The sequence below is a fragment of the Oncorhynchus mykiss genome, chromosome 27 (assembly GCF_013265735.2).
Source record: "Oncorhynchus mykiss isolate Arlee chromosome 27, USDA_OmykA_1.1, whole genome shotgun sequence".
NCBI lineage: Eukaryota > Metazoa > Chordata > Actinopteri > Salmoniformes > Salmonidae > Oncorhynchus > Oncorhynchus mykiss.
The window spans coordinates 50,436,033-50,508,121 of NC_048591.1; the positions used below are offsets into that span (position 1 = coordinate 50,436,033).

General features: G+C 42.5%; 2 protein-coding genes across 5 annotated transcripts; one reads left to right on the plus strand and one right to left on the minus strand.

Moving 5' to 3' along the window:
• The first annotated feature begins 29,850 nt into the window (after positions 1–29,850).
• On the plus strand, positions 29,851–40,576 carry LOC110508133 (F-box only protein 40). Of its 4 annotated transcripts, XM_036965521.1 has the most exons (6): positions 29,851–29,939; positions 30,617–30,656; positions 30,817–31,151; positions 34,990–35,104; positions 35,208–36,674; positions 39,962–40,576. In XM_036965521.1, exons 2-6 carry the CDS (start codon positions 30,654–30,656, stop codon positions 40,172–40,174), a joined length of 2,133 nt encoding a protein of 710 aa, XP_036821416.1. In that variant the 5' UTR covers positions 29,851–29,939; positions 30,617–30,653; the 3' UTR covers positions 40,175–40,576. The 4 variants fall into 4 exon arrangements, with proteins under 4 accessions (XP_036821416.1, XP_036821417.1, XP_036821419.1 ...); XM_036965522.1 differs by lacking the exon at positions 30,617–30,656 and having other exon boundaries at positions 29,885–29,939; XM_036965524.1 differs by lacking the exons at positions 29,851–29,939; positions 30,617–30,656 and having other exon boundaries at positions 31,033–31,151; positions 34,670–35,104.
• Positions 40,577–46,544: 5,968 nt separating this feature from the next.
• On the minus strand, positions 46,545–54,463 carry ttc36 (tetratricopeptide repeat domain 36). The gene is made up of 3 exons (XM_036965680.1): positions 54,244–54,463; positions 49,287–49,475; positions 46,545–46,945 (listed from the first exon to the last, which is right to left on the minus strand). Exons 1-3 carry the CDS (start codon positions 54,347–54,349, stop codon positions 46,677–46,679), a joined length of 564 nt encoding a protein of 187 aa, XP_036821575.1. The 5' UTR covers positions 54,350–54,463; the 3' UTR covers positions 46,545–46,676.
• Positions 54,464–72,089: the final 17,626 nt, after the last annotated feature.

Sequence of the window (72,089 nt, forward strand, 5' to 3'; positions counted from 1 at the left end):
ACTGTGAAACATGTTGTTAATACATAACTAGAGTAGAGTGGGGTAGTACTGTACTGTGAAACATGTTGTTAATACATAACTAGAGTAGAGTGGGGTAGTACTGTACTGTGAAACATGTTGTTAATACATAACTAGAGTAGAGTGGGGTAGTACTGTGAAACATGTTGTTAATACATAACTAGAGTAGAGTGGGGTAGTACTGTGAAACATGTTGTTATTACATAACTAGAGTAGAGTGGGGTAGTACTGTGAAACATGTTGTTAATACATAACTAGAGTAGAGTGGGGTAGTACTGTACTGTGAAACATGTTGTTAATACATAACTAGAGTAGAGTGGGGTAGTACTGTGAAACATGTTGTTAATACATAACTAGAGTAGAGTGGGGTAGTACTGTGAAACATGTTGTTATTACATAACTAGAGTAGAGTGGGGTAGTACTGTGAAACATGTTGTTAATACATAACTAGAGTAGAGTGGGGTAGTACTGTGAAACATGTTGTTAATACATAACTAGAGTAGAGTGGGGTAGTACTGTGAAACATGTTGTTAATACATAACTAGAGTAGAGTGGGGTAGTACTGTGAAACATGTTGTTAATACATAACTAGAGTAGAGTGGGGTAGTACTGTGAAACATGTTGTTAATACATAACTAGAGTAGAGTGGGGTAGTACTGTGAAACATGTTGTTAATACATAACTAGAGTAGAGTGGGGTAGTACTGTGAAACATGTTGTTAATACATAACTAGAGTAGAGTGGGGTAGTACTGTGAAACATGTTGTTAATACATAACTAGAGTAGAGTGGGGTAGTACTGTGAAACATGTTGTTAATACATAACTAGAGTAGAGTGGGGTAGTACTGTGAAACATGTTGTTAATACATAACTAGAGTAGAGTGGGGTAGTACTGTACTGTGAAACATGTTGTTAATACATAACTAGAGTAGAGTGGGGTAGTACTGTGAAACATGTTGTTAATACATAACTAGAGTAGAGTGGGGTAGTACTGTGAAACATGTTGTTAATACATAACTAGAGTAGAGTGGGGTAGTACTGTGAAACATGTTGTTAATACATAACTAGAGTAGAGTGGGGTAGTACTGTGAAACATGTTGTTAATACATAACTAGAGTAGAGTGGGGTAGTACTGTGAAACATGTTGTTAATACATAACTAGAGTAGAGTGGGGTAGTACTGTACTGTGAAACATGTTGATTGGGTTTAATATTTTGTATTTTCTGTCCACTAACTTTTCATATTGAAATTACCCCCACTTCCTGTGTGTGTGTATGGCTGTGTGTGTGAGTGAGTGCCTGGCTGTGTGTGTGTGTGTGTGTGTGTGTGTGTGTGTGTGTGTGTGTGTGTGTGTGTGTGTGTGTGTGTGTGTGTGTGTGTGTGTGTGGGGGGGGGGGGGGGTTGTGTGTCCATACCAGCTGTATCCATTAGTCTGGGTCCTTCACCTTTGACGTCTCAATCAGAGGGAAAGAAATACACCTCAGAAAGCACAGATGCTCAGGTTCCATCAGCCCTCTTTAAACAGCCCTCACTCACAAGAACATGGCAGACATTTTAAGTCAGTGCAGTTAAATGGAGCTTGAAATTGCTGTGTCTTTTTCAAGTGAGGAACAAATGTTTGGAGACCAGCGACGCGTGAAAGTAGCCAAGTCAAACACATTTAGTTTTCCAGTGACCCAATATTAAATAATAACTTCTTGTTTTTCTGTTTTTGACTTTTTTTAAAGGTATGATTTATAAATCATATTTAATGTTTGATCAACAACGACTGTTTAAAAGCAGCAGGCCCATATAACAAATCAAATCAATCTTCACTCCTTCGAGTCCTTGCAGAGGGCTCAACAGAATGAATAACTGGAAGTACCGCAAAATATAATACCACATCTATATTTAGTAACCTAGAAAACCACATCTATATTTAGTAACCTATAATTCCTGATATGTCTTCAGTAACCTAGAATAGCACATATATATTCAGAAACCTAGAATACCACATCTATATTTAGTAACCTATAATTCCGGATATATCTTTAATAATTCCTGACACAAATGATTCCTAGTACATGGGTCTTTCCCAACGATTAAAAAGCTGATTCCACCCCACGACAGGATTCTGCAGAGCAAAATTACATCCTCTCCTCTCCTCTCCTCTCCTCTCATCCCCCATGTGCCTGCTAGTTGAGTTCACCTGGCCTCATCAGACCAGTAACAGTAACAGTGGTTGAGGTAGCTGATGCAGAAAGCCAGCCAATAGGAGGAGGCCATTAGCACCAGCAGTGAGGTCACACGATCAGGATGGTAAAGTAAGAGTATTCTAGATGTAAACCTAGCTTTTACCCAGCAAGGCTCTTTCTTACATGTTTATTCATGCTTTTAGCCTGTTAGGGTGTTATTTGTGTATTGCATTATAAATTGACTGTCTTGTGTATGTTTTTATGTTGCTATGGCTGAGAGCTCCTACAAAACATATTCTTATGTATGTATTCTTATAGGCTACCTGCAAATTGTGTAATAGAACTTTAAATTGGAATAATGTTTTCTCTATTTAATCATGTATATTGTTTATGTGAAGACCAAAGGGCAGAAATATTCAAGTTTTCAAGTGAGAACAGGTTTGTAGACATTTTAGCAAATGCATTAAAAATAAAAACACTTATTTGCATAAGTATTCAGACCCTTTGCTATGAGACTCGACATTGAGCTCAGGTGAATCCTGTTTTCCGTTGATCATCCTTGAGATGTTTCTTCAACTTGATTGGAGTCCACCTGTGGTGAATTCAATTGATTGGACAAGATTTGGAAAGGCACACACCTGTCTATATTAGGTCCCACAGTCGACAGTACAAGTCAGAGCAAAAACCAAGCCATGAGGTTGAAGGAATTGTCGGTAGAGCTCCGAGACAGGATTGTGTCGAGGCACAGATCTGGGGAAGGGTACCAGAAAATGTCTGCAGCATTGAAGGTCCCAAAGAACACAGTGGCCTCCATCATTCTTAAATGGAATAAGTTTGGAACCACCAAGACTCTTCCTAGAGCTGGCCGGCCGGCCAAACTGAGCAATCGGGAGTGAAGGGCCTTGGTCAGGGAGGTGACGAAGAACCTGATGGTCATTCTGACAGAGCTCTAGAGTTACTCTGTGGAAATGGGAGAACCTTCCAGAAGGACAACCATCTCTGCAGCACTCCACCAATCTGGTCTTTATGCTAGATCGGCCAGGCGGAAGCCAAAATGCAACTAAAGGACTTTCAGACCATGAGAAACAAGATTCTCAAGTCTGATGAAACCAACATTTAACTCTTTGTCCTGATTGCCAAGTAGAAAGTATGGTGCTGGCAGCATTATGCTGTGAGGATGTTTATCGGCAGCAGGGACTGGGAGACTAGTCAGGATTGAGGAAAAGATGAACGTAGCAAAGTTCAGAGAGATCCTTGATGAAAACCTGCTCCAGAGCGCTCAGGACCTCTGACTGGGGTCAAGGTTTACCTTCCCACAGCCAGGACAAAAAATAGGAGTGTCTCTGAATGTGCTTGAGTGACTTGAACCCGATCAAATATCTCTGGAGAGACCTGAAAGTAGCTGTGCAGCGACGCTCTTCATCCAACCTGACAGACCTTGAGAGGATCTGCAGAGAAGAATGGGAGAAACTCCCCAAATAAAGGTGTGCTAATCTTGTTGTGTCATACCCAAGAAGACCCAAGGCTATTTATGTTATACATTTTCAAGAAATTCTAAAAACTTGCTTTTGTTTTGTCATTATGGGGTACTGTGTGTAGATTAAAGAGGGCAAAAAACAATTTCATAAATTTTAGAATAAGGCTGTTACGTAACAAAATGTGGAAAAAGTGAAGGGATCTGAAGACTTTCTGAAATCACTACATCACAGTCATAGTAAGTAAATGTTTTCCTTAATAAAGTAGCTATAAGCAAGGTCAGAGCTAGTAAGAGCTAAAAAAGTGAAGTGCTGTGGTATTATTTATTAAGATACTCTTTAAAGAGGTAGAGATGTTTTCAGAGGATGGGCCAAGAGACCAGGGGTTGCAGAACGGAGTGCTCGAGTTGGTGTGTAGGGTTGGAGCCTGAAGTTAGGGAGGGACAGTTCCTCTTGGTGTTCTGTAGATAACCTGAAGGTAGGGAGGGGCAGTTCCTCTTTGTGTGCTGGAGATAACCTGAAGGTAGGGAGGGACAGTTCCTCTTGGTGTTCTGTAGATAACCTGAAGGTAGGGAAGGACAGTTCCTCTTGGTGTTCTGTAGATAACCTGAAGGTAGGGAGGAACAGTTCCTCTTGGTGTTCTGTAGATAACCTCAAGGTAGGGAGGGACAGTTCCTCTTGGTGTGCTGTAGATAACCTGAAGGTAGGGAGGGACAGTTCCTCTTGGTGTTCTGTAGATAACCTGAAGGTAGGGAGGGACAGTTCCTCTTGGTGTGCTGTAGATAACCTGAAGGTAGGGAGGGACAGTTCCTCTTGGTGTGCTGTAGATAACCTGAAGGTAGGGAGGGACAGTTCCTCTTGGTGTTCTGTAGATAACCTGAAGGTAGGGAGGGACAGTTCCTCTTGGTGTGCTGTAGATAACCTGAAGGTAGGGAGGGACAGTTCCTCTTGGTGTTCTGTAGATAACCTGAAGGTAGGGAGGGACAGTTCCTCTTGGTGTTCTGTAGATAAACTGAAGGTAGGGAGGGACAGTTCCTCTTGGTGTTCCGTAGGGAAGCACCATGGTCTTGTAGTGGATGCGAGCTTCAACTGGAAGCCAGTGGAGTGTGCGGAATTCTCTCTTTCTCTCTTTCTTTCTTTCTCTCTCTCGGAGGACCTGAGCCCTAGGACCGGGCCTCAGGACTACCTGACATGATGACTCCTTGCTGTCCCCAGTCCACCTGGCCATGCTGCTACTCCAGTTTCAACTGTTCTGCCTGTGATTATTATTATTTGACCATGCTGGTCATTTATGAACATTTGAACATCTTGGCCATGTTCTGTTATAATCTCCACCCGGCACAGTCAGAAGAGGACTGGCCACCCCACATAGCCCGGTTCGTCTCTAGGTTCCTTTCTAGGTTTTGGCCTTTCTAGGGAGTTTTTCCTAGCCACCGTGCTTCTACACCTGCATTGCTTGCTGTTTGGGGTTTTCGGCTGGGTTTCTGTACAGCACTTTGAGATATCAGCTGATGTACAAAGGGCTATATAAATACATTTGATTTGATTTGATGTTCACGGTGTCGAAGGCAGAGGATAAATTTAGGTGAGAACAGAGGAGAGAGAGTCAGCTTTGGCAGTGCAGAGAGCCTCCGTGACACAAGAAGAGCAGTCTCGGTTGAGTGACCTGTCTTGAAGCCTGACTGGTTAGAGTCAAAAAGATTGTTAGAGAGAGAGTTGTTTTGAGACAGCACGCTCAAGTGTTTTGGAAAGAAAAGAAAGAAGAAGTCAGAGAAGTCGAGTGTTGGTTTGTTGTGGAGGGGAGAAACTCTGGTTATTTTGTCCACGCAAACGCACGCACAGGCACGCAAGCACGCAGGCACACACACACACACTCACACGCTCACTCACACACTCACACACACACACACGCACGCACGCACGCACGCACACACACACGCACACACGCACAGTACCTCTGACCGGGACCAGTTGCTCTTCCACCGTCACCTCGGGCCCCGGGTTGTAGAGGGCCGGCAGCTGCTCCTGCCACAGGTCCAAGACCTCTCGTATGGCTACGAGTTTGTCCGTGGCGAGCCTCGCGGGTCTCGACAGGCGGTAGTCGAATCGCAGCAGCCCCGAGTACCTGTGAAAGACCGGCATGGCATGGTAGCACGGAACACGGTCCTGCCGCTCTCCACGTCCCACAGGCTGGCCGCGGCCTCGCCTCGGGACCTGTAGACGTCCGCTGGGATCAGCAGCCCTACGTAGGCACACACGTTGGTGGCGTCCATGGCTCGCCATCCGTCGTTGCCGTATTTTCTCGCCCCGTGCAGATTCGTCATGTCCACAATTATCCTTTCTATCTCCAGTGTGACAAACAGCTGGAAGGTGGACGCGATGTCGCGGGCGCGCGACAGGTCGTAGGCCGTGGGGCCTGGAGTCTCGTCCGGCCCGGCGTGGCAGATCGCACTGGCCCTCCGGCCGCGGCGGCCGCAGGCCACAGGGGACCATTTGATTTTGCCGTTTTTCCGACATCAGCGGCGTCGTCTCCCTTTGGGCTCGAGCCGAGGCCGTCTCGTCGTTGCGTTCCTCCTCGCGTTCGTCCTTGCGGTCGTCCTCTGGGGCTTCCTCCGGGTCTTCCTCCGAAGAACGCGAAGACGCCTGGTCATTCTCGCGCTCGGGGTTGCATTCCTCCGCGTCTTCGTCTTCCCGAAACCTCTTCCTCCTCGGCTTTGGAGTAGTCTTCTTGGTCGACGCCGGAGAAGATCTGTTCTAGGACCTGCGCTGCGGTGAAACGCAGGGTCCACCGATCGGGTCCACTGAGCAGGGGGGGTAACGATGACTTGTTGTGTCGCTGACAATATTAGTATCCTCTCTACGGCCAGCTTACATGGGAGACAAGGTGAATAGACGAGACCCCTGTCGCGAGTGAGCCGTGTGTGCACCACTGGGGTTACAGTGAGATTGGTAGGAGAACAGAGACCTGGAGGGGGGTTACAGTGAGGTTAGTAGGAGAACAGAGACCTGGAGGGTCCTGTCTCAGCCTCCAGTATTTATGCTGCAGTAGTTTATGTGTCGGGGGGCTAGGGTCAGTTTGTTATATCTGGAGTACTTCTCCTGTCCCATTCGGTGTCCTGTGTGAATTTAAGTGTGCTCTCTCTAATTCTCTCTTTCTCTTTCTCTCTCTCGGAGGACCTGAGCCCTAGGACTACCTGACAGGATGACTCCTTGCTGTCCCCAGTCCACCTGGCCGTGCTGCTGCTCCAGTTTCAACTGTTCTGCCTTGTTATTATTGGACCATGCTGGTCATTTATGAACATTTGAACATCTTGGCCATGTTCTGTTATAATCTCCACCCGGCACAGCCAGAAGAGGACTGGCCTCCCCACATAGCCTGGTTCCTCTCTAGGTTTCTTCCTAGGTTTTGGCCTTTCTAGGGAGTTTTTCCTAGCCACCGTGCTTCTACACCTGCATTGCTTGCTGTTTGGGGTTTTAGGCTGGGTTTCTGTATAGCACTTTGAGATATCAGCTGATGTACGAAGGGCTATATAAATACATTTGATTTGATTTGATGTTCATGGTGTCGAAGACAGATTTGAGGGGGTTACAGTGAGATTAGTAGGAGAACAGAGACCTGGAGGGGGTTACAGTGAGATTAGTAGGAGAACAGAGACCTGGAGGGGGTTACAGTGAGATTAGTAGGAGAACAGAGACCTGGAGGGGGTTACAGTGAGATTAGTAGGAGAACAGAGACCTGGAGGGGGCTTACAGTGAAATTAGTAGGAGAACAGAGACCTGGAGGAGGTTACAGTGAGATTAGTAGGAGAACAGAGACCTGGAGAGGGTTACAGTGAGATTAGTAGGAGAACAGAGACCTGGAGGGGGGTTACAGTGAGATTAGTAGGAGAACAGAGACCTGAAGGGGGTTACAGTGAGATTAGTAGGAGAACAGAGACCTGGAGGGGGTTACAGTGAGATTAGAAGGAGAATAGAGACCTGGAGGGGGTTACAGTGAGATTAGTAGGAGAACAGAGACCTGAAGGGGGTCACAGGGGGGGGGGGGGGCAGGGGGACTGGGAAAGTGGGAGGGGACTGGGAAAGGGTTAGGTCAAAAGAGACAAGGAGTGGAAAGAGAGAGTTATAGAGCTCGCAGCCTATTTCTGTTAATTTTACCTTTACTTGACTAGTTAAGAACAAATTCTTATTTACAATGGCACTCTATGAACAGTGAGTTAACTGCCTTGTTCAGGGGCAGAATGACCTGCCCTGGCTCCTAGCACAGTATCCAAACTGGGCAAGCGCGTGTGCCATCGTGTGCAAATTGATTTTGTCCCCCCACACCAAATGCGATCACAACATGCAGGTTGAAATTTTGAAACCAACTCTGAACCAATTATATTAATTTGGGAAATGATCGATAAGAATTAAATATTTATGGCAATTTAGCTAGCTAGCTTGCAGTTGCCAGCTAATTTGTCCTATTCAGCTAGCATGCTGTTGCTAGCTAATTTGTCCTGGGATATAAACGTTGAGTTGTTATTTTACCCGAAATGCACAAGGTCCTCTACTCCGACAATTAATCCACACATAAAAAGGTCAACCGAATCGTTTCTAGTCATCTCTCCTCCTTTCAGGATTTTTGTCTTTGGACTTTATATGGTGATTGGCATCTTTCATAGTATTACCACAACGACCGACCGAACTCAGTTCATCTTTCAATCACCCATGTGGGTATAACCAATGAGGAGACGGCACGTGTGTATCTGCTTCTATAAACCAATGAGGAGATGGGAGAGGCATGACTTGCAGCGCATTCTGCTCCACATATAGAATCAACTTCTATTTTAGCGCCTGGCAACGCAGACACTCGTTGACAAGCGCGTTGCAGTGTGGGTACAATGATTGAATAACATGTATAATATGTGTACATTTGCAACGCTCGCTCCCACGACGCCTACGGTGTGGTCAGCATGTAAGATTTTCACTGTACCCTGCAATCACACCTACAACACTGTAAATGTGAGTATTAGTCAATCTGAATCTGAAACTGAATCTGATCAATAGGAAATAATTAGAGAATATGATCAATAGGAAATAATTAGAGAATATGATCAAAAGGAAATAATTAGAGAATATGATCAATAGGAAATAATTTGAGAATATGATCAATAGGAAATAATTAGAGAATATGATCAATAGGAAATAATTAGAGAATATGATCAATAGGAAATAATTTGAGAATATGATCAATAGGAAATAATTAGAGAATATGATCAATAGGAAATAATTAGAGAATATGATCAAAAGGAAATAATTAGAGAATATGATCAATAGGTAAAAAGGAGAGAATATGATCAATAGGAAATAATTAGAGAATATGATGAATAGGAAATAATTAGAGAATATGATGAATAGGAAATAATTAGAGAATATAATCAATAGGAAATAAGAAGATAATATGATCAATAGGAAATAAGAAGAGAATATGATCTATAGGAAATAAGAAGAGAATATAATCAATAGGAAATAAGAAGAGAATATGATCAATAGGAAATAAGAAGAGAATATGATCAATAGGAAATAAGAAGAGAATATGATCTATAGGAAATAAGAAGAGAATATGATCAATAGGAAATAAGAAGAGAATATGATCAATAGGAAATAATTAGAGAATATGATCAATAGGAAATAATTAGAGAATATGATCAATAGGAAATAATTAGAGAATATGATCAATAGGAAATAATTAGAGAATATGATCAATAGGAAATAATTAGAGAATATGATCAATAGGAAATCATGAGAGAATATGATCAATAGGTAAAAAGGAGAGAATATGATCAATAGGAAATAATTAGAGAATATGATGAATAGGAAATAATTAGAGAATATGATCAATAGGAAATAATTAGAGAATATAATCAATAGGAAATAAGAAGAGAATATGATCAATAGGAAATAAGAAGAGAATATGATCTATAGGAAATAAGAAGAGAATATGATCAATAGGAAATAATTAGAGAATATGATCAATAGGAAATAAGAAGAGAATATGATCAATAGGAAATAATTAGAGAATATGATGAATAGGAAATAATTAGAGAATATGATCAATAGGAAATAATTAGAGAATATGATCAATAGGAAATAATTAGAGAATATGATCAATAGGAAATAATTAGAGAATATGATCAATAGGAAATAATTAGAGAATATGATCAATAGGAAATAATTAGAGAATATGATCAATAGGAAATCATGAGAGAATATGATCAATAGGTAAAAAGAAGAGAATATGATCAATAGGAAATAATTAGAGAATATGATGAATAGGAAATAATTAGAGAATATGATCAATAGGAAATAATTAGAGAATATAATCAATAGGAAATAAGAAGAGAATATGATCAATAGGAAATAAGAAGAGAATATGATCTATAGGAAATAAGAAGAGAAAATGATCAATAGGAAATAATTAGAGAATATGATCAATAGGAAATAAGAAGAGAATATGATCAATAGGAAATAATTAGAGAATATGATGAATAGGAAATAATTAGAGAATATGATCAATAGGAAATAAGAAGAGAATATGATCTATAGGAAATAAGAAGAGAATATGAACTTAAAGTAAATGGCTGAGTAGAACAGAACAAACATTTTAGCCTGGATAGAATACAGGAAGGCCCATTTTATAGAGTCATATTTACAGCAATACCCTTTTTCACATAAAAAAACTGGTTTTATGCTTTTATTGAATACCAGGCGTGTAAGCCCAGTTTCTTTGAATCTGATATTTCCAAGGTTTTTAGTTTCTATTGTAGAACACACATATTATTGCACTGCATGAACAACACACGTAGCATTGCAATGACATTGAATTGAAATGTAAAGACAGCACATGGTTTACCACATTATAGAATAGCTATAACATTAATCAACACCACATGGTTCAGCTGGTTCACCAACTACTTCTCAGACAGAGTTCAGTGTGTCAAATCGGAGGGCCTGTTGTCCAGACCTCTGGCAGTCTCTATGGGGGTGCTGCAGGGTTCAATTCTCGGGCCAATTCTCTTCTCTGTATACATCAATGATGTCGCTCTTACTGCTGGTGATTCTATGATCCACCTCTATGCAAACGACACCATTCTGTATACTTCTGGCCATTCTTTGGACACTGTGTTAAATAATCTCCAGACGAGCTTCAATGCCATACAACTCTCCTTCGGTGGCCTCCAACTGCTCTTAAATGCAAGTAAAACTAAATGCATGCTCTTCAACCGATCGCTGCCTGCACCTGCCCGCCTGTCCAGCGTCACTACTCTGGACAGTTCTGACTTGTGAATATGTGGACAACTACAAATACCTAGGTGTCTGGTTAGACTGTAAACTCTCCTTCCAGACTCACATTCAGCATCCTTCGCATTAAGGCTTCCTATTTCGCAACAAAGCATCCTTCACTCATGCTGCCAAACATACCCTCGTAAAACTGACCACCTTACCGATCATTGACTCCAGCGATGTCATTTACAAAATAGCCTCCAACACTCTACTCAGCAAATTGGATGCAGTCTATCACAGTGCCATCCGTTTTGTCACCAAAGCCCCATATACTACCCACCACTGCAACCTGTATGTTCTTGTTTGCTGGCCCTCGCTGGCCCTCGCTTCATAATCGTCTCCAGGTCATCTACAAGTCTTTGAAAGCCCCACCTTATTGAGATAGTTCACTGGTCACCATAGCAGCACCCACCCGTAGCGCGCCCAGGTATATCTCACTGGTCACTCCCAAAGCCAATTCCTCTTTTGGCCGCCTTTCCTTCCAGTTCTCTGCTGCCAATAACTGGAACGGACTGCAAAAATCACTGAAGCTGGAGACTCATATCTCCCTCACTAACTTTAAGCATCAGCTGTCAGAGCAGCTTACAGATCATTGCACCTGTACATAGTCCATCTGTAAATAGCCCATCCATGCTACCTCATCCCCATACTGTTATTTTTTTATTTTGCTCCTTTGCACCCCAGTATCTCTACTTGCACATTCATCTCCTGCACATCTTATCACTCCAGTGTTTAATTGCTAGATTGTAATTATTTCGCCACTATAGCCTATTTCTTGTCTACCTCCATTATCTTACCTCATTTGCACACACTGTGTATAGACTTTTTTTATTTTGTATTAATGACTGTATGTTTGTTTATTCCATGTGTAACTCTGTGTTGTTATTTGTGTCGCACTGCTTTGCTTTATATTGGCCAGGTCGCAGTTGTAAATGAGAACTTGTTCTCAACTTGCCTACCTGGTTAAATAAAAATACATAAATAAATGGTTTACTACACTATAGAATAGCTATAACATTAATCACATAATGGTGTACTACACTATAGAATAGATATAACTTTAATAATTGAATGACATTCCACAACACCAGATGGTTTAACATATACACATGTAAAATAAGTTATAGAAAAGAAGAGAGAACCCAAATCACAACCTTTTCTCTATATAGCATTCTACTTTTGACCAGCGCCCACTATAGGTCAGGGTTATTGAAGTCTTACCATAAGAAGCTGGTTTTCTGTTTTACCTGATCATGCCATTTGGGACACAGACATATAAAAGAAGGGAAGATGTCTAGACATTTGTCCTTCTGGGATTTGGTCCTCCAACCACCAAGTTGAAGAGCACTGGAAGAGCATATGCTGCCCACAGCTTGTATAATGACCTCCATTATAACCATCAATAACCCTGATGGTCAAACAGACATTTATGTTACACTTACTGGGATGATGGATGAGGAGCACGTGACAGAGGACACTCTAACTATAGCATGTTCACCATATGGTATGCTTAGATATCTTTATGATTTTACAGTAATTAAAACATTTACTGTTTATAAATTCATTTTAAGAATCATTATAAAATCATCATAAAAATAATTTTAGAATTTATAGGAATATTAATTGGATTATAAAAATGTAAATGTATATTCTTACCACTGAGTTTTCAATAACTTTGTTTGAATCGAATATGGTGTATTAAAATGTGCTGTTGAGAGAGAGAGAGGGCTAGCTATTCTGAATCATAGAGGCTTCAAACACCTTTTAATGGGTCTGTTGCTTTCAAGTTCTCCGCAGAGTATTATCTAGTGCTTTCATTACATTTTATTCTGGTGAGGACATTGTGCTCTGAACATCTTTCAAGTTCTCTACAAACAATAATTTACTGGTTTCATTACATTTTATTCTGGTTAGGACATCGTGCTCTGAACATCTTTCAAGATCTTTCTCTACAGAGAATCATTTACCGGTTTCATTTTATTCTGGTTTGGACATTGTGCTCTGAATATATTTTCTTTGTGTAAACCTAGGGTGCTTCCCGTGCTACGTCCCAAATGGCACCATGTTCTCTACGTAGTGCACTATAAAGGGAATAGGGTTCCATTTGGGACACACCCTAATGCTTGTTGTTGAGGATCCAGGAGACTAATATGAAATCATTCTAGACACTGGTTTAAGATTTTGGTTTTTAGAAAAACACAAGTAAAGATCAAAGCAGTTAAAACAAAGTAATTAACCTGTCAGAGGTTTACATTATATTAAATATAGAATTCTGCTGATTAAATTATAGATCAATTATATAATAATTAGATTAAAATGCTTTTTTTTCTTTTAAAAGTAAATATTTAGGTTAGTGCTTCCCAGGTAGGACAAACGTCTGGCCCACAAATGGTCTGGTTCCTGCATGATCTAAAACTGCTGCCCCTGGCAGCCGGATCCGTCCCTGAAATTATTGCAGATCAGATCAGAGTCCAGGAGGTACAGAGTGGCAGGCAGGCTCGAGGTCAGGGCAGGCAGTATGGTCAGGGAGGCAGTTAAAGAGTCCAGGAGGTACAGAGTGGCAGGCAGACTTGAGGTCAGGGCAGGCAGTATGGTCAGGGAGGCAGTTTCAGAGTCCAGAACAGGCAAGGGTCAAAATCGGGAAGACTAGAAAAAGAGAATTGCAAAGGCAGTATGGGAAAACCATTGGTAGGCTTGGACATACAAGATGAACAGGCCCAGAGAGACAGGCCTAGAGAGATAGGAAAGACAGGGATAAATACGCTGGCACAGAGAGACAGGAAAGACAGGTATAAATACACTGAGACAGAGAGACAGGAAACACAGGGATAAATACACTGGGACAGAGAGACAGAAAACACAGGGATAAATACATTGGTACAGAAAGACAGGAAACACGGGGATAAATACACTGGTACAGAGAGACAGGAAACACAGGGAGAAATACACTGGTACAGAGAGACAGGAAACACAGGGATAAATACACTGGTACAGAGAGACAGGAAACACAGGGATAAATACACTGGAACAGAGAGACAGGAAACACAGGGATAAATACACTGGTACAGAGAGACAGGAAACACAGGGATAAATACACTGGAACAGAGAGACAGGAAACACAGGGATAAATACGCTGGTACAGAGAGACAGGAAACAAGGATAAATACACTGGGGAACACACACAACACCTGGAGGGGGTGGAGACAATAACAAGGACAGGTAAAACAAATCAGGGTGTGACAATTTGGCCTAGATCTGGCAGCCTGAACTGAGCCCTCTCCCACCACAAAAAAATATATAATATTAAATATAGGTTGTAATATTGCAGCTATCAACTGAACTATAAACAACATAAACATTGTCTGATTATAAAAACTTTTAATTAAACACACTGCATTTGGAAAGTTTTCAGACCCCTTGACTTTTTCAACATTTGTTACGTTACAGCCTTATTCTAAAGTGGATTACATATTTTTTTTTATCATCAATCTACACACAATAACCCATAATGCAAAACAAAAACAGGTTTTTAGAAATGTTTGCAAAAACTTGAATATCACATTTACATAAGTATTCAGACCCTTTACTCAGTACTTTGTTAAAGCACCTTTAGCAGTGATTACAGCCTTGATTCTTCTTGGGTATGATGCTACAAGCTTGGCCCACCTGAATTTGGGGGAGTTCCTATCATTCTTCTCTGCAGATCCTCTCAAGCTCTGTCAGAATGGATGGGGAGCGTCACTGCACAGCTAATTTCAGGTCTCTTCAGAGATGTTTGATCAAGTTCAAGTCTGGGCTCTGGCTGGGCCACTCAAGGACATCCAGAGACTTGTCCGAAGCCACTCCTTGTCTTGGCTGTGTGCTTACGGTCGATGTCCTTTTAGAAGGTGAACCTTCACCCCAGTCTGAGCTCCTGAGCTTTCTGGAGCAGGTTTTCATCAAGGATCTCTCTGTACTTTGCTCTGTTCATATTTCCCTTGATCCTGACTAGACAGTTTTTCACAATTCCTGACATTTAATCCTAGTACAAATTCCCTGTTTTAGCTCAGTTAGGATCACCACTTTATTTGAAGAATGTGAAATGTCAGAATAATATTAGAGAGAATTATTTATTTCAGCTTTTATTTATTTCATCACATTCCCAGTGGTTTCCATACACTCAATTAGTATTTGGTAGCATTGCCTTGAAATTGTTTAACTTGGGTCAAACGTTTCGGGTGGCCTTCCACAAGCTTCCCACAATAAGTTGGGTGAATTTTGGCCCATTCCTACTGACGGAGCTGGAGTAACTGAGTCAGGTTTGTAGGCCTCCTTGCTTTTTCAGTTCTGCCCACAAGATTTTCTATAGGATTGAGATCAGGGCATTGAGATGGCCACTCCAAAACCTTGACTTTGTTGTCCTTAAGCCATTTTGCCACAACTTTGGAAGTGTGCTTGGGGTCATTGTCCATTTGAAAGACCCATTTGCGACTAAGTCTTGAGATGTTGCTTCAATATATCCACATAATTTTGCTTCCTCATGAAGCCATCTATTTTGAGAAGTGCACCAGTCCCTCCTGCAGCAAAGCACCCCCACACCATGATGCTGCCACCCCCACACCATGATGCTGCCAGCCCCATGCTTCACGGTTGGGATGGTGTTCTTCAGCTTGCAAGCATCCCCCTTTTTCCTCCAAACATAACGATGGTCGTTATGGCCAAACAGTTATATTTTTGTTTCATCAGAGCAGGGGAAATTTCACCCCAAAATTCCGAGCTTTGTCCCCATTTGCAGTTGCAAACTGTAGTCTGGCTTTTTTTTATGTCGATTTTGGAGCAGTGACTTCTTCCTTGCTGAGCGGCCTTTCAGGTTGTGTCGATATAGGACTCGTTTTACTGTGGATATAGATACTGTTGTACCTGTTTCCTCCAGCATCTTCACAAGGTCCTTTGCTGTTGTTCTGGGATTGATTTGCACTTTTCACATCAAATACGTTAATCTCTAGGAGACAGAACGTGTCTCCTTCCTGAGCGTTATGACGGTTGACCGGTCCCATGGTGTTTATACTTGCGTACTATTGTTTGTACAGATGAAAATGGCACCTTCAGGCATTTGGAAATTGCTCCCAAGGATGAACCAGACTTGTGGAGGTCTACAATTTTTTTTTCTGAGGTCTTGGCTGATTCCTTTTGATTTTCCCATGATGTTAAGCAAAGAGGCACTGAGCTTTAAGGTAGGCCTTGAAATACATCCACAGGTACACATCCAATTGACTCAAATGATGTCAGTTAGCTTATCAGAAGCTTCTAAAACCATGACATTTTCTAGAATTTTCCAAGCTGTTTAACGGCACAGTCAACTTAGTGTATGTAAACTTTTGACCCACTGGAATTATGATACAGTGAATTATAAGTGAAATAATCTATCTTTAAACAATTGTCAAAAAATTACTTGTGTCATGCACAAAGTAGATGTTCTAACCGACTTGCCAAAACTATAGTTTGTTAACAAGAAATGTGACGAGTGGATGAAAAATGAGATTTAACTACTCCAACCTAATTGTATGTAAACTTCAGACTTCAACTGCATAGGTGTGTGCCTTTCCAAATAATGTCCAACCAATTGAATTTACCACAGGTGGCTTCAATTAAGATGTAGAAACATTTCAGGTATTATCAATGGAAACAGGATGCAGGATTTCTAAAAACCTGTTTTCATTTTTGTCATTTTGGGGTTGATGTGTGTTGATTGATGAGGGGAATTTTTTTTATTTAATCAATTTTATAATCCGGCTGTAACATAACAGAATGTGGAAAAATTCAAGGGGTCTGAATACTTTCTGAATGCACTGTATATTTACAAAAAATATATATGGGGGATTGGAAATCATGCAGACAATTAAATTGATGGAAGCCACAATCTATCTGCAGCATTAAATCTGATCTACCCCCTCCCACAAAAAAATATACCATAAACATCATGCTCTGATGCACAAATATTCCAAACTTCGTAGCTGGAACCGTGTGGAAGGGTTCCAGAGATGTGGAAGTCCAGAGGTGAGACTCAGAGTTAAAGATGTGAGAGCAGGCGGTCAACCAGCTCCAGCCCAGAGGCCAGCCAGCCAGAGCCAGACTACATCTGGTATGGTTGAGGAGGAGGATGGCTGGGCTGCTCCTACTCAAGTTGATGGATGTCATCTAGCTCAGTTCCTCACACTGCCTTTCACACCTGCTGCCCGGTGCTTGGCTTATTGAGCTTATAAATCAATTTAATGAGAGGAGAACGGGTTCAGGACTTCAATAAACACCCCACCGCGTTTTGCCCGCACCAGCGCCAAGCACCAGCCAAGCCCCAAAAATACAGGCCTCATAAATGAGGGTTTAGACAGGCAAATTAGATAACCTCTGCTTTGATTCAACTCCATAGCTATGTGGTTGCTATGTGGTTGTTTTTATATCATGAGAGAGTAAGCAAAGAACATGTCATTTAGAGTAATTTAATGAGAGTCATTTAAACATGTATTTGTTCATCTGTATTATGGGGCAAAATAAGCATGCTGAAAACATACCAGGCTAGCCAATAAGTAACCTGCCCATGTGCAATTATGTGGATAACATGCTAGGCTAGCCAACCATTAACCTGCCCATGTGCTACTATGTTGATAACATGCTAGGCTAGCCAACCATTAACCTGCCCATGTGCTACTATGTTGATAACATGCTAGGCTAGAAAACCATTAACCTGCCCATGTGCTACTATGTTTAAAACATGCTAGGCTAGTCAACCATAAACCTGCCCATGTGCTACTATGTTGATAACATGCTAGGCTAGCCAACAATTAACCTGCCCATGTGCTACTATGTTGATAACATGCTAGGCTAGCCAACCATTAAGCTGCCCATGTGCTACTATGTTGATAACAAGCTAGGCTAGAAAACTATTAACCTGCCCATGTTCTACTATGTTGATAACATGCTAGGCTAGCCAACCATAAACCTGCCCATGTGCTACTATGTTGATAACATGATAGGCTAGCCAACCATTAACCCGCCCATGTGCTACTATGTTGATAACATGCTAGGCTAGTCAACCATGAACCTGCCCATGTTCTACTATGTTGATAACATGCTAGGCTAGCCAACCATTAACCCGCCCATGTGCTACTATGTTGATAACATGCTAGGCTAGTCAACCATGAACCTGCCAATGTTCTACTATGTTGATAACATGCTAGGCTAGCCAACCATTAAACTGCCCATGTGCTACTATGTTGATAACATGCTAGGCTAGCCAACCATTAACCTGCCCATGTTCTACTATGTTGATAACATGCTAGGCTAGAAAACCATTAACCTGCCCATGTGCTACTATGTTGATAACATGCTAGGCTAGCCAACCATTAACCTGCCCATGTTCTACTATGTTGATAACATGCTAGGCTAGCCAACCATTAACCTGCCCATGTGCTACTATGTTGATAACATGCTAGGCTAGCCAACCATTAACCTGCCCATGTTCTACTATGTTGATAACATGCTAGGCTAGCCAACCATTAACCTGCCCGTGTTCTACTATGTTGATAACATGCTAGGCTAGCCAACCATTAACCTGCCCATGTGCTACTGCATGCTGACAGCTTGTCAGCTTTGTGTGTGTGTGTGTGTGTGTGTGTGTGTGTGTGTGTGTGTGTGTGTGTGCGTGCGTGCGTGCGTGCGAAAGAGAAAGACAGAGAGAAAGAGAAAGAGAGAGAGAGATAGAGAAAGGGAAGGAAGGAGGGATATAAAGAATGAAAGTGAGTGGTCTGGTCTTCCATTGGTAATCAATACTGCAGCAGTGACCTGAGTGTCTGCGCTCTGATTCAACCCATTTGGAAGACCAGACCCTGCTGTCTGATGGAGAGTCAACAGCATGATTTCCCACAGGACTCACAAAGAATGCATCCCAAATGGCACCCTATTTAGTGCACCACTTCCGGTCAAAATAAGTGCACTATACAGGGAATAGGGTGTTTGAGACACGGACACAGTGATCCGCAGGGTTTTACTGTACTGGGCTCCTCCCTCTCTCTCTCTCCACATCTAAATGGACATTGATATCATAGTTAACAAATCAAATCAAAGTATATTTGTCACATGTGCCAAATACAACAGGTGTTTGACAGTGAAATGCTTACTTACAAGCTTAACCAACAAAACAGTTAAGGAAATACCCCCCAAAAAGTAAGAGATAAGAAAAATAAATAATTAAAGAGCAGCAGTGAATAACAATAGTGGGGTTATATACTGGGTATTACAGTACAGAGTCAATGTGGAGGCTATATACAGGGTATTACGGTACAGAGTTAATGTGGAGGCTATATACAGGGTATTACGATACAGAGTCAATGTGGAGGCTATATACAGGGTGTACCGGTACAGAGTCAATGTGGAGGCTATATACAGGGGGTACCAGTACAGAGTCAATGTGGAGGCTTTATACCAGGGGGTACCCGTACAGAATCAATATGGAGGCTATATACTCTGGGGTACCGGTACAGAGTCAATGTGGAGACTATATACTGGGGGTACCGGTACAGAGTCAATGTGGAGGCTATATACAGGGGGTACCGGTACAGAGTCAATGTGGAGGCTATATACAGGGTGTTACGGTACAGAGTTAATGTGTAGACTATATACAGGGGGTACTGGTGCAGAGTCAATGTGGAGGCTATATACAGGGTCTTACAGTACAGAGTCAATGTGGAGGCTATATACAGGGGGTACCGGTTTAGAGTCAAGGTGCGGGGGCACCGGTGTCGAGGAAATTGAGGTAATATGTACATGTAGGTCGAGTTATTATAGTGACTATGCATAGATAACAGAGAGTAGAAGCAGCATAGAAGGCGGGGGGGGGGCAATTTAAATTGTCTGTGTAGCCATTTGATTAGATGTTCAGGAGTCTTATGGCTTGGGGGTAAAAACTGTCCAGGAGCCTCTTGGACATAGACTAGGCGCTTGCCGTGCGGTAGCAGTGAGAAAAGTCTATGACTAGGGTGGTTGGAGTCTTTGGCAATTTTTTAGGTTCTTCCTCTGACACCGCCTGGTATAGAGGTTTTCGAGGGCAGGAAGCTTGGCCCCAGTGATGTACTGGGCCATTCGCACTACCCTCTGTATTGTGTTGCAGTCGGAGACCGAGCAGATGTCATACCAGGCAGTGATACAACCCGTCAGGATGCTCTCAACGGTGCAGCTTAAAATGCTTTGAGGATCTGAGGACCCATGCCAAATATTTTCAGTCTTCTGAGAGGGAATAGGTTTTGTCCTTTCCTCTTCACGACTGTCTTGATGTGCTCGGACCATGTTCGTTTTTTGGTGATGTGGATGCCAAGGAACTTGAAGCTCAACCTGCTCCACTACAGCCCGTCGATGAGAATGGGGATGTGCTCAGTTCTCTTTTTCCTGTAGTCCACAATCATCTCCTTTGTCTTGATCACGTTGAGGGAGATGTTGTTGTCCTGGCACCACACGGCCAGGTCTCTGACCTCCTACCTATAGGCTGTCTCGTTGTTGTTGGTGATCAGGCCTAACACTGTTGTGTCATTTGCAAACTTAATGATGGTGTTGGAGTCGTGCTTGGCCATGCAGTCATGAGTGAAGAGGCAGTACAAAAGGGGACTGAGCACGCACCCCTGAGGGGCCCCTATGTTGAGGATCAGCGTGGAGGATGTGTTACCTACCCTCACCACCTGGGGACAGCCATCAGGAAGTCCAGGATCCAGTTGCAGAGGGAGGTGTTTAGTCCCAGGGTCCTTAGCTTAGTGATGAGCTTTGAGGGCACTATGGTGTTGAACCCTGAGCTCTAGTCAATGAATAGCATTCTCACATAGGTGTTATTTAACACCAGCCATCCTCCTGCTGATATCATAGTTATCACCAGCCAGCCTCCTGGCTGCAAAAGGATTGTCTGAGTGTACCTGAGTGGCGCAGCGGTCTAAGGCACTGCATCTAAGTGCTAGAGGTGTCACTACAGACACCCTGGTTTGATTACAGGCTGTATCGCAACCAGCTGTGTTTGGAAGTCTCACAGGGCGGCGCACTATTGGCCCAGCGTTGTCCGGGTTTAGCCGGTGTAGGCTGTCATTGTAAATAAGAATTTGTTATTAACTGGCTTGCCTAGTTAAATAAAGCTTAAATAAAAAATACATTGCATGTTATGTAGTCTAATGACTGTAGCATTTTACATTATGCTAGACACGACACACGAGCTTTTATTTCTATTGAGTTCTACGGTTTCATAAACATTTACTTATTCAGCCGGTCACCTAGCAAATCATTTCTTCCAACGTTTGTTTTTCAGCTGAAGGAGTTTTCTAATTTTTCGTGGACAGTCTTTGTATCAAGCATCTGACCAAATTACTCAAGATTTTAGTTCTGGGTTAACGGAGATTAAAGGGTAACTAGCTAGAACAACTACAGTTTAGTTCCTTGGGAACAATGATAGCTATGGTATTCAGACATCTGATACAGCAACAACTGTTACAGTAGTTAGCGAGATAACAGTGGTTAGCTAGATACAGTTTTCAGATATCTCCTGTACCGTAACATCATCCGTTGTTAGCTAGCTAGGACAATGTTTTTTATGCAAGTAAAGTCATGTCGTATGACAGCTGTGATGGAAACAGGAAGTTTCAGTACAGTTGTGTAAATGCCAATAGATCATTTGTTCATTCGACATGGTGGGCTCTTTTTGTTTTGGTAAAATTAATTATGCGAGGAACGGCAGTGGAAACACCTTTATGACCAAATATTGATTTAATAACCATCATATCAGACTGAACTTGGAGTCATTCCATATGTAGTGTGGACCTCCCACTACGACTCCATGCAGTTTATTAGGCTACAGATTAAATCAATTATGATGAACTTCACAGGGTGGTGAAAGTGCAAGGTGATCTTGATGCTCCTTTCCAATAAATATTAAGGCTCTTATTCTGGTGACATGATAGTAGATGATTGACTGCTGTTTGCCAAATACAAATATTCTCGCTCTTATCCATAATAATCTCACCACTGTTGGCTAGAGTGCCCGTACTAAGACTAGAGTAAGCACATTACTCTACGTACTAAGACTAGAGTAGGCACTAAGCACATTCACTATTTAACTCAACACTTTTTCGGTACAGTTGAAAATACAATGGAAAAGCATTGAGCTTTTCGATTTTCATTCGATACATGAAAACTGAGGTGGACTTTTGACCAATCAGATAAGCATCTGACAAATGTCTGATGTGAGAAGATATGATGTGATTGCTCAAAAGATCAATTAGTGGAAAGAAGATCAGAATCAGAATCAGATTGGGGTGTCTTGTCTAAACTGCAGTTTTAGAATCATAAATGAGCGTCTTACATAATATGAACGACTACTTGAACATTTGTGACACTCTTATGAACAAAAAAACATGGATAGATATGCGTATTTGGGAGGGTTGAATTCTGTACATGACAATACAAATAATGAAATATTTCAAAATCAAGTGTCTCAGGCCAAATGAAAGGAAACTTGAAAAATACTCAGCATGCAAATATGCACCTAGATGTTTATTAGAGTTAACCAGACAGGACAGAAGGGGCGGAGTGAGTGTATTGGCTAATGATTTCAATTAGTGTATTATAAACCAGACAGGACAGACAGGAGGAGATTGGTTTGACGAGTGACTTCAACTAGTGTATTATAAACCAGACAGGACAAACAGGAGGAGATTGTATTGGCTCGTGATTTCAACTAGTGTATTATAAACCAGACAGGACAAACAGGAGGAGATTGTATTGGCTCGTGATTTCAACTAGTGTATTATAAACCAGACAGGACAAACAGGAGGAGATTGTATTGGCTCGTGATTTCAAAGATAGGGACAATTTTCACTGAAGACAAATATTGTGTTTTCTGCCGTGGTGCTATCAATTACAGTTTGATGGGTTTGGAAATGGGTTTAGAACCCTCGTAAGCTAGCAAAAACACCAGACACAATATGACATGCAATTATTTCACATGATTCAGCATCTAAACTTTCATTGTTTGTCCTGATATGACGCGTAACACAATGCATAACACATAATATCCCTGTGGCTTGACAGGCATGCCTTTCAGCTACATGATATTAGCCACTGTAAAAACAAGTTCAGTCAAATGCCTCACAATATTCCAGATTCTGTCCCGCCTCAGTGTATTTCTGTATTAATGTAGCAGAATTAGACAAAGTTCTCTGCCTCAGAGGAAACCTATAAACCCCCCCATACTAATTAAGTTGTAATAACTGTAAGACATCTGCACCAGGGGGTTTCAAATCAAATCAAATTTTATTTGTCACATACACATGGTTAGCAGATGTTAATGCGAGTGTAGCGAAATGCTTGTTTAAATGAAATGCAGAAGGAATGTAGATTTAGGTGCAGCACGGTTGACACGTAAACTCACACGTCCATAAACACCTGTATGTTGCCTGTTGAAAGAAGACGTCCATAAACACCTGTATGTTGCCAGTTGAATGAAGACGTCCATAAGCACCTGTATGTTGCCAGTTGAATGAAGACGTCCATAAAAACCTGTATGTTGCCAGTTGAATGAAGACGTCCATAAACACCTGTATGTTGCCTGCTAAATGAAGACGTCCATAAACACCTGTATGTTGCCAGTTGAATGAAGACGTCCATAAACACCTGTATGTTGCCAGTTGAATGAAGACGTCCATAAAAACCTGTATGTTGCCAGTTGAATGAAGACGTCCATAAACACCTGTATGTTGCCTGCTAAATGAAGACGTCCATAAACACCTGTATGTTGCCAGTTGAATGAAGACGTCCATAAACACCTGTATGTTGCCAGTTGAATGAAGACGTCCATAAACACCTGTATGTTGCCTGCTAAATGAAGACGTCCATAAACACCTGTATGTTGCCAGTTGAATGAAGACGTCCATAAACACCTGTATGTTGCCAGTTGAATCAAGACGTCCATAAACATCTGCATGCAGGCAACAGCGGATTTTCTCCCTCATCAGCTCCATTTTAACAAGCCTTTACAGGATTTATCTGTAGAGGTGAGAGGGACACGGAGCCTAGAGGGAAGGTGTGTGCTGCAGATTATATGCTTCCTACTGTGACTGACTAGACCTACCAGAGGCATACAGACAGTCATCTATCTCTATGGCTCTCTGGACTGTAATACAAACCATCCAACCAAAACCTTTGATCATTGTAATTCTCTATTCACTATACCTGCTCACCCAAAACCTTTGCAACATAAAACCATGGTCATATCCTGTATTAATTCAACCATGGGTTTGCTGCTATTAACGTTTTAGTTTACCAGGAGCAGGGTTGGCTCTTTCAGGTACAGGGTTGGCTCTGTCAGGTGCAGGGTTGGCTCTGTCAGGTGCAGGGTTGGCTCTGTCCAGTGCAGTGTTGGCTCTGTCAGGTGAAGGGTTGGCTCTGTCAGGTGCAGGGTTGGCTCTGTCAGGTGCAGGGTTGGCTCTGTCAGGTGCAGGGTTGGCTCTGTCAGGTGCAGGGTTGGCTCTGTCCAGTGCAGTGTTGGCTCTGTCAGGTGAAGGGTTGGCTCTGTCAGGTGCAGGGTTGGCTCTGTCAGGTGCAGGGTTGGCTCTGTCCAGTGCAGTGTTGGCTCTGTCAGGTGAAGGGTTGGCTCTGTCAGGTGCAGGGTTGGCTCTGTCAGGTGCAGGGTTGGCTCTGTCCAGTGCAGTGTTGGCTCTGTCAGGTGAAGGGTTGGCTCTGTCAGGTGCAGGGTTGGCTCTGTCAGGTGCAGGGTTGGCTCTGTCAGGTGCAGGGTTGGCTCTGTCAGGTGCAGGGTTGGCTCTGTCAGGCTGCTACAATAATCACAAACTGAAGATCAATTTTTTTTGTGTGTGTACTTATTCCTCTTTTTCTTCCCAACTCCCGTACAAACTCAGGAGAGGCGAAGATGGAGAGCCATGCGTCCCCCGAAACACAGCCCTGCCAAGCCCCACTGCTTCTCGACACACTGCTCACTTAACCCGGAAGCCAGCCGCACTAATGTTTCGGAGGAAACACTGTACCAGTGGCTACTGAAGTCAGCGTGCGTGCGCCCGGCTGCCACAAGGAGTCGCTGGGCGAGATGAGACAAGGGCATGCCAGCCAAACCCTCCCCTAACTCTGACGACGCTGGGCCAATTGTGCGCCGCCTCATGGGTCTCCCAGGATAGAACCCGGGTCTGTAGTGGCGCCTCTAGCACTGCTGTGCCACTCAGGAGGCCAAGGGCATCCTTATAAACTCATACAACCCTAGTATACTGGAGTGGTGAACACATTTCCAGCAGCCACTGGACAGGTCGAGGATGTAGGAAATAGAGGGACAGTTTCAACATGGACATGGAACAGGTTTGGACAATCAGCCAAAGATTATGGTGTCCTGTAACTACCTAGACTCTAGTCTAGTGCAACATCCAGTATAAAAGGACAAAGAGATGCACTGTACCTATGAATGAAGGTCTTTCTCAGCTGCCACGTTGTTCTCAGCTGCCAGGTCTTTCTCAGCTGCCAGGTCTTTCTCAGCTGCCACCTCTTTCTCAGCTGCCAGGTCTTTCTCAGCTGCCAGGTGTTTCTCAGCTGCCAGGTCGTTCTCAGCTGCCACCTCTTTCTCAGCTGCCAGGTCTTTCTCAGCTGCCCCCTCTTTCTCAGCTGCCAGGTGTTTCTCAGCTGCCAGGTCTTTCTCAGCTGCCAGGTGTTTCCCAGCTGCCAGGTCGTTCTCAGCTGCCAGGTCGTTCCCAGCTGCCAGCTCTTTCTCAGCTGCCCCCTCTTTCTCAGCTGCCAGGTCTTTCTCAGCTGCCCCCTCTTTCTCAGCTGCCAGGTCGTTCTCAGCTGCCAGGTCGTTCTCAGCTGCCAGGTCGTTCACAGCTGCCAGGTCTTCTCAGCTGCCAGGTCTTTCTCAGCTGCCAGGTCTTTCTCAGCTGCCAGGTCTTTCTCAGCTGCCAGGTCTTTCTCAGCTGCCAGGTCGTTCTCAGCTGCCAGGTCTTTCTCAGCTGCCAGGTCGAACATGTGTTCTAACACTGGTGAAAGACACAATTGATCATTAAACAATTGAGGATTATGTTTTCCAATGCAAAAATCCAGCCTGGTCATATTGAGAAAATACCTATACCCAGTTCAAATGGACCCGTGCCAGATTCGGGATCATGTACTATTTGAAATCATTTCAAATAAGTTAGCTGGGCTTGATTAAGCATTCTTGGCGCTATGAAACCAATTGAATAGTCAGTCAGTAAACTGCAACCCACCCCCATCTGGAACTTGAACGAGGATAGAGCAAACGCTCAAACTATTTGAAAGATTTCAAATAGTATTTGAGCCCAGGTGTTGTTGACGCTCTATTCAAACACAAAACAACAACATATCTGAATGAAAAGATGAATATACTGCTCCAGACAGAAGTTATTGCATTTTAATCTGTATGACTAATATCCACAAAAATGTGTTGTAATTCACCCAGTCTCAGTTGTTCAATTGTTGTAAAGATAATGGGCTATTTGGAGATTTAAGTGAGATTATCTTCCATTACAAATTATTCTCATTATGATGGGTGGGTCTAATGTACTACTCAAGTCTATAGTAACTCAACCAGCTGCCTCTGGTGTGGGTCCAATGTACATGTTTTGTAATAGGTTGTGATGAATGATTGAATCAGTATATTGGGTGTACATTTTTTTTAGGAACACTTCAATAGTGATTATCCTGCAGATGGTACATTTTTATATTAGTAACTACCCTACTGATGGTATATTATTATATTAGTGACTACCCTACTGATGGTAAATTATTATATTAGTGACTACCCTACTGATGGTATATTATTATATTAGTGACTACCCTACTGATGGTATAGTATTGTTATTTTAGTAACTACCCTACTGATGGTATATTATTATATTAGTGACTACCCTACTGATGGTATATTATTGTTATTTTAGTAACTACCCTACTGATGGTATATTATTATATTAGTGACTACCCTACTGATGGTATATTATTATTATATTTGTGACTACCCTACTGATGGTATATTATTATATTAGTGACTACCCTACTGATGGTATATTATTATATTAGTAACTACCCTACTGATGGTATATTATTATGATATTAGTGACTACCCTACTGATGGTATATTATTATATTAGTAACTACCCTACTGATGGTATATTATTATGATATTAGTGACTACCCTACTGATGGTATATTATTATGATATTAGTGACTACCCTACTGATGGTATATTATTATGATATTAGTGACTACCCTACTGATGGTAAATTATTATGATATTAGTGACTACCCTACTGATGGTATATTATTATATTAGTGACTACCCTACTGATGGTATATTATTATTATATTAGTGACTACCCTACTGATGGTATATTATTATATTAGTGACTACCCTACTGATGGTATATTATTATGATATTAGTGACTACCCTACTGATGGTATATTATTATTATATTTGTAACTACCCTACTAATGGTATATTATTATTATATTAGTGACTACCCTACTGATGGTATATTATTATTATATTAGTGACTACCCTACTAATGGTATATTATTATTATATTAGTGACTACCCTACTAATGGTATATTATTATTATATTAGTGACTACCGTACTGATGGTATATTATTATATCAGTAACTACCCTACTGATGGTATATTATTATATTAGTGACTACCGTACTGATGGTATATTATTGTTATATTAGTAACTACCCTACTGATGGTATATTATTGTTATTTTAGTAACTACCCTACTGACGGTATATTATTGTTATATTAGTAACTACCCTACTGATGGTATATTATTGTTATTTTAGTAACTACCCTACTGATGGTATATTATTGTTATATTAGTGACTACCCTACTGATGGTATATTATTGTTATTTTAGTAACTACCCTACTGATGGTATATTATTGTTATATTAGTAACTACCCTACTGATGGTATATTATTGTTATTTTAGTAACTACCCTACTGATGGTATATTATTGTTATATTAGTAACTACCCTACTGATGGTATATTATTGTTATTTTAGTAACTACCCTACTGATGGTATATTATTGTTATTTTAGTAACTACCCTACTGATGGTATATTATTGTTATTTTAGTAACTACCCTACTGATGGTATATTATTGTTATATTAGTAACTACCCTACTGATGGTATTTTATTATTATATTAGTAACTACCCTACTGATGGTATATTATGATATTAGTGACTACCCTACTGATGGTATATTATTGTATTAGTGACTACCCTACTGATGGTATATTATGATATTAGTGACTACCCTACTGATGGTATATTATTATATTAGTGACTACCCTACTGATGGTATATTATTATTATATTTGTAACTACCCTACTAATGGTATATTATTATTATATTAGTGACTACCCTACTAATGGTATATTATTATTATATTAGTGACTACCGTACTGATGGTATATTATTATATCAGTAACTACCCTACTGATGGTATATTATTATATTAGTGACTACCCTACTGATGGTATATTATTGTTATATTAGTAACTACCCTACTGATGGTATATTATTGTTATATTAGTGACTACCCTACTGATGGTATATTATTGTTATTTTAGTAACTACCCTACTGATGGTATATTATTGTTATATTAGTAACTACCCTACTGATGGTATATTATTGTTATTTTAGTAACTACCCTACTGATGGTATATTATTGTTATATTAGTAACTACCCTACTGATGGTATATTATTGTTATTTTAGTAACTACCCTACTGATGGTATATTATTGTTATTTTAGTAACTACCCTACTGATGGTATATTATTGTTATATTAGTAACTACCCCGCTGATGGTAAATTATTGTTATTTTAGTAACTACCCTACTGATGGTATATTATTGTTATATTAGTAACTACCCTACTGATGGTATATTATTGTTATTTTAGTAACTACCCTACTGATGGTATATTATTGTTATATTAGTAACTACCCTACTGATGGTATATTATGATATTAGTGACTACCCCGCTGATGGTAAATTATTATTATTATCTTTCAGTGAATTAAAACCTAATCTTAAAAATACTGTGACAGTATATAATGCAAGGAAGCAATAACGTCATCATTTAGAGAAGGGCTCATGTTGTCTCCAAGTATTGAGATTCTCAGAATATTTCATATTTTTCACAGGACTTAATTACTCCTGTACCATTTACACCTTGATTCTGTGAATGATTTCTGACAATGTCCCCAGTTAGATTAGGAACACCGATTTGGTATTGACCGCTTTAGTCTGCAGCTGGCATTCTCATTCACAGTGTTAAAAAATCCACACAAAAACATGATGTTGAGGTGCATTGGTTTGAATCTGAATACATCTAGTGGATTTTATAGCTTGTTCAAACTAATTCAAACACCACTAGTGACATCTGCTGGTACACTGCTGTAGGAGACGAGTCCATTTAGCAAGTACAGTATACATACATGTGACCTCAAACAACAATACATTTTCCACAAAGAAACAGGAACACAATACAGAGCCACTTCAAAGTTGATACAGAGAATGAATGTTATCTGATTTATTGCATACAACTATTACTGCATTTGATAAATACCTCATCTGAAGCCATCACGGCTTAAAACAAGCCATTCAACAGACGATTGACTATTGATTGATTATTGGTCAATTGACACTCCACAGACACTAGTCTAGTGGTATCGGAGCCAGTAACTTGACCTTGTCTGTCAAAGGCTTAGTACCAGTGCTCTGTCACAATGGCCTGTCAACCCCTCTGTCTGGCTATTTATAACGCATAGACACACTGCAGAAGCTGATCAGAAAGGTAGGACAGTAGTCAGAAGTGCTTACAAACACAACCCAGACTGACAGAGGGACACGAAGAGTTACAGAGGGTGAGTGGGGGGACGCCAATTATTTCTGTTGAATTTTGATATGAAATATTACTGGAAAATATTTTGGTACTTTGCTGCACTGCTATCCTGAGAACATGAGTGTTTGATGAAATCTGTTTTAAAGTGGTCAAAAGATTTGGACAGAATAATAGGATTCATTCAGAAGATGTGAAGATCATGCCCGTGACCTTAATTTAGAGTTTTCAACTGTCTTTGCTGTGGAGGATATAGGCTACGGGGCAGCAGGGTAGCCTAGTGGTTGGAGTGTTGGACTAGTAACCGGAAAGGTTGCTGACAAGGTACAAGGTACAAATCTGTCGTTCTGCCCTTGAACAGGCAGTTAACCCACTGTTCCTAGGCCGTCATTGAAAATAAGAATTTGTTATTAACTGACTTGCCTAGTTAAATAAAGGTCAAACAATAAAAAGTGATACTTGTTATTGTCAGTGGAGGCTGCTGAGGGGAGGACGGCTCTTAAATATGCATGGAACGGAGCAAATGGAATGGCATCAAACACATGGAAACCATGAAACCCATGTGTTTGATGTTGTTTATACCTTTCCATTACCACGTGCCCATCCTCCCCAATTAAGGTGCCACCAGCCTCCTGTGGTCTCTGCCTTTAGGTTCAAAGTATACATTCCCATTGATCTATTTTCATTGGTTTACTTTTTCAGATGGTGAAATTCTTCTGAACTAATAATATTTGTTGATATGGTGAGTGTATTTATTAAGACCTCGGTGTCAAACTACACAGTTAATCATCAAACTACAACGTTCACCAACCCCATACTGTAGGATATTCAACATCACAATCAAAAACGCCAAAAAAACAGTATTCCTGACACTGATGCAAAACCTTTCTCTCCCTCTGTAGGTGAAAGGCAGTATGTACCCAGAGGGGCTTCATCAGCACTGTGAGAGGTGTTACAGCCTCCACTGCCAAGCCCCCGTGAACACCTCTGTCTCCTGTGTGGTCATTAAGTGTCATCTAGATTGTGGCGCTGCCTTCCATAAGTGTAAGGAGGAGGAGCACCAGTTACTATGTCCCAATGAGATGGTCCCCTGCCTCAACGTTGACTACGGCTGTCCCTTCACCTTGCTCCGCCACAGGCTAGCCAAGCACCTGGAGGTCTGTCCCGCTAGCACTGTTATCTGCTCCCAGCAATGGATCCGCTTCCCAGTGGCAGACACAGACTCTTCCATCTACAGGTATGGTGTGCTGTGGTGTAGTATAATATGCTGTGGTGTGCTGTGTTGTGGTGTGGTATAATGTGTTGTGGTGTGGTGTGGTATAATGTGCTGTGGTGTGGTGTGGTATAATGTGCTGTGGTGTGGTATAATGTGTTGTGGTGTGGTATAATGTGCTGTGGTGTGGTATAATGTGCTGTGGTGTGGTGTGGTATAATGTGCTGTGGTGTGGTATAATGTGGTGTGGTGTGGTGTGGTATAATGTCTTGTGGTGTGGTATAATGTGGTGTGGTGTGGTATAATATGCTGTGGTGTGGTGTGGTATAATGTGTTGTGGTATGGTATAATGTGCTGTGGTGTGGTGTGGTATAATGTGCTGCGGTGTGGTGTGGTATAATGTGTTGTGGTGTGGTATAATGTGTTGTGGTGTGGTATAATGTGCTGTGTGTGGTGTGGTGTACTGTGGTGTGGTGTGGTATAATGTGTTGTGGTGTGGTATAATGTGCTGTGGTGTGGTATAATGTGCTGTGGTGTTGTGTGGTATAATGTGCTGTGGTGTGGTATAATATGCTGTGGTGTTGTGTGGTATAATGTGGTGTGGTGTGGTATAATGTGTTGCGGTGTGGTATAATATGCTGTGGTGTGGTGTGGTATAATGTGTTGTGGTATGGTATAATGTGCTGTGGTGTGGTGTACTGTGGTGTGGTGTTGTGTGGTATAATGTGTTGTGGTGTGGTATAATATGCTGTGGTGTGGTGTGGTATAATGTGGTGTGGTGTGGTATAATGTGCTGTGGTGTGGTGTGGTATAATATGCTGTGGTGTGGTGTGGTATAATGTGCTGTGGTGTGGTATAATGTGCTGTGGTGTGGTGTGGTATAATATGCTGTGGTGTGGTGTGGTATAATGTGCTGTGGTGTGGTATAATGTGCTGTGGTGTGGTGTGGTATAATGTGCTGTGGTGTGGTATAATGTGCTGTGGTATAATGTGCTGTGGTGTGCTGTGTTGTGGTGTGGTATAATCTGCTGTGGTGTGGTGTGGTATAATGTGCTGTGGTGTGGTGTGGTATAATGTGGTGTGGTGTGGTATAATGTGTTGTGGTGTGGTATAATGTGCTGGGGTGTGGTGTGGTATAATGTGGTGTGGTGTGGTATAATGTGGTGTGGTGTGGTATAATGTGGTGTGGTGTGGTATAATGTGCTGTGGTGTGGTGTGGTATAATGTGTTGTGGTGTGGTATAATGTGCTGTGGTGTGGTGTGGTATAATGTGCTGTGCTGTGGTTTGGTATAGTGTGTTGTGGTGTGGTATAATGTGTTGTGGTGTGGTGTGGTATAATGTGTTGTGGTATGGTATAATGTGCTGTGGTGTGGTATAATGTGCTGTGGTATAATGTGCTGTACTGTGGTGTGGTATAATGTGCTGTACTGTGGTGTGGTGTGGTATAATGTGTTGTGGTGTGGTATAATGTGTTGTGGTGTGGTGTGGTATAATGTGTTGTGGTGTGGTATAATGTGCTGTGGTGTGGTATAATGTGCTGTGGTATAATGTGCTGTACTGTGGTGTGGTATAATGTGCTGTACTGTGGTGTGGTGTGGTATAATGTGCTGTGGTGTGGTATAATGTGCTGTGATATAATGTGCTGTACTGTGGTGTGGTATAATGTGCTGTACTGTGGTGTGGTGTGGTATAATGTGGTGTGGTATAATGTGCTGTACTGTGGTGTGGTGTGGTATAATGTGCTGTGGTGTGGTATAATGTGCTGTGATATAATGTGCTGTACTGTGGTGTGGTATAATGTGCTGTACTGTGGTGTGGTGTGGTATAATGTGGTGTGGTATAATGTGCTGTACTGTGGTGTGGTGTGGTATAATGTGCTGTGGTGTGGTGTGGTATAATGTGCTGCACTGTGGTGTGGTATAATGTGCTGTGGTGTGGTATAATGTGCTGCACTGTGGTATGGTGTGGTATTTATTATGGATCCCCATTTGTTCCTGCCAAGGCAGAAGATACTCTTCCTGTTGTTTATTATGGATCCCTATCTGTTCCTGCCAAGGCAGCAGCTACTCTTCCTGGGGTTTATTATGGATCCCCATTAGTTCCTGCCAAGGCAGCAGCTACTCTTCCTGGGGTTTATTATTGATCCCCATTAGTTCCTGCCAAGGTAGAAGATACTCTTCCTGGGGTTTATTATGGATCCCCATTAGTCCCTGTCAAGGCAGCAGCTACTCTTCCTGGGGTTTATTATGGATCCCCATCTGTTCCTGCCAAGGTAGAAGATAATCTTCCTGGGTTTTATTATGGATCCCTATTAGTTCCTGCCAAGGCAGCAGCTACTCTTCCTGGGGTTTATTACGGATTCCCATTAGTTCCTGCCAAGGCAGAAGATACTCTTCCTGGGGTTTATTACGGATCCCCATTAGTTCCTGCCAAGGCAGAAGATACTCTTTCTGGGGTTTATTATGGATCTGTCTTTTCGGTAGATGTTATAACCACGTATTGCTACCACTGTATCAAAGGTATTATTTAATAGAGTTTCAGAGATAGTCAGAATATGAATGTCATCTGTTACTAGCAAGTTATTAATTTTATGAACCTTGTTTCTTAGGCTACATATGTTAATGTGGACTATTCTGAGCACTTTTTTGGGATGTTTGATTGTTTTCATTGCTTTACAGGGAAGCTTAGCAAAAGTAGACATGCTCATGTTATTTATGTTAGTGCAGGGTGAGCTGCACACAGTGGTCTTCCTCCTAGGGCACACCACCTCAGTGCTAACAGTATAAATCTGGTTCACAGGTACATGAGTGCTGCATACATTAGCTGTAGGATCAGTAGAGGCATTCAGGGCAGATAGAGGGACATAAATTAGATGACTTTAAATTGTGTCTAACAAAGCCCCTGGTGTAATGTACATTTGCTGAAGAATTATGACAACTCTGCGTCACAATGGTAGGGATTAGCTGAGCTGGTCTTGGTTCATTGGTGTGCTGTGTTGTGGTGTGTTGTGGTGTGCTGTGTTTTCATGAGTTGTGGTGTGTTGTGTTGTGGTGTGCTGTGTTGTCGTGTGTTATGGTGTGCTGTGGTGTGTTGTGCTGTGTGGCAGTGTGTTGTGCTGTGTGGCAGTGTGTTGTGTTGTGCTATGTCATGTTATTTCATTGTGTGTACTCCCACTGGGCACAGACGTCAATTCAACGTCTACTCCACATTGGTTGAAGTTAATATCATTGAAATGACATGGAATCAGCGCTGATTCAACCAGTATGTGCCCAGTGGGCTGTGTCACAATTTGAATATTGTATACTGAATAACCTAATGAATACTGGGACTGAGACAGATCGGGCTTTACAGATTCAGATCAACATAGAGAAACAAAGACACTGAAAAAATATAGATGATTCTGCTACAGCTGCATGTGTCCCTGGTCCTCTTAATAATGGAGTTTACTGCTATTTCTACAGGACCAACCTGGCTGACCCTGAGAAGCAGCTGAACGTGTCCATGGTCCTCTTAATAATGGAGTTTACTGCTATTTCTACAGGACCACCCTGGCTGACCCTGAGAAGCAGCTGAACGTGTCCATGGTCCTCTTAATAATGGAGTTTACTGCTATTTCTACAGGACCAACCTGGCTGACCCTGAGAAGCAGCTGAACGTGTCCATGGTCCTCTTAATAATGGAGTTTACTGCTATTTCTACAGGACCACCCTGGCTGACCCTGAGAAGCAGCTGAACGTGTCCATGGTCCTCTTAATAATGGAGTTTACTGCTATTTCTACAGGACCAACCTGGCTGACCCTGAGAAGCAGCTGAACGTGTCCATGGTCCTCTTAATAATGGAGTTTACTACTATTTCTACAGGACCACCCTGGCTGACCCTGAGAAGCAGCTGAACGTGTCCATGGCCCTGAGAGACCAGGAGCTCCTCTTCAGATGCCTCAAGATGAAGACCGTCTTCCCTGAGCTGATGGAGAAGGTAATGCGATTTTTTTTAATACATATTTCTGTTAATATTTTGTTAATAGTTTAGTAAAGTTTTCTGCATCAAACTGTCTAGCTTTGTTGTCTTCTTTCTGAAGGTGAAAGCAGAACCTGCTCAGAAAGAGATAGATGTAGGGGTCACCAGCTCTGCAGGTGAAGGTTGTAGTTCGTTAGACCCCAGTGAAGCAATGGAGGATGGATATAACGGTTATGGAGATGGGATGGGGCAGGAGAAGGAACTGAGTCAGGAAGAGAGGGAGGCCTTGGCCAAGAACATGGACGTGGCAACTCTCCAGAACTACAGCTCCTATGAGGCCAAGTACAGGAAGGAGATGAAGGGATGCCAACAAACCGTCAAAAACATGGAAAAGAAGTTGAATCCCGGTGATGGTGAAGAAGAGAAAGCATTTAGCTTGTCAAATGGTCATAGAGAGCTGGATGGGGATGAATCATCCAAGGAGTGCCAGGAGAATGGAGCCACTGCACGTGCTGTAGACGTCACCAGGTCTGGCCTTGCACCGTGGCAGGACGGGGTCATGGAGAGACTGCGTAGAGAGGTCACCACTGCAGACTACAACATGTATTTGGTCCACCATGGAGCTATGCTGATCAACTTCGGTCAGCTTGCCGCCTGCACCCCAAGGGACAAGGACTTTGTTTATGGAAAGCTGGAGCCCATAGAGGTTCAAACTGTCAGAACGTTCAACGTTCCGACGAGCTACCGGCCAAAACGGATTCACATGCACGACCCTTGGTCACCGATGGTCAACAAAAGTGTTGACACGTCAGATCTAGGCGTGTCCGTAGAAGATCTACCGAAGTGTGATGAAGTCAATGCAACTTTGTTGTGCTTCTTGGAGAAAGAACTGAAGGGTCACAACATCTCAGAAAGTGGAGGAGCAGACGGCTTCTATGTACACATTGGAACACAGACTTACAACATCCCATCTGCTCCGTTCAAACCTGAAGCCTCTCTGGCAGACATCATCACAGACACACACAAAGGCCTCTATGTCCAGATCCAAGCTGAGGACATAACCAGAAGACACAACTTTACCAATTCTGCTTTTAGTTACCTCTGTGGCCACGTCTTCCGCCGCGATGAATACCACACTCACTTCAAGAATGTGCACTTGGACATCCAGTCCTGCCTGAACGACTGGTTCGAGCAGCGCTGCCCTCTAGCGTACCTAGGCTGCAACTACAGCCAGAGGAGGTTCCATCCCGCAGGTCAGAGAGCCACCGTCACCTACCACCAGGATCTCAGCACCTTCAGCCTCAAACCAGAGGGCCCCTCAATGCTGTCCAACTCTGAGAAGACCATCAGCATCACCTCTGACAGGAAGCATCCCCGTAAGCTGGACCCGTTGAGCAGACTTCCCTTTGAGATCCTCCATCACCTGGCAGGGTTCCTGGACAGCTTTAGCCTGTCTCAGCTGTCCCAGGTGTCCCAGTTGATGAGGGAGGTGTGTGTCACACTGCTAGAGGAGAGGGGGATGGTCTATCTGAAATGGGAGAAGAAGACCTACTCCCATGGAGGGTCTTCATGGAAATGTAGAAAAAATGTGAGTACTTTGCCTGAATTTAAGGGATGGAAATCATCCCTTTTTGTGGTATTATATTTTCTTGTCTAGTACTATCTGGTATAGAGTCCATGGTTATTGAATGTAAATGAACCACCAACATAGTGTCTTAACAGGGCGTTGGGCCACGAACCAGAACAGCTTCAATGCACCTTGGCATAGAGTCTACAAGTGTCTTAACAGGGCGTTAGGCCACGAACCAGAACAGCTTCAATGCACCTTGGCATAGAGTCTACAAGTGTCTTAACGGGGCGTTAGGCCACGAACCAGAACAGCTTCAATGCACCTTGGCATAGAGTCTACAAGTGTCTTAACAGGGTGTTAGGCCACAAACCAGAACAGCTTCAATGCACCTTGGCATAGAGTCTACAAGTGTCTTAACAGGGCGTTAGGCCACGAACCAGAACAGCTTCAATGCACCTTGGCATAGAGTCTACAAGTGTCTTAACAGGGCGTTAGGCCACAAACCAGAACAGCTTCAATGCACCTTGGCATAGAGTCTACAAGTGTCTTAACAGGGCGTTACCTTTTGCCACATTTCAGGCTTCAAACATAAAGATATAAAACTGTATTTTTAAGTGGGACACAATCATGAAGTGGAATGACATTTATTGGATATTTCAAACTTTTTTAACAAATCAAAAACTGAAAAATTGGGCGTGCAAAATTATTCCGCCCCTTTACTTTCCGTGCAGCAAACTCTCTCCAGAAGTTCAGTGAGGATCTCTGAATGATCCAATGTTGACCTAAATGACTAATGATGATAATTACAATCCACCTGTGTGTAATCAAGTCTCCGTATAAATGCACCTGCACTGTGATAGTCTCAGAGGTCCGTTAAAAGCGCAGAGAGCATCATGAAGAACAAGGAACACACCAGGCAGGTCCGAGATACTGTTGTGAAGAAGTTTAAAGCCGGATTTGGATACAAAAAGATTTCCCAAGCTTTAAACATCCCAAGGAGCACTGTGCAAGCGATAATATTGAAATGGAAGGAGTATCAGACCACTGCAAATCTACCAAGACCTGGCCGTCCCTCTAAACTTTCAGCTCATACAAGGAGAAGAGATGCAGCTGATCAGAGATGCAGCCAAGAGGCCCATGATCACTCTGGCTGAACTGCAGAGATCTACAGCTGAGGTGGGAGACTCTGTCCATAGGACAACAATCAGTCGTATATTACACAAATCTGGCCTTTATGGAAGAGTGGCAAGAAGAAAGCCATTTCTTAAAGATATCCATAAAAAGTGTTGTTTAAAGTTGCCACAAGCCACCTGGGAGACACCAAACATGTGGAAGAAGGTGCTCTGGTCAGATGAAACCAAAATTGAACTTTTTGGCAACAATGCAAAACGTTATGTTTGGCGTAAAAGCAACACAGCTGAACACACCACCCCCACTGTCAAACATGGTGGTGGCAGCATCATGGTTTGGGCCTGCTTTTCTTCAGCAGGGACAGGGAAGATGGTTAAAATTGATGGGAAGATGGATGGAGCCAAATACAGGACCATTCTGGAAGAAAACCTGATGCAGTCTGCAAAAGACCTGAGAGTGGGACGGAGATTTGTCTTCCAACAAGACAATGATCCAAAACATAAAGCAAAATCTACAATGGAATGGTTCAAAAATAAACATATCCAGGTGTTAGAATGGCCAAGTCAAAGTCCAGACCTGAATCCAATCGAGAATCTGTGGAAAGAACTGAAAACTGCTGTTCACAAATGCTCTCCATCCAACCTCACTGAGCTCGAGCTGTTTGCAAGGAGGAATGGGAAACAATGTCAGTCTCTCGATGTGCAAAACTGATAGAGACATACCCCAAGCGACTTACAGCTGTAACCGCAGCAAAAGGTGGCGCTAAAAAGTATTAACTTAAGGGGGCTGAATAATTGTGCACGCCCAATCATTCCACTTCATGATTGTGTCCCACTTGTTGTTGATTCTTCACAAAAAAATACAGTTTTATATCTTCATGTTTGAAGCCTGAAATGTGGCAAAAGGTCGCAAAGTTCAAGGGGGCCGACTACTTTCGCAAGGCACTGTATATATATATATATATACACACAACAACAACATAAAGAGTTTCCTATCTCCATCCCCACCCTTCCCCTCCAGAGGTAGGCAGGCCTATAGCCTAAATCTGTGGTAGGACAAATACTGGTGGATATAGGTCTATTCGTCCTGCCATAAACTTTCAATGGAAAGTGAAAGGCAGACTGAACATGTGTTTGGTTGTAAACATGTCACTGATTCGAAACAAAGCCAAAGGTTCAAACATACTGTTGTTGTTCGGTCACATCATGTGATTTAGTTCTGTCTACTGACCAGGTGGTTAGGTCCGTCAGTCACTGTGCGATAGCATAGTTACCAGGTCACCCTAATATGACCGCCCGGCCCTATATGGCATCCAGCCACATTCTCTACATCTCTTTTGGACAGAGAAATGGATCCAGCCTAGTCTGAGGGTTGCTTCCCAATCTGCACCCTATTCCCTGTAACCTGAACTACTGGACTATGTAGGTAATAGGTTGCCACTTGACTAAATCTCAGTCTTGCCCCATCAGGAACCCTATAGAGCTATGGGCCCTGGTCAAAAGTAGTGCACTATGTAGAGAATAGGATGCCATTTGGGATGCATTTCTAGTCCTATGACAGCTGTTGCATTGTAAAGAGCCCCCTGACTACTCCCTGCATTCCTCTGAGACACGATTATGAGTTGAATTACCCATCCCAGTGTTTGGCACCAACCAATCGGAGAGAGAGAGAGAGAGCCAGTCTGTGTGTCCACGGGACAAAGAGCATGCCAATGATATCAGTGGTCTGGAATGCCACCGAGCCCTTGTCCCTTTGTAGTGCATTTGTTTTGATTAAGACCTGTAGCACACTATTGTAGGGAATAGGTTTCCAACTGGGATGCACATACAGACAACAGGTTGCTAGGCAGGAAATCCATACACATCAACAACGGGGACAGTATAAACCTGCATACTGAATAAACAGGATTTTGTTACCAATGTAATAGAGCTTCATATCAAGAGGTACCATGCATCATAACTTAGTATACTAGAGTTATATTATATACATTACATACAATTATATTATTATACTTTACTAGGAGTTTTTCCTGACCACGTGGCTCTAGAGGTCATAGAGTTTACAGTTTTTCCTGGTCAGGTCACATCGTCAGGAAAAACTCCTTGACCCAATCTAATACTCTGTGTAATAAAAAACATTCTCTCTCTCTTTCTCTCTGTGGCTGGTTTCCTAAGGTATGGGAGTTTAGCAGTCTGTTTTCCAAGGTGGACAGGTGGTGCTTTGATGATGTCCCCTCCATGTCTGAGCACCTGAAGGTCTGCCCTTTCTACCAGAGAGAGGAGCTCAGTCAGCCTGTAAAGCTAGCCAGCATGGAGGGGGCTAGAGAGAGACCCCAGGGCCTACTGGACCTGTCCCAGGAGTATGACCTGCCTCTAGCAGACCAATGACATTATAAGGAGTGGGCGGTAGGTAACCCAGCAGCTAAGGATTTGGACCTGTAGCCCAAAAGTCAGCAATTTGAATCCTGGGCTGGCACTCGATTGATCTGAGCACTGGCTTTAAATCATAACAACAATTCTCTACTGTTGGGCCTTGGAGCAAGGCACTGCACTGCAGCTTGACCCTGTGCTCCTCTCAACTGTGTGCGTGTGATGTATGCTGGGAAAATGAGCAGAAGACTAAGGTCCCTTAATAAACCTCGTAGAAATACGCTGTAAGAGCTTACAATTAATCATTGTTACTAAATTTATAAATGTCAATAAGCAATTTCTACAAAGTAATTAATGCATTTATAAACACTATTTTACATGATTTATAAATGATTCATAAACACAATTTTACATTATTTATAAATTATTTATAAACACTATTTTAATGATTTATAATTATTTATAAACACTATTTTACATAATTTATAAATTATTAATAAATACTATTTTAATGATAACAAAAAATGTCAAACACTATTTTACATAATTTATTAATTATTAATAAATACTATTTTAATGATTTATAATTATTTATAAACACTATTTTACATGATTTATGAAGTATTTATAAACAATATTATACATGATTTATAATATAATGAATACTGTGTTTGATCAATGTATGTTAACAATTTGTGTATTATTAATAATGTACCACTAGGGTACTTATAAACCAGGTATAAATGAGTTATTGTCATCTCATATTAATAATGTACCATTAGGGTACTTATAAACCAGGTATACATGAGTTATTGTCATCTCATATTAATAATGTACCATTAGGGTACTTATAAACCAGGTATACATGAGTTATTGTCATCTCATATTAATAATGTACCATTAGGGTACTTATAAACCAGGTATAAATGAGTTATTGTCATCTCATATTAATAATGTACCACTAGGGTACTTATAAACCAGGTATACATGAGTTATTGTCATCTCATATTAATAATGTACCATTAGGGTACTTATAAACCAGGTATAAATTAGTTATTGTCATCTCATATTAATAATGTACCACTAGGGTACTTATAAACCAGTTATACATGAGTTATTGTCATCTCATATTAATAATGTACCATTAGGGTACTTATATAAATGAGTTATTGTCATCTCATAAGATTATTTATAAAGTATTGAGTTATTTTATTTAGTTTTACCTGTATTTAACCAGGCAAGTCAGTAGAGAACAAATTCTTATTTCAAATGACGGCCTATGAACAGTGGGTTAACTGGTCTAGGAACAGTGGGTTAACTGGTCTATGAACAGTGGGTTAACTGCCTTGTTCAGGGGGCAGAATGACAGATTTTTACCTTGTCAGCTCGGGGATTCGATCTTGCAATCTTTCGGTTACTAGTCCAACGCTCTAACAACTAGTCTCCCTGCCCCCCAAGTTAACGGTTGATTAATGGTTCGATTCACCATTTATACACATATTTACTGTATATGTGTCATAAATGGTATATTTATTGATTGTTAATGAGTGCAGTTGTAAATGTGAGTATATGCACTTACTAATACCTCAGTTGATAATTCATGTAGAGCCTTTTAAACTATGTACTAACTCTTAATAAATTATTTTTATTATTATTATTATTCTAATAACCCTAAAGCGCTGTACACCAGAGGTTGGAACCGGTTCAGGGATGTCTTTTTCTGAGGAACAGATTCAGAACCACAAACGAAAGTGATATCTAGTGGTCTGGACCATAAACTTTATTTTAAAAGTATGGGAACCGGTTAATAACATTTATGTTCCGTTCAATCCCACAATAAAGACGACAAAGCACACTTTGTCACTCAGATATGTATTCAAGTCTCTTTCTGCCAGCTGATCTTTGCCAGTGTGTGTGTGTGTGTGTTGGCAACCTGCCCGTCCCCTTTGAAGCTTAGGCTACTGTAACCTACTGATGTTTCAGTAATTAGGGAGAAAGATTTTTAATTAGAGCAGAATGGATTAACTTTTTCAATGCTAGTTAGAGATACTATAGTTATTACGTTTTACATTGGATTTATTAACTACAAAGAGGTAAGACATGCTAATTCTGGTGCCACTCTGCACACACACAATCTTGTTAACTGCCTAGCTAGCTAGCTTTGGTCCAACGTTAAGCCAACTTTTGGAAGTTCCGACATTCAAAGATCCTCCATAGAGTCCAACAGAACAGGGACTGCAAAGTCGACAAAGGCCCAGGCCCAACAAGCTACAGCTAGTGCCATTTTGATGACAACATCTCTCCAGATACCCAGCAACAAGATTCTGCCACGGAAATGAAAGAGTCAGTTTTTTATTACAATCAAGAATCGTTTCGATAAGCTCTAAACAAAGTTTGAGTCTCTAAAGACAGCACAGGCCGAAATGAAGGGCCGCATGGACATAGCCGATTGTCCATGTCTGATCATGACACCCTGATAGGAGGCCTGAAAACCCCCTGGGCTCAGCTTAAAAAGAAGAATGAGCTCACCAAGCCAAGGTTCTCGATTTAGAAGGCAAGAGTCGCAGGCTGAACATCAAACTTGTGGAGATTTTGGAGGACGAAGAACAAGGGAAACCCACAAAGTTTGTGTCCAAGCTAATTCCCAAGCTCCTGGGTGACGACAACTTCCCAAAGCCCCTCATTATTGACCATGCACACCGCTCTCTACCAGTGAAGGCCTCACCTGGTGTCAAGCCGAGCACCATAATCTCAAGGGTACATCACCTTCAGGATAAGGAGCTCATTCTACGAGATATGGAATACAAAGGCCAAAAGGTTTTCATCTTCCCCGACTACACCATGGAGGTGATGGAGCAATGTGATGCAGACCATGAGAGAGGTGGAGGTGAATACAGCCTGCGTTTTCCAGCCAAGCTACATGTTCATCACAACAGCATAACAAGAGTCTTCACTAAGCTACATGTTCATCACAACGGCATAACAAGAGTCTTCACCAAGCCCGAAGAGGCTGCAAGCTATGTATTAAAAACACAGAAAACCCCTGAAAGGGTGAAGTCCCTCGACACTAATTTCTGGGATACTGACTGAGTAAACAGGGTTTATTCATAAACGGTGACGTATTCATTTGTTTTCCAACAATTGCAGAGAGGGCTATTAGTTAAGTCTGACTATTGATAGCTTGCTAGCGTAGTATTGGGTCTGTGCTAGCCATCATGCCCGGCAGTCCTCATTTACGTGATATGGGGAGAACAGTGCTTCATTTGGGGAAACAGTGGGGAGGGCAGGTTTCTCTGGGGAAGTAGTGGGGAGAGCAGGTTTCTCTGGGGAAGTAGTGGGGAGGGCAGGTTTCTCTGGGGAAACAGTGGGGAGGGCAGGTTTCTCTGGGGAAGTAGTGGGGAGGGCAGGTTTCTCTGGGGAAGCAGTGGGGAGAGCAGGTTTCTCTGGGGAAGCAGTGGGGAGAGCAGGTTTCTCTGGGGAAGCAGTGGGGAGAGCAGGTTTCTCTGGGGAAGCAGTGGGGAGAGCAGGTTTCTCTGGGGAAGCAGTGGGGAGAGCAGGTTTCTCTGGGGGAGTAGTGGGGAGGGCAGGTTTCTCTGGGGAAACAGTGGGGAGAGCAGGTTTCTCTGGGGAAGCAGTGGGGAGAGCAGGTTTCTCTGGGGAAGCAGTGGGGAGAGCAGGTTTCTCTGGGGAAGCAGTGGGGAGAGCAGGTTTCTCTGGGGAAGCAGTGGGGAGAGCAGGTTTCTCTGGGGGAATAGTGGGGAGAGCAGGTTTCTCTGGGGGTCTGTTCCTGTGTTCGGTTTTTGTTTTCTGCTGCCAGACAAGTTCTATTTGAATTAATACGTGCATGTTTAACACGTTTTATTTGAAATGCTCTTGCATATAAATGTCAGGAAACGATCTTGGGAATCAGTCAGATGTATAAGGTGTCACATTAGTCTTGTGGATTGTGCATGTTTCTGGCACTCGCGTAAAAGAGGTATTCTATTTAAGCACTTGAAATCACATGGTGCTGACATAACCCAACTGCATTTCTCAAATTGATGAATCTCCTCCAAGGCAAGTGGTATTGTTATTGTCTTTTGTAAAAAACATTCTTTTCAGCTTTCGTCCTTGTCTACAGGACACACAAGGTACATCATAGTGGACATCTGGAGACTGCAACATCCCACAGGAATCTAGTGAACATCTGGAGACTGCAACATCCCACACAAATCTTATGGACATCTGGAGACTGCAACATCCCACAGGAATGTAGTGGACATCTGGATACAACATTCTGATGTATCAGCCTTCTTTGATTATTCCATCAGCCTGGCTTCTAGTTCTGATGTATCAGCCTCCTTTGATTCTATCAGCCTGGCTTCTAGTTATGATGTATCAGCCTCTTTTGATTCCATCAGCCTGGCTTCTAGTTCTGATGTATCAGCCTCCTTTGATTCTATCAGCCTGGCTTCTAGTTCTGATGTATCAGCCTCCTTTGATTCTATCAGCTTGGCTTCTAGTTCTGATGTATCAGCCTCCTTTGATTCCATCTGCCTGGCTTCTAGTTCTGATGTATCAGCCTCCTTTGATTCTATCACCCTGGCTTCTAGTTCTGATGTATAAGCCTCCTTTGATTCTATCACCCTGGCTTCTAGTTCTGATGTATCAGCCTCTTTTGATTCTATCACCCTGGCTTCTAGTTCTGATGTATCAGCCTCCTTTGATTCCATCAGCCTGGTTTCTAGTTCTGATGTATCAGCCTCCTTTGATTATATCAGCCTGGCTTCTAGTTCTGATGTATCAGCCTTCTTTGATTCCATCAGCCTGGCTTCCAGTTCTGATATTTCAGCCTTCTTTGACTCCATCAGCCTGCCAAAACTTGATGACAACTCAATTATCTCAACAGAGGAATTAATCCAGGCAATGAAAGTTTTCCCCACCTGGAAAGAAATCTCAAGGAAAGTGTCAGCTTAGCCCTACCCACCTTTAAGCATTAATACTGGGCTGCAAATGCCAGGGCATCAACATACTGGCAACTGGGTTTCCCTGATAAATTGTACACTGTTGCCCCCCTGTGGCTAAATATGGAAGTCAAGTCTGTAACAAATTCCTCTCCTCCAGCTTTGCTTTTCTCCAAAGCAAAGTGCCCAAACAAACTGACAGGCAACAACTTTGTTTTGAGAAATTCTTTAAGAATTTGAAACCAGATTTAAGCCTGTTTATAAGGTGTCTGATACCTCTGTATACACCCCGATATGCTCTCCAAAGCACACATATCCCTGGGTCGCTCCTCTTTTCAGTTCCCTGCAGCTAGCGACTGGAACGAGCTGTAAAAAACACTCAAACTTCACAGTTTTATCTCCATCTCTTCATTCAAAGTCTCATTCATGGACACTCTTACTGACAATTGTGGCTGCTTCGCGTGGTGTACTGTTGTTTCTACCTTCTTTCCCTTTGTGCTGTTGTCGGTGCCCAATAATGTTTGTACCATGTTTTGTGTTGCTACCATGTTGTGCTGCTACCATGTTGTGTTGCTACCATGCTGTGTTGTTGTCTTAGGTCTCTCTTTATGTAGTGTTGTGGTGTCTCTCTTGTCGTGATGTGTGTTATGGCTGGCTCCTGCCACGGAGCCAGCCATGGAGCCTGCCACAGAGCCAGCCGCGGAGCCTGCCATGGAGCCTGCCACGCCGCCAGCCACAGAGCTAGCCACGGATTCGCCAAGCATCTGCCCTTCCATTCCAGACACTTAGTGGACCACATGGGGATCACATGAGGGATAACAATGCCATGCACTTTCCGTTCCCTTTCCCTTCCCAGCCGGGCCAGTTGGAGATAACATGATTTATCTATCTGGAAAGCATTTTAAACCTCTCCACAGGTCAGACTACAATACCATAGGTGCCTAACAGTCACTATTACTGCAACAAACACACTCAACAGGTTTTGACTCTCCCTCTCTCTCTCTCTCCACCACACCTGCTGTGTCGACCTCTGAGTGCTCGGCTATGAAAAGCCAACTGACATTTACTCCTGGGGTACTGACCTGGTGCACCCTCTACAACCACTGTGATTACTGTTTGATCCTGCTGGTCATCTATGAACGTTTGAACATCTTGAAGAACAATCTGGCCTTAATGGCCATGTACTCTTATAATCTCCACCCAGCACAGCCAGAAGAAGACTGGCCACCCCTCAGAGCCTGGTTCCTCTCTAGGTTTCTTCCTAGGTTTCTGTCTTTCTAGGGAGTTTTTCCTAGCCACTGTGCCTCTACATGTGCGTTGCTTGCTGTTTTGGGTTCTAGGCTGGGTTTCTGTATAGCACTTTGTGACATCTGCTAACGTAAACAGGGCTTTATAAATACATTTGATTGATTGAATTCCACAGAATGACTCAGGATAACTCAATAAAATCTTTCACCTTCAATAAAACGTAAACGTTTATTAATTAATTTCTCAAGACAAAATGTAATGCATGCACAAGTGATACAAATAAATGTATCTGGTTTGCCAGTGTTGGGGTGGTAAGTCTTGTCCTTTGACTACTGTGTCTCTGACACCTCCGGGTTGCGTAGCTTGTTGATGACCTCCGTCAGCATGCGGTTGCAGAGGGCAGCGTACGGATTCAGAACCACTACCTGTTGCCGGGCGAACTCACTGCCCAGGGTGGCTGCCCTCTCAAAGTCCTCCCGGGCCTTATCATCCTGGCAGGCCAGCCTCAGCAGCAGGCCTCTCTGGACCAGAGCCTGACACGCTGTACGCCCTACACCCCCACTCAGAGCGATGGCACGCTCCAGGTCCTCTAGGGCTCCTGGAGGAATACAGAACCCACAGATTATGCAAACGGCGAGAACAAGTGTTTGTATGTAGACTTTAACAGGGTTACTTTCAAGGACATGTGGTTTTAAAATGAAAATGTGGTTGATATGATCACAAAAATCCCCATACATTTATATTAGGTAGAACACTGTCACCGCATGTGGGTGATTTCAGAGACATATTTCATAACGTACTGAACTGTAAATTATGTAGATTGTAAACCACAATGGAAAACTGCATAGTGGGTGATATGAAAGTGAAAGTATGGTGACTGGCCCTTCTATAGTGCCTTGTAAAAGTATTCACCCCCTTGGCGTTTTTCTTATTTTGTTGCATTACAACCTGTAATATAAATATATTTTTATTTGGATTTCATGTAATGGACATACACAAAATAGTCCAAATTGGTGAGGTGAAAAAAAAATATGCATGCACCCCTTGAAGCCCCTAAATAAGATCTGGTGCAACCAATTACCTTCAGAAGTCACATAATTAGTTAAATAAAGTCCACCTGTGTGCAATCTAAGTGTCACATGATCTGTCACATGATCTCAGTATATATACATCTGTTCTGAAAGGCCCCAGAGTCTGTGGCCTTTCTGGGGACTTTCAGAAGCGGCACCATGAAGACCAAGGACTTCTCCACTAAGCAAAGGGCACCACCAAGCAAGCGGCACCATGAAGACCAAGGACTTCTCCAAACAGGTCAGGGACAAAGCTGTGGAGAAGTACAGATCAGGATTGGGTTATAAAAAAATATCAGAAACTTTGAACATCCCACGGAGCACCATTAAATCCATAAAAAAATTGAAAGAATATGACACCACATCAAACCTGCCAAGAGAGGGTCGCCCACCAAATATCACAGACCAGGCAAGGAGGGCATTAATCAGAGAGGCAACAAAGAGACCAAATATAACCCTGAAGGAGCTGCAAAGCTCCACTGCGGAGATTGGAGTATCTGTCCATAGGACCACTTTAAGCCATACACTCCACAGAGCTGGGCTTTACGGAAGAGTGGCCAGAAGAAAGTAAGTAAACATGTTTGGTGTTCCCCAAAAGGCATGTGGGAGACTACCCAAACATATGATCAAGGCAGTTAACCCACTGTTCCTAGGCATTGAAATAAGAATTTGTTCTTAACTGACTTGCCTAGTTAAATAAATGTAAAAAAAACAAAAAAAAAGGTCTGGTCAGATGAGACAAACATTTATTTTTTGGGCCATCAAGGAAAATGCTATGTCTGGCGCAAACACAACAAACTCTCATCACCCCAGGAATACCACCCCCAAGGTGGAGCATGGTGGTGGCAGCATCATGCTGTGGGGATATTTTTCATCGGCAGGGACTGGGAAACTCGTCAGAATTGAAGGAATGATGGATGGCACTAAATACAGGGAAATTCTTGAGGGAAACCTGTTTCAGTGTTAAAGAGATTTGAGACTGGGACGGAGGTTCACCTTCCAGCAGGACAATGTGTTACGGTGAGTGAATGAGGACCCAAAAGCGAATTAACTTAAACAGAGCTTCTTTAATAACCAAACATAGGTAGGCTCAGATAGACCGGCAGATTCCGACAGGACAGGACAAGGTTACAGCAAACATGACGATAGTCTGGTTCAGGCATGAAACACAACAAACAAGAATCCGACAAGGACAGGAACAGAAACAGAGAGAGATATAGGGACCTAATCAGAGGGAAAAAGGGAACAGGTGGGAAACGGGGTGAATGGGTAGTCAGAGGAGACAAGGAACAGCTGGGGGAAAGCGGGGGAGAAAAGGTAACCTAATACGACCAGCAGAGGGAGACAGGGTGAAAGGAAAGGACAGAAAGACACAACATGACAATACATGACACAATGACCCTAAACATACTGCTAAAGCAACACTCGAGTGGTTTAAGGGGAAACATTTACATGTCTTGGAATGGCCTAGTCAAAGCCCAGACCTCAATCCAATTGAGAATCTGTGGTTTGACTTAAAGATTTCTGTATACCAGTGGAACCCATCCAACTTGAAGGAGCTGGAGCAGTTTTACCTTGAAGAATGGGGAAAGAATCGTGGTGGCTAGATGTGCCAACCCCAAAAGAAAAGGTGGCTCTAAAAAGCATTGACTTTGAGGGGATGAATTGTTATCCAAGCTCAAGTTTTTAGTTTTTCGTCTGATTTCTTGTTTGATTCACAATAAAAAAAAGTGTGTTGAGTTAATCAAATGATACAAATCCGCCCAAAATCAATTTAATTCCAGGTTGTAAGAAAACAAAATAGAAGAAATGCCAAGGGGGGGAATACTTTCCCAAGCCACTTTATAGGTGGCCTCAGCAGCCTACTACCTTCTGTGTCCTCCTGGAGTCGTCTGGTCTGGGCCCTGTTGTTGTAGCCAGAGGCTCTCTGCGGCAGTGTGTCTATGGCCTGGCTGAACCGTTCCAGAGCTATGGGTAGATCCCCAGCCTCTGCTGCTGCAACCCCCTCCATCTCCAGCTCTTTGACCTGCTGTAGCAGCCCAACCTCAAAGCCACTGTCTGGAGGAGACAGATAAACAGTGTTCTAATGGAATGACAGGTGCATGGTATAGAAGACTGGACAACAATAACAGTGGAGTCACCAGACATTCATACACACAGGAATAATCCAGTTTTGAAATAACTTTAAGAGGAATATAAATGCTCTGGAGTCAGAATAAACCACATATGTTACAAAATGATGAACATGAAACAGCACATCACCCCAACACACGACAACCACCAACACACGACAACCACCAACACACACGACAATCACCAACACACAAGACAACCACCAACACACATGATAACTACTAACACACGACAACCACCAACACACAAGACAACCACCAACACATGACAACCACCAACACACAAGACAACCACCAACACACGACAACCACCAACACACATGATAACTACTAACACACACGACAACCACCAACACACAAGACAACCACCAACACATGACAACCACCAACACACAAGACAACCACCAACACACATGATAACTACAAACATACACGACAACCACCAACACACGACAACCACCAACACACGACAACCACCAACACACACGACAATCACCAACACACAAGACAACCACCAACACACATGATAACTACTAACACACACGACAACCACCAACACACAAGACAACCACCAACACATGACAACCACCAACACACAAGACAACCACCAACACACGACAACCACCAACACACATGATAACTACTAACACACACGACAACCACCAACACACAAGACAACCACCAACACATGACAACCACCAACACACAAGACAACCACCAACACACATGATAACTACAAACATACACGACAACCACCAACACACGACAACCACCAACACACATGACAACCACCAACACAAGACAACCACCAACACACATGATAACTACAAACATACACGACAACCACCAACACAAGACAACCACCAACACACATGATAACTACTAGCACACAAGACAACCACTAAAATACGACAACCACCAACACACAAGACAACCACCAACACACGACAACCACCAACACACATGATAAATACTAACACACACGACAACCACCAACACACAACAACCACCAACACACATGATAAATACTAACACACACGACAACCACCAACACGCGACAACCACCAACACACATGATAACTACTAACACAAACAACAAACACCAACACACGACAAACCAACACACGACAACCACCAACACACATGATAACTACTAACACACAAGACAACCACCAACACGCGACAACCACCAACACACGACAACCACCAACACACAAGACAACCACCAACACACATGATAAATACTAACACACACGACAACCACCAACACGCGACAACCACCAACACACATGATAACTACTAACACAAACAACAAACACCAACACACGACAAACCAACACACGACAACCACCAACACACATGATAACTACTAACACACACGACAACCACCAACACACGACAACCACCAACACACAAGACAACCACCAACACACGACAACCACCAACACACAAGACAACCACCAACACACATGATAACTACAAACATACACGACAACCACCAACACACGACAACCACCAACACGCGACAACCACCAACACACATGATAACTACTAACACAAACAACAAACACCAACACACGACAAACCAACACACGACAACCACCAACACACGACAACCACCAACACACGACAACCACCAACACACATGATAACTACTAACACACAAGACAACCACCAACACACGACAACCACCAACACACGACAACCACCAACACACAAGACAACCACCAACACACGACAACCACCAACACACATGATAACTACTAACACACACGACAACCACCAACACACATGACAACCACCAACACACAAGACAACCACCAACACACACGACAACTACCAACACACAAGACAACCACCAACACACGACAACCACCAACACACATGATAACTACTAACACACAAGACAACCACCAACACACATGACAACCACCAACACACAAGACAACCACCAACACACAAGACAACCACCAACACACAAGACAACCACCAACACATGACAACCACCAACACACATGATAACTACTAACACACAAGACAACCACCAACACACACGACAACTACCAACACACAAGACAACCACCAACACACGACAACCACCAACACACATGATAACTACTAACACACAAGACAACCACCAACACACAACAACCACCAACACACATGATAACTACTAACACACAAGACAACCACCAACACACATGACAACCACCAACACACGACAACCACCAACACACATGATAACTACTAACACACGACAACCAACACACATGATAACTACTAACACACGACAACCAACACACATGATAACTACTAACACACAAGACAACCACTAAAATACGACAACCACCAACACACGACAAACCAACACACGACAACCACCAACACACATGATAACTACTAACACACACGACAACCACCAACACACGACAACCACCAACACACAAGACAACCACCAACACACGACAACCACCAACACACAAGACAACCACCAACACACGACAACCACCAACACACATGATAACTACTAACACACACGACAACCACCAACACACGACAACCACCAACACACGACAACCACCAACACACACAACAACCGCCAACACATGACAACCACCAACACACACGATAACAACTAACACACACAACAACCACCAACACACGACAACCACCAACACACACGATAACAACTAACACACACAACAACCACCAACACACACAACAACCACCAACACACAAGATAACAACTAACACACACAACAACCACCAACACACACAACAACCACCAACACACACGATAACAACTAACACACACAACAACCACCAACAAACGACAACCACCAACACACATGCTAACTACTAACACACACAACAACCACCAACACACACAACAAACACCAACACACGACAAACCAACACACGACAACCACCAACACACGACAACCACCAACACATGACCACCACCAACACACACGATAACTACTAACACACACAACAAACGCCAACACACGACAAACCAACACACGACAACCACCAACACACGACAACCACCAACACATGACCACCACCAACACACACGATAACTACTAACACACACAACAACCACCAACTCACACAACAACCACCAACACACAAGACAACCACCAACACACACAACAGCCACCAACACACAAGACAACCACCAACACACACAACAGCCACCAACACACACAACAACCACAAACACACACAACAACCACCAACACACACAACAACCACCAACACACACAACAACCACAAACACACACAACAAACACCAACACACACAACAACCACCAACACACACAACAACCACAAACACACACAACAACCACCAACACACACAGCAACCACCAACACACACAACAACCACCAACACACACAACAAACACCAACACACATGATAACTACTAACACACATAACTACTAACACATATAACTACTAATACACATGATAACTACTAACACACATAACTACTAATACACATGATAACTACTAACACACATAACTACTAATACACATGATAACTACTAACACACATAACTACTAACACACATAACTACAAACACACATGATAACTACTAAAACACATGATAACTACTAAAACACATGATAACTACTAACACACATGATAACCACTAACATACATGATAACTACTAACCCACATAACTACTAATACACATGATAACTACTAACACACATGATAACTACTAACACACATGATAACTACTAACATACATGATAACTACTAACATACATGATAACTACTAACATACATGATAACTACTAACACACATAACTACTAATACACATGATAACTACTAACACTTAACTACTAACACACATGATAACTACTAACACACATGATAACTACTAACACACATGATAACTACTAACACACATGATAACTACTAACACACATAACTACTAACACACATAATAACTACTAACACATAACTACTAACACACATGATAACTACTAACACACATGATAACTACTAACACACATGATAACTACTAACAAACATGATAACTACTAACACACATGATAACTACTAACACACATGATAACTACTAACACACATGAAAACTACTAACACATAACTACTAACACACATGATAATTACTAACATACATGATAACTACTAACACACATGATAACTACTAACACACATGACAACTACTAACACACATGATAACTACTAACACACATGATAACTACTAACACACATAATAACTACTAACACATAACTACTAACACACATGATAACTACTAACACACATAATAACTACTAACACACATAATAACTACTAACACATAACTACTAACACACATGATAACTACTAACACTTAACTACTAACACACATGATAACTACTAACACTTAACTACTAACACACATGATAACTACTGACACACATGATAACCACTAACACACATGAAAACTACTAACACACATGGTAACTACTAACACACATGGTAACTACTAACACACATGAAAACCACTAACACACATGAAAACTACTAACACACATGAAAACTACTAACACACATGATAAGTACTAACACACATGATAAGTACTAACACACATGATAAGTACTAACACACATGATAAGTACTAACACACATGATAACTACTAACAACTAAATCCATTGTAAAAAAAGGTTTTCACCATCGTCTGTCAGTTCCTCCTCTTGGTTTAACCCAGGGACGTCTCCTGGCGGGCTGGTGGGGTTAAAGATGGCCTGAAGTACAGCTCTGTCATGGGCTGAAGCCATTGTTCCAGATGGGTGGAAAGCAGAAGGCAGAGTAGTGGAATTGCGATCCTAAGTGGTGGGAGAGGGGTGCATTTTCTCCTCAAATTCTCACAGATTTCTCCTCAACCAATCGAAGCAGGGGGTGGAAACAGGCAGACTTTGAGATCATTGGGCAGAGAGGACATCTGTATTTGGTTAACTCAGACATAAACTCTGCTGTGAGTGTATACTTTGAAACACTGGACACACGCACACAGAGAAATCCCCACCATGGACTGCCACATGATATTGAGCAACATTGAATGGATATTTTTACGTTTGTTTTCAGTGTATCAGACAAAGCATACTGTATGGCCTTGTTGATTTGAAGAAGTTTATATATTTAAGTTGAAATGGTGCTGGAATAGAGGAGGCAGTGCTCCTGTTACTCTCTCTCTCTCTCGCACACACACACACACACACACACACACACACACACACACACACACACAGGCATCTTGTTTGTACAGTCCATCTACACTTCTGTGAGTCTTTATTCATGACTGTAAAGATCAGCCACTTTCACAATTATAGTGACGTTAAATGTATGAAGTGTATAAAATATGGAGTCTGAAACATTAACAGTTTAGTTACAACATTATTATTGTTCTTCCAGATGCGTTTTCATATTCACAAAGAGACAGAACGTCTATATATCTGACCAGACAGACCTCTATATATCTGACCAGACAGACCTCTATATACCTGACCAGACATACCTCTATATACCTGACAGACAGAAAGACAGACCTCTATATTCCTGACAGACAGAAAGACAGACCTCTATATACCTGACCAGCTACCTTACCTGCCAATTCCCTGACTACAGTAGACGGACCTCTATATACCTGACCAGCCAATGCCCCGACGACAGTAGACAGACGTTTAGCTACCTGACTAGCCAAGTTTCTACTGGTTAGCCCACGCTACGCACAAGTTTCTACTGGTTAGCCCACGCTACGCACAAGTTTCTACTGGTTAGACAACGCTACGCACAAGTTTCTACTGGTTAGACAACGCTATGCACAAGTTTCTACTGGTTAGACAACGCACGCACAAGTTTCTACTGGTTAGACAACGCTACGCACAAGTTTCTACTGGTTAGACAACGCACGCACAAGTTTCTACTGGTTAGACAACACACGCACAAGTTTCTACTGGTTAGACAACGCACGCACAAGTTTCTACTGGTTAGACAACGCACGCACAAGTTTCTACTGGTTAGACAACGCTACGCACAAGTTTCTACTGGTTAGACAACGCTACGCACAAGTTTCTACTGGTCAGCCCACGCTACGCACCGGGTCTTGTTTGTGGAAGATGAGGGCAGCAGCAGATAACTCAGATAAGGGGGTGAGGCCTAAGACGGTTTTATAAATAAACATCAACCAGTGGTCTTGCGATGGGTATACAGAGGTGACCAGTTTACAGAGGAGAATAGAGTGCAGTGATGTGTCCTTAGAGGTGCATTGGTGACAAATCTGATGGCTGAATGGTAAAGAACGTCTAGCTGCTCGAGAGTAAGTCGTGATTAAAAAACTCTGGCATGTGCAACTTGTCGTTAACAACCACATCATCAACTTTAAGGGACGTGGGCAGCTGTGAGGTGGGTTTATTCTCCACGTCTTTAACCATTTTCCAGAACTTCTTGGGGTTAGACCCACAGAGAGAGAACTGCTCCTTAAAGTAACTAACTTTGGGCCCACTGGTTAGCACGAGTACATTTTTTTCTCATAAGCCTGAACGAGAGCCAGTCATCCTGAACATGTGTGTGCCGAGCCGTGTTCCAAATTAAATTCTTGAGGTGGAGGAACTGTTTTCAATTATATTTTTCTTCATGGGAGTTAACAATACCACTGAAAATATTTAAAATAAATAATGTCTAAGCATCTTGAACAGAGGGGGATCAAGCTGATTCTATACCAAATTACAGAGGCCAGGTCATGAAGGAAGGCTTGCTCATTAAAGTTTTTTAGTCAGCTTCTATGACATATCAAGACAGGTCATTACAGAAAACACCAGACTGACACCTATCAGGATTATTTGTGAGGATGACACCAAGGAGTGTAGCCTTTTCTTGGTGTTTGGAGTCAGACCTTGTGGAATTGGTAATAATCCGAGAAAGAGTTAGGGAGTCCCATTGCTTTAGGACTTGGTCAGGTGGTTTAAGCATGTCCCAGTTTAGGTCACCTAGCAGGACAAATTGAGACTAAGTGTAAGGGGTCAGTAGAGAACTTCGGGCAGGTAGGGTACAGGCAGGGTAAAGACAGGGTACAGGCAGGGTACAGGTAGGGTACAGGTAAGGTACAGGTAAGGTACAGGTAGGGTAGGGTACAGGTAGGGTACAGGCAGGGTACGGGTAGGGTACAGCTAAGGTACAGGTAGTGTACAGGTAGGGTACAGGTAGGCTACAGGCCGGTGCTGATGATGGACGTTAACACCCAGCAACAGTCAACAATGTAGATTTAAAAGTGTAATGCTTAAAACCAGCTAATCAATTTGTGTACGTGTACGTGTGCTGGAGGCGAGCGACAGCTCGGGAGAGAAAGGGGAGAGTAACGGGGGTACCTGTACCAGAGTGAGGGAGACCGGCCAGGGCAGATGGTGAACAGATCGCCAGGTGGAATCCAAGCAGCAGTGCAGCAGGAGTAGGTGTCACCCGTTTGGGAAAAGCTTTTTCCGGAGGCAGATTCCTTGTCAAAAAATCCCAGCAAGCTAGCTAATGTAGCTAGCAAGTCTCTGTACACCATTTTTTTCCACATGCAAAAATGTGTAGCTTCAGTTTCGGTGAATGGTCCTTTGATAGGTCCAAACAAAGTTGTCCTGTGGAGATTCCGAGGATTTCTGAGGTGATCAAAGCAACAACATTGATTCTTATTGAGGATATTTAGAACTGAAGTACCTGCCGCCAATCAGTTCAACATTTCATATAAACTAATATCTACAGTTGAAGTCACAAGTTCACATACACCTTCACCAAATACATTTAAACTCAGTTTTTCACAATTCCTGATATTTAATCCGAGTAAAAAAATCCCTGTTTTAGGTCAGCTAGGATCACCACTTTATATAAAAAATGTGAAATGTCAGAATAATAGTAGAGAGAATGATTTATTTAAGCTTTTATTTATTTCATCACATTCCCAGTGGGACATAACTTTACATACACACAAGTAGTATTCGGTAGCATTGCCTTTAAATTGTTTAACTTGGGTCAAACGTTTCGGGTGGCCTTACACAAGCTTCCCACAACAAGTTGGGTGAATTTTGGCCCATTCCTCCTGACAGAGCTGGTGTAACTGAGTCAGGTTTGTAGGCCTCCTTAATCACACACAATTTTTCAGTTCTGCACACACATTTTCTATAGGATTGAGGTCAGGGCCTTGTGATGGCTACTCCAATACCTTGACTTTGATGTCTTTAAGCCATTTTGCCACAACTTTTGGAAGTATGCTTGGGGTCATTGTCCATTTGGAAGACCCATTTGCGACCAAGCTTTAACTTCCTGACTGATGTCTTGAGATGTTGCTTCAATATATCCACATAATTTTCCAACCTCATGAAGCTATCTATTTTGTGAAGTGCACCAGTCCCTCTTGCAGCAAAGCACACTCACAATATGATGCTGCCACCCCCGTGCTTCAGGGTTGGGATGGTGTTCTTCAGCTTGCAAGCATCCCCCTTTTTCCTCCAAACATAACAATGGTCATTATGGCCTAACAGTTATATTTTTGTTTCATCAGACCAAAGGACATTTCTCCAAAAAGTATGATCTTTGTCCCCATGTGAAGTTGCAAACCGTAGTCTGGCTTTTTTATGGCGGTTTTGGAGCAGTGGCTTCGTCCTTGCTGAGCGGCCTTTCAGGTTATGTCGATATAGGACACTTTTTACTGTGGATCTAGATACTGTTGTACCTTTTTCAACAGCATCTTCACAAGGTCCTTTACTGTTGTTCTGGGATTGATTTGCACTTTTCACACTAAAGTCCGTTCCTCTCTAGGAGACAGAATGCATCTCCTTCCTGAGCGGTATGACGACTGTGTGGTCTCATGGTGTTTATACTTGCGTACTATTGTTTGTACAGATGAACGTGGTACCTTCAGGCATTTGGAAATTGCTCCTAAACCAGACTTGTGGAGGTCTACAATTTTTTTTCTGAGGTCTTGGCTGATTTATTTAGATTTTCCCATGATGTCAAGAAAAGAGGCACTGAGTTTGAAGTTAGGCCTTGAAATACATCCACAGGTACACCTCCAATTGACTCAAATTATTTCAATTAGCCTTTCAGAAGCTTCTAAAGTCATGACATAATTTTCTGGAATTTTCCAAGCTGTTTAAAAGCACAGTCAACTTAGTGTATGTAAACTTTTGACCCACTGGAATTGTGATACAGTGAAGTATAAGTGAAATAATTTGTCTGTAAACAATTGTTGGAAACATTACATGTGTCATGCACAAAGTAGATGGCAAGTTGGTTAGGACAAAACTATAGTTTGTTAACAAGAAATGTGCGAAGTGGACAAAAAACTTGTTTTAATGACTCCAACCTAAGTGGATGTAAACTTCCAACTTCAACTGTATATATATATATATATATATATATACACACACACACACACACACACACACACACACACACACACACACACACACACACATACACACACACACACACACACACCTTGACTTTTCCACATTTTGTTACATTACAGCCATATTCTAAAAGCAAAGAGGTTTTTAGAAATGTTTTAAAAAAAAAATAAATCACAACTTAAATATCACATTTACATATGTATTCAGACCCTTTACTCAGTACTTGGTTGAAGCACCTTTCACAGCGATTACAGCCTTGAGTCTTCTTGGGTATAACTATACAAGGTTGGTACACCTGTATTTTGAGAGTTTCTTCCATTCTTTGGGGAGCTTTGCTTCAGAGCTATTTCCAGAGATGTCTGAGCTCTAGCTGGGCCACTCATGGACAATCATAGACTTGTCCCGAGGCCTCTCCTGCATTGTCTTGGCTGTATGCTTAGGGATGTTGTCCATTTGGAAGATGAACCTTCGCCCCACTTTAAGATCGTGGGCACTCTGGAGCAGGTTTTCTTCAAATAAAATGACATTTTATTGGTCACATACACATGGTTAGCAGATGTTAATGCGAGTGTAGCGAAATGCTTGTGCTTCTACTTCCGACAGTGCAGTAATATCTAACAAGTAATCTAACAATTCCCCAACAACTTCCTAATACACACAAATCTGAAGGGATGGAATAAGAATATGTACATATAAATATATGGATGAGTGATGACCGAGCGGCATAGGCAAGGTGTAATAGATGGTATAAAATACATTACATACATGTGATATGAGTAATGTAAGATATGTGAACATTTTTAAAGTGGCATTATTTAAAGTGACTAGTTCCCCATATATGAAAGTGGCCAGTGATTGGGTCTTAATGTACAGTCGTGCTACACTCAAGGAGGGAATGAGAAAAGGCTAAACTTTGAATATATTTGTACAGAACCCTATTTTGAGAAAACAAAGTTTGTGTCTTTAGATATTTTTGTCAGATGTTACTATTGAATACTGAAGTATAATTACAAGCATTTCATAAGTGTCAAAGGCTTTTATTGACAATTACATGAAGTTGATGCAAAGAGGCAATATTTGCAGTGTTGACACTTCTTTTTCAAGACCTCTGCAATCCGCCCTGGCATGCTGTCAATTAACTTCTGGGCCACTGATGGCAGACCATTCTTGCATAATCAATGCTTGGAGTTTGTCAGAATTTGTGGGTATTTGTTTGTCCACCTGCCTCTTGAGGATTGGCCACAATTTCTCAATGGGATTAAGGTCTGGGGAGTTTCCTGGCCATGGACCCAAAATATCAATGTTTTGTTCCCCTAGCCACTTAGTTATCACTTTTGCCTTATGGCAAGGTGTTCCATCATGCTGGAAAAGGCACTGTTCGTCACCAAACAATTCCTGGATGGTTGGGAGAAGTTGCTCTCGGAGGATGTGTTGGTACCATTCTTTATTCATGGCTGTGTTCTTAGGCAAAATTGTGAGTGAGCCCACTCCCTTGGCTGAGAAGCAACCCCACACATGAATGGTCTCAGGATGCTTTACTGCCATTTGGCCACTCTGAAGGCCTGATTGGTGGAGTGCCGCAGAGATGGTTGTCCTTCCGAAAGGTTCTCCCATCTCCACAGAGGAACTCTGTAGCACTGTCAGTGACCATTGGGTTCATGGTTACCTCCCTGACCAAGTCCACTGTGATGGAGGCCACTGTGTTCTTGGGGACCTTCATTGCTGCAGACATTTTTGGTACCCTTCCCCAGATCTGTGCCTCGACACAATCCTGTCTCGGAGCTCTACGGACAATTCCTTTGACCTCATGGCTTGGTTTTTGCTCTGGCATGTACTGTCAACTGTGAGACCTTAGAAAGTGTGTGCAAGTGTGTGCCTTTCCAAATAATGCCCAATCAATTGAATTTACCACAGATGGACTCCAATCAAGTTGTAGAAACATCTCAAGTATGATCACTGGAAACATGATGCACCTGAGCTCAATTTAGAGTCTCATAGCAAAGGGTCTGAATACTTACGTAAATAATAAAATACATTTTTTAAATGATTTGTAATACATTTCTCAAAACCTGTTTTCACTTTGTCATTGTGGGGTATTTTGTGTAGATTGATGAGGAAAAACATTTGATGAATATATTTTTTAATAAGGTTGTAGCGTAACAAAATGTGGAATAAGTCCTCTCCCCCTCGATCGCTCTCTCCCCCTCGATCGCTCTCTCCCCCTCGGTCCCTCTCTCCCCCTCGGTCCCTCTCTCCCCCTCGGTCCCTCTCTCCCCCTCGGTCCCTCTCTCCCCCTCGGTCCCTCTCTCCCCCTCGGTCCCTCTCTCCCCCTCGGTCCCTCTCTCCCCCTCGGTCCCTCTCTCCCTCCCTCTGTCCCCCTCTCTCCCTTTCTCCCTCACCTGCAGGGGCAAAAACAAACCAACAACTTTTATAACACATCATGAAGCACTTAACTAGAGGAGGATTGTCAGCCCTGCAGATTTCCCCCAGCTAAATCTCTATTCACTCTAACAGTTATTGTCATCTCTTGATTGAAATGGGAGAAGTCTCCGTTCACTGGTGGGTATTCATATCCAGGTATTCATGCGCTCTCTCAGCTCAGAAGTGTTTTATATGCAAACACAACACCATTCAAAAACAAATCTTTTTCCAATCTTCAAGCTATCAGACGGAGGTCATGTCCTATTTTATACCCTCTTGATATCCACTTGATACACCGCAGGAGAAAATAAATAGTTATTACAGATAAAGCTATGACGGCCTGTCTGCCTATCTGAGACTGGAGTCAGTAACACATTGTGGGTTACAGCCCAGATAACATCTAGGATCCACTGAAGAGGACAGAGACTCCCAGTATCATCCCAGATAACATCTAGGATCCACTGAAGAGGACAGAGACCCACAGAATCATCCCAGATAACAACAAGGATACACTGAAGAGGACAGAGACTCCCAGTATCATCCCAGATAACATCTAAGATCCACTGAAGAGGACAGAGACTCCCAGTATCATCCCAGATAACATCTAGGATCCACTGAAGAGGACAGAGACTCCCAGTATCATCCAAGATAACAACAAGGATACACTGAAGAGGACAGAGACTCCCAGTATCATCCCAGATAACACCTAGGATCCACTGAAGAGGACAGAGACTCCCAGTATCATCCCAGATAACATCTAGGATCCACTGAATCCACTGAAGAGAACATAGACTCACAGTATCATCCCAGATAACATCTAGGATCCACTGAAGAGGACAGAGACTCCCAGTATCATCCCAGATAACATCTAGGATCCACTGAAGAGGACAGAGACTCCCAGTATCATCCCAGATAACAACAAGGATACACTGAAGAGGACAGAGACTCCCAGTATCATCCCAGATAACACCTAGGATCCACTGAAGAGGACAGAGACTCCCAGTATCATCCCAGACAACATATAGGATCCACTGAAGAGGACAGAGACTCCCAGTATCATCCCAGATAACAACAAGGATACACTGAAGAGGACAGAGATTCCCAGTATCATCCCAGATAACACCTATGATCCACTGAAGAGGACAGAGACTCCCAGTATCATCCCAGATAACATCTAGGATCAACTGAAGAGGACAAAGACTCCCAGTATCATCCCAGATAACATCTAGGATCCACTGAAGAGGACAGAGACTCCCAGTATCATCCCAGATAACACCTAGGATCCACTGAAGAGGACAGAGACTCCCAGTATCATCCCAGATAACATCTAGGATCCACTGAAGAGGACAGAGACTCCCAGTATCATCCCAGATAACAACAAGGATACACTGAAGAGGACAGAGACTCCCAGTATCATCCCAGATAACACCTAGGATCCACTGAAGAGGACAGAGACTCCCAGTATCATCCGATAACATCTAGGATCCACTGAAGAGGACAGAGACTCCCAGTATCATCCCAGATAACAACAAGGATACACTGAAGAGGACAGAGACTCCCAGTATCATCCCAGATAACATCTAGGATCCACTGAAGAGGACAGAGACTCCCAGTATCATCCCAGATAACATCTAGGATCCACTGAAGAGGACAGAGACTCCCAGTATCATCCCAGATAACAACAAGGATACACTGAAGAGGACAGAGACTCCCAGTATCATCCCAGATAACAACAAGGATCCACTGAAGAGGACAGAGACTCCCAGTATCATCCCAGATAACATCTAGGATCCACTGAAGAGGACAGAGACTCCCAGTATCATCCCAGATAACAACAAGGATACACTGAAGAGGACAGAGACTCCCAGTATCATCCCAGATAACACCTAGGATCCACTGAAGAGGACAGAGACTCCCAGTATCATCCGATAACATCTAGGATCCACTGAAGAGGACAGAGACTCCCAGTATCATCCCAGATAACAACAAGGATACACTGAAGAGGACAGAGACTCCCAGTATCATCCCAGATAACATCTAGGATCCACTGAAGAGGACAGAGACTCCCAGTATCATCCCAGATAACATCTAGGATCCACTGAAGAGGACAGAGACTCCCAGTATCATCCCAGATAACAACAAGGATACACTGAAGAGGACAGAGACTCCCAGTATCATCCCAGATAACAACAAGGATCCACTGAAGAGGACAGAGACTCCCAGTATCATCCCAGATAACATCTAGGATCCACTGAAGAGGACAGAGACTCCCAGTATCATCCCAGATAACAACAAGGATACACTGAAGAGGACAGAGACTCCCAGTATCATCCCAGATAACAACAAGGACACACTGAAGAGGACAGAGACTCCCAGTATCATCCCAGATAACACCTAGGATCCACTGAATCCACTGAAGAGAACAGACACATGGACTCTAAGGTCACACTATTTTCCTCATAGTGCATCTCCGAAGACGAAAATCAATAGTTAACCGTCAAAGTCACAGTGTACAGAAATAAAAACATAGCAAACCACTTACTGCAGCAGTTGTTCAGTATAGTTTGAAAGCTCAAAGGCTGGTTCTATTACCAATTAGTGCATCTAAAGGAACATAGCATGACTTAAAAGGTACATCTGAGAAAACAATTATATAGCTTCCCTTCTCTCTTTGACAAAGGAAACATAATGAATATGAGAGGTCCAACACACTGATAACAAATATCCTGGTTATAAATGCAATGTATTCACAGATAAATATCCTGGTTATAAATGCAATGTATTCACAGATAATTATCCTGGTTATAAATGCAATGTATTCACAGATATATATCCTGGTTATAAATGCAATGTATTCACAGATATATATCCTGGTTATAAATGCAATGTATTCACAGATATATATCCTGGTTATAAATGCAATGTATTCACAGATATATATCCTGGTTATAAATGCAATGTATTCACAGATATATATCCTGGTTATAAATGCAATGTATTCACAGATATATATCCTGGTTATAAATGCAATGTATTCACAGATATATATCCTGGTTATAAATGCAATGTATTCACAGATATATATCCTGGTTATAAATGCAATGTATTCACAGATAAATATCCTGGTTATAAATGCAATGTATTCACAGATAATTATCCTGGTTATAAAAGCAATGTATTCACAGATAATTATCCTGGTTATAAATGCAATGTATTCACAGATAATTATCCTGGTTATAAAAGCAATGTATTCACAGATAATTATCCTGGTTATAAATGCAATGTATTCACTGATAATTATCCTGGTTATAAATGCAATGTATTCACTGATAATTATCCTGGTTATAAATGCAATGTATTCACTGATAATTATCCTGGTTATAAATGCAATGTATTCACAGATAATTATCCTGGTTATAAATGCAGTGTATTCACAGATAATTATCCTGGTTATAAATCCAGTGTATTCACAGATAATTATCCTGGTTATAAATGCAATGTATTCACAGATATATATCCGGGTTATAAATGCAATGTATTCACTGATAATTATCCTGGTTATAAATGCAATGTATTCACAGATAATTATCCTGGTTATAAATGCAGTGTATTCACAGATAATTATCCTGGTTATAAATCCAGTGTATTCACAGATAATTATCCTGGTTATAAATTCAGTGTGTTCACTGAAAAATATATAATTTGTATATATCCATTAAGACACTATTTAGAATGTAGAGGTTCTGATGTAATTTAAATTTAATTTTATTTTTTTATTTTTTTAGGTAAAAACGGCAACTGCCAGGACAACATTTGTCATAGTAAAATATAATCAAGGTAAATTAGTATACTTCTTATTCAAAGTTATTTGATATTAGAGGTAATGAAGCATCCAAATGTAGAGTACATGTGGACATTGATGTAAATCAACCTGCATACTGAGTACCACAGAGCTGTCTCTAATCAACCTGCATACTGAGTATCACAGAGCTGTCTCTAATCAACCTGCATACTGAGTACCACAGAGCTGTCTCTAATCAACCTGCATACTGAGTATCACAGAGCTGTCTCTAATCAACCTGCATACTGAGTATCACAGAGCTGTCTCTAATCAACCTGCATACTGAGTACCACAGAGCTGTCTCTAATCAACCTGCATACTGAGTACCACAGAGCTGTCTCTAATCAACCTGCATACTGAGTATCACAGAGCTGTCTCTAATCAACCTGCATACTGAGTACCACAGAGCTGTCTCTAATCAACCTGCATACTGAGTATCACAGAGCTGTCTCTAATCAACCTGCATACTGAGTACCACAGAGCTGTCTCTAATCAACCTGCATACTGAGTACCACAGAGCTGTCTCTAATCAACCTGCATACTGAGTACCACAGAGCTGTCTCTAATCAACCTGCATACTGAGTATCACAGAGCTGTCTCTAATCAACCTGCATACTGAGTACCACAGAGCTGTCTCTAATCAACCTGCATACTGAGTACCACAGAGCTGTCTCTAATCAACCTGCATACTGAGTACCACAGAGCTGTCTGTAATCAACCTGCATACTGAGTATCACAGAGCTGTCTCTAATCAACCTGCATACTGAGTACCACAGAGCTGTCTCTAATCAACCTGAGCTGGCTCTCTAATGTAACACCCTCCTATAAACTGTAGACACACATACAGCATTGATTTATCCAATCAACTTTAGAATATTCACAAGTAATCAATCAAACCATTTAAAAACTTTTTTTTAAATGTACAAAAATTATATATTTTCAATCTCATTTTCAGTTTTTTGTGTATGTCTGGTCATTGAAATGCTGTGTAGAATTGTGATGGTCTTAGGAAACACTTTAGCATATAACAATATTAGTGGAGGCTGCTGAGGGGAGAAAGGCTCATAATAACAACTGTGAATGGAATGGTATCAAACACTTTGAAACCATGTGTTCCATGTGCTTGATACCATTCCAACAATTCCCTTCCAGCCATTACTATGAGCCCATCCTCCCAAATTAATTTGCCACCAGCCACCTGTGAACAATATATTATTGCTGTTCAATATTTTTACTGTATATTTTAATTTGTCAATAATTTACTGTAATATCAGATAAATATCTAGGTTGTATCTAATACACCCAGATGTATTTCCAGAGATACTGCACTGATTGTATTCAGACCTGGAAAGCAGCTGGACGTTTCCATCCTCCTACAGTAAATCACATATCTCATGCATTTTTTACAGCCAACTACTCTCATGCCAGGATGCACTCCAGATACCCTATCTAGTTGTGGCAAAGAGCCATCTGCATTGCAAATTTAAATGAGCAACACAGAATATCCCTAGAGCGTTTACCTGAACGGGTGTGGAAAATACGATTTTTATGGAAGAGCAGACTTTACAGTGGCTGTGGTAAAGTAGAATAGATTGCCTGGGTCCAAAGGCCTATTTAACAGTTGATGTCGTGCGGCTACATCATTTGTGCAGGCGGCACAGCTCGTTTGGAAGATGTAAGTTCCTTGAATTGCTGCGGGGGGAGATCTAATCGGTCTGCAGTAGAAGAGAGCCTACAGATTAACCATGTCTGTCACAGCCCTGGGATGCTGCATCTACAACGTCTATAGTGTCTTTAAAAGGACTGGGGCAGGGAAGGGACACATTAGTTTTGAATAAATGGCCAATCATCTTGTAATAGGGAGATGTGGTTCGCAGTATCCTGGTATTTAAAGAGAAGCAAAGATAATGTTTTCCAATTGCAGACCATCCAGGTCAAACTGACATTGTTTTACTCAGGAACAGATAAAACATCAACAACATTGTGTTGATGAAGTGGACTCATGTATTATTCTAGAGACAGGAGTGTCTATGTATTATTCTAGAGACATGAGTGTCTATGTATTATTAGAGAGACAGGAGTGTCTATGTATTATTAGAGACATGAGTGTCTATGTATTATTCTAGAGACATGAGTGTCTATGTATTATTCTAGAGACAGGAGTGTCTATGTATTATTCTAGAGACAGGAGTGTCTATGTATTATTCTAGAGACAGGAGTGTCTATGTATTATTAGAGACATGAGTGTCTATGTATTATTCTAGAGACAGGAGTGTCTATGTATTATTCTAGAGACAGGAGTGTCTATGTATTATTCTAGAGACAGGAGTGTCTATGTATTATTCTAGAGACAGGAGTGTCTATGTATTATTCTAGAGACAGGAGTGTCTATGTATTATTCTAGAGACATGAGTGTCTAGTTACCATGTATTATTCTAGAGACATGAGTGTCTGTATTATTCTAGAGACATGAGTGTCTATGTATTATTAGAGAGACAGGAGTGACCATGTATTATTCTAGAGACATGAGTGTCTATGTATTATTCTAGAGACAGGAGTGTCTATGTATTATTCTAGAGACAGGAGTGTCTATGTATTATTCTAGAGACAGGAGTGTCTATGTATTATTAGAGACATGAGTGTCTATGTATTATTCTAGAGACAGGAGTGTCTATGTATTATTCTAGAGACATGAGTGTCTATGCATTATTCTAGAGACAGGAGTGACCATGTATTATTAGAGAGACAGGAGTGACCATGTATTATTAGAGAGACAGGAGTGACCATGTATTATTAGAGAGACAGGAGTGACCATGTATTATTAGAGAGACAGGAGTGTTTAGTGACAATGTATTATTCTAGAGACAGGAGTGTCTAGTGACCATGTATTATTCTAGAGACAGGAGTGTCTATGTATTATTCTAGAGACATGAGTGTCTATGCATTATTCTAGAGACAGGAGTGACCATGTATTATTAGAGAGACAGGAGTGACCATGTATTATTAGAGAGACAGGAGTGACCATGTATTATTAGAGAGACAGGAGTGACCATGTATTATTAGAGAGACAGGAGTGTTTAGTGACAATGTATTATTCTAGAGACAGGAGTGTCTAGTGACCATGTATTATTCTAGAGACAGGAGTGGCCATGTATTATTCTAGAGATAGGAGTGTCTATGTATTATTCTAGAGACAGGAGTGTCTATGTATTATTCTAGAGACAGGAGTGTCTATGTATTATTAGAGACATGAGTGTCTATGTATTATTCTAGAGACAGGAGTGTCTATGTATTATTCTAGAGACAGGAGTGACCATGTATTATTAGAGAGACAGGAGTGACCATGTATTATTAGAGAGACAGGAGTGTTTAGTGACAATGTATTATTCTAGAGACAGGAGTGTCTAGTGACCATGTATTATTCTAGAGACAGGAGTGGCCATGTATTATTCTAGAGACAGGAGTGGCCATGTATTATTCTAGAGACAGGAGTGGCCATGTATTATTCTAGAGACAGGAGTGTCTATGTATTATTAGAGAGACATGAGTGTCTAGTGACCATGTATTATTCTAGAGACAGGAGTGTCTATGTATTATTCCAGAGACAGGAGTGTCTATGTATTATTAGAGAGACATGAGTGTCTAGTGACCATGTATTATTCTAGAGACAGGAGTGTCCATGTATTATTCTAGAGACAGGAGTGTCTAGTTACCATGTATTATTCTAGAGACAGGAGTGTCTAGTGACCATGTGACCATGTATTATCCTAGAGACAGGAGTGTCTAGTGACCATGTGACCATGTATTATTCTAGAGACAGGAGTGTCTATGTATTATTCTAGAGACATTGTCTAGTGACCACGTGACTTTGTGCTATAGTAATACTTAGTAATATTAGGGGATTTATCAACCCTGGTCAGGTCTGGTGGTCTGGAAAATCCTAATAGGATGGACAGACTGTAAAGTCACCTAGTTTCATTATATCGAGTCATTGCATCCACCACCATCATAAACCAGCATCATTTGGGGCCAGGATTTTATTAGATCACGCTCTGTTGGCTATGCAACTTTTAAAAACAATGTTCCTTCATTGGCAGGGCCATTATCATGGTATATGTTGTATTTGGTGGCTCAATTGGAAATTACCTTTAAAAAGCCTAATATAACACTGATTTACCTCTCATGTGATTGAATCAAGGCCTAAATCCCTGCTCTGCAGCTTTCCCATGCGTGTTTATTGTTGTACTTACTCATCTGCACCAGGAGATGGAGACAAAACACAGTTCTAAGACAGTGATGTTCTTCTGCATTTCTGCACTGGGAGAAACCCTAGCTATAAGACAGAGATGTTCTCCTGCATTTCTGCACTGGGAGGAACCCTAGCTCTAAGACAGGGGAGAGGTCTGTTCTGTATATATTAACTAAGTAGTGATTAATTAGCTGTCTAGAGATGCTCTTTGATAACGTTTTGTTTGACCTACATGCAAATCACAACACAGTGTTCAACCATGAAGGACACCGTGCTTTCCCATCTGACCACCAAGGCAGCAGGAGGCCGTCCTATCCCATCTGACCACCAAGGCAGCAGGAGGCCGTCCTATCCCATCTGACCATCAAGGCAGCAGCAGGAGGCCATCCTATCCCATCTGACCACCAAGGCAGCAGGAGGCCGTCCTATCCCATCTGACCACCAAGGCAGCAGGAGGCCGTCCTATCCCATCTGACCACCAAGGCAGCAGCAGGAGGCCATCCTATCCCATCTGACCACCAAGGCAGCAGGAGGCCGTCCTATCCCATCTGACCACCAAGGCAGCAGCAGGAGGCCATCCTATCCCATCTTACCACCAAGGCAGCAGCAGGAGGCCATCCTATCCCATCTGACAACCAAGGCAGCAGCAGGAGGCCATCCTATCCCATCTGACAACCAAGGCAGCAGCAGGAGGCCATCCTATCCCATCTTACCACCAAGGCAGCAGGAGGCCATCCTATCCCATCTGACCACCAAGGCAGCAGCAGGAGGCCATCCTATCCCATCTTACCACCAAGGCAGCAGGAGGCCATCCTATCCCATCTGACAACCAAGGCAGCAGCAGGAGGCCGTCCTATCCCATCTGACCACCAAGGCAGCAGCAGGAGGCCATCCTATCCCATCTGACAACCAAGGCAGCAGGAGGCCGTCCTATCCCATCTGACCATCAAGGCAGCAGCAGGAGGCCATCCTACCCCATCTGACCACCAAGGCAGCAGCAGGAGGCCATCCTATCCCATCTGACCATCAAGGCAGCAGCAGGAGGCCATCCTATCCCATCTGACAACCAAGGCAGCAGCAGGAGGCCGTCCTATCCCATCTGACCATCAAGGCAGCAGCAGGAGGCCATCCTATCCCATCTGACCACCAAGGCAGCAGGAGGCCGTCCTATCCCATCTGACCATCAAGGCAGCAGCAGGAGGCCATCCTATCCCATCTGACAACCAAGGCAGCAGCAGGAGGCCATCCTATCCCATCTGACAACCAAGGCAGCAGCAGGAGGCCGTCCTATCCCATCTGACCACCAAGGCAGCAGGAGGCCATCCTATCCCATCTGACCATCAAGGCAGCAGCAGGAGGCCATCCTATCCCATCTGACAACCAAGGCAGCAGCAGGAGGCCATCCTATCCCATCTGACCACCAAGGCAGCAGCAGGAGGCCATCCTATCCCATCTGACCACCAAGGCAGCAGCAGGAGGCCATCCTATCCCATCTGACCACCAAGGCAGCAGCAGGAGACCATCCTATCCCATCTGACCATCAAGGCAGCCGCAGGAGGCCATCCTATCCCATCTGACCATCAAGGCAGCAGCAGGAGGCCATCCTATCCCATCTGACCACCAAAGCAGCAGCAGGAGGCCATCCTATCCCATCTGACCACCAAGGCAGCAGCAGGAAGCCATCCTATCCCATCTTATCACTAAGGCAGCAGCAGGAGGCCATCCTATCCCATCTTATCACTAAGGCAGCAGCAGGAGGCCATCCTATCCCATCTTATCACTAAGGCAGCAGCAGGAGGCCATCCTATCCCATCTGACCACCAAGGCAGCAGCAAGAGGCCATCCTATCCCATCTGACCACCAAGGCAGCAGCAGGAGGCCTTCCTACCCCATCTGACCACCAAGGCAGCAGCAGGAGGCCATCCTATCCCATCTGACCACCAAGGCAGCAGCAGGAGGCCATCCTATCCCATCTGACCACCAAGGCAGCAGCAGGAGGCCGTCCTATCCCATCTGACCATCAAGGCAGCAGCAGGAGGCCATCCTATCCCATCTGACCACCAAGGCAGCAGCAGGAAGCCATCCTATCCCATCTGACCATCAAGGCAGCAGCAGGAGGCCATCCTATCCCATCTGACCACCAAAGCAGCAGCAGGAGGCCATCCTATCCCATGTGACCACCAAGGCAGCAGCAGGAGGCCATCCTATCCCATCTTATCACTAAGGCAGCAGCAGGAGGCCATCCTATCCCATCTTATCACTTAGGCAGCAGCAGGAGGCCATCCTATCCCATCTTATCACTAAGGCAGCAGCAGGAGGTCATCCTATCCCATCTGACCACCAAGGCAGCAGCAGGAGGCCATCCTATCCCATCTTACCACCACAAATCGGATGTCATTTTCTATTAATTTCCCGACGATTCCACATGTGAAATCGCCACCTTAGTCGATCTACTGCCCACAACCAAAGGTCTGGTTGGTCTGTTAGTATATACTATAAGTTGTCTGAGAGTTACTTAACTAGGTAAGTCAGTTAAGAACAAATCCTTATTTACAATGATGCCTTCCCCGGCCAAACCCAGACGACGCTGGGCCAATCGTGCGCCTCCCTATGGGACT

Excerpts from the sequence above, each read along its gene's own strand:
- LOC110508133 (XM_036965521.1), top strand. Across the intron at positions 35,105-35,207 it reads TCCCTGAGCTGATGGAGAAG|GTGAAAGCAGAACCTGCTCA; the intron begins GTAATGCGATTT and ends TTCTTTCTGAAG. Across the intron at positions 36,675-39,961 it reads CATGGAAATGTAGAAAAAAT|GTATGGGAGTTTAGCAGTCT; the intron begins GTGAGTACTTTG and ends TGGTTTCCTAAG.
- ttc36 (XM_036965680.1), bottom strand. The coding sequence starts at position 54,349 with ATGGCTTCAGCCCATGACAGAGCTGTACTTCAGGCCATCTTTAACCCC. Across the intron at positions 49,476-54,243 it reads GGAGGAACTGACAGACGATG|ACAGTGGCTTTGAGGTTGGG; the intron begins GTGAAAACCTTT and ends TGTCTCCTCCAG. Across the intron at positions 46,946-49,286 it reads ACTCCAGGAGGACACAGAAG|GAGCCCTAGAGGACCTGGAG; the intron begins GTAGTAGGCTGC and ends GTATTCCTCCAG.